At 33.7% G+C, this 72,089-nt stretch overlaps 1 protein-coding gene and 1 pseudogene across 1 annotated transcript; both read left to right on the top strand.

Moving 5' to 3' along the window:
- Positions 1-51,523: 51,523 nt before the first annotated feature.
- LOC107900077 (uncharacterized) lies at positions 51,524-52,987 on the top strand. The gene has a single exon (XM_016825790.2). It carries the CDS (start codon positions 51,524-51,526, stop codon positions 52,985-52,987), a length of 1,464 nt encoding a protein of 487 aa, XP_016681279.2.
- Positions 52,988-65,618: 12,631 nt separating this feature from the next.
- Positions 65,619-67,503, top strand: LOC107901669 (lactosylceramide 4-alpha-galactosyltransferase-like; annotated as a pseudogene).
- The last annotated feature ends 4,586 nt before the right edge of the window (positions 67,504-72,089 follow it).

Genomic DNA, 72,089 nt, shown 5'->3' with positions numbered 1-72,089 from the left:
GGTTTCCCACTGCCACCGGTTAGGTTCTTGGCGAGCCCACTGGCTCAACCTCCCTCAAGATCGGAAAAACCTCCGACTGCGGCCTCAAAGGTAACAAAATTCGTCCTTTTTATTTTACTCAATAATATTTGCTTATTTATTTCCAAGTAAAATAAAAAAAAATAAGAAAAGCACCTTGTTTTTCTTTTTTGAATCTGTTCAAACTTTTGTGTATATTTAGAATCAGTTTCCGAGAGGAAAAATTACAAAGATACATTCAGGCTTTTATAGCTGAAATTACAAAATCTGTTTTGTTTCTTTGTTCTTGTCTGCTACTGCTTCTTTGTCTCTTCTTTGTTGTTTTCTTTTATTTTGCGTGTCTTTTTCTCTTTATAGATGGTGGCAAAGGCTGACGGTGGCGGTGGTAGAGGCGTGCACAGACGCATGCTTGCTGACGTGGAAGAGCTTGGTCGGCTGATCATGTGGGTAGGGTTTCTAGTATACTAAAAGTAGGTTTAGGTTTTGGGCCATTTGGGCCATTTGGGCTTTACATTTTTTTTTTGTAATTTGGACATTTGGATTGTTTTATATGGACTTTTAATTGGTTTTAAGCCCAGGCAAATTGGGCCTACTACATATGTATTTGTGATATGTTTGAATTCAACTTAGTTGAATTGAATTATAATTTTCATTGAAATGATTTATTTGCTTATAGTTTACTAAGCTCCCAAAGCTTACTTTTTGCATTCTTCCACTGTTTTATAGATTATCGAAGTTAGCTTGGACTCGAGGATCGCCAGAAAATGTCATGACACTATTGATCATTTTGTTGGTACTTTTGAAGCTTTGTATATATGGTATATGGCATGTATAGGCTAGTGAACTATTAGTATATTTTTGAATTGAAATTCTAGCCATATGATTTGGCTTGGAAATGGTGTATATGATGGAATTGTGTTTAGCATGCTTAGTATGATAGGTGATGTTTTGATGATTAAATGATGGCAAAGCATGAATATGTTTTATGAATGATTGGTTGGTTATTTAGGCACGGTTCTAATTGGTAAAAAAAATGAAATGACTGTTCTGAACCGTGTTTTGATGGGTAATGCCTCGTAACCCTAATCCAGTGACGGATTTAGGTTAGGGGGTGTTACAAGGTAGGTCATTACACCTTATCAGCAAAAATGAGTGGTCAGAATGCTTGGATATTATTACACAATCACCTACAGAAAAGGGGGATAGAATACAGTAGCTAATGCACTATCCAAAAGGGACCATTCACCTGAAGGCCAACTGCTACAATGTATTGGAAGCATTTCTTGGTCTGAGGAATGGGGACATATTATTAATTCTTACTTTACTTACCTTATATTGCAACAGATCTATCTTAACTTGCAGCACAAGCCTCAACTTCACCCAAAGTACTCATGGGATAGAAAAATCTTAAGAAGAAAGGGGAAAGCAGTAGTGGGGTAGAATCTCGAATTAAGGAAGAAGCTTTTTTATTTATTCCATGGTGAAGCTATAGGGGGACACTCAAGAGTACATGCAGTAAGGCATAGAATTTCAGGGCTTTTGTATTGGAAAGGCCTTTCATAAGATGTGAAACAATGGGTGAAAGAATGTATTGTTTTTCAAAGAAGCAAATATGACACCTCAGCATCTCTAAGGTTGTTACAATCTCTTCCCATCCCTGATCGTGCATGGGCAGCTATGAGCTTAGAATTTATTGAAGGCTTACCTGTGTCAAAAGGGAAGGACACCATTCTTGTTGTGGTTGACAGACTCACTAAATATGGACATTTTTTGGCACTGTCACACCCTTTTGCTGCTCTTACTGTGGCTCAATAATACCTTGACCAAATCTACAAACTTCATAGAGTACCTGAATGCATTATTTCTGATAGAGATAAGATCTTTATTAGTTCATTTTGGTAGGCATTATTCAAACAGTTAGGGGTTAAACTTCATTTGTCCACTACTTATAACCCCCAAATTGATGGCCAAAATGAGGTCTTAAATAGATGCTTAGAAGGGTATTTGAAGTGCAAGTCAGGGGAAAGGCCTTCTAGCTGGGTGTTATAGTTGCCCCTAGCAGAATGGTGGTATAATACTACTTATCATATTGCCATATAGATCACTCCATATGAGGCCTTGTATGGTCAAGAACCTTTTTACCATATACCCTATTTGGCAGGATCCTCTCCAGTTGCAACTGTAGACCGTGGTTTACATCAAAGGGAAGCAGCTAGAACATGATGTGATTCCATTTGAAGAGGGCACAAGAGAGAATGAAATAGATGGTTGAAAAGAGGTGCTTTGGAAGGGAATTTCAAGTAGGTGACTTGGTCTATTAGAAACTTCAACCCTACAGACAACACTCCATCAGGAAATGAGGTAACCAGAAGTTATCTCCTCACTATTTTGGACCCTATCCAGTTGAAGCCAATAGTGGCAAGGTCATATACAAACGGACTTTACCAGCTGATGTTTGTATTCACTCTACTTTTCATGTGTCTTAACTCAAGAAACACATTAGCTCAGTTCCTAGTTCTACTACATTACCTCCTGCAGATTATGAAGACAACCTCGTCAAGCTACTAGTTCGCATACTCGATAGAAGAATGTGAAAACATGGAATTAAACAGCTACTGAGGTGTTAGTGGAATGGATTAACACTTTTCTTGAAGATTCAACTTGGGAATGTTTGAGCGAGTTTCAGCAGAAATTTCGACTGTTTGATCCTTGAGGACAAGGATCATGTTCAGGAGGGGATTACTTGATATGGAATAATTAGTAACAACGACTAGCTATTTTTGTAATTTTGTTAATTTTAGTATTGTATCAAAACACCGCGTTTTGGGACTTTAGCATTTTAATGAAAATGGTGAGTGTAAGGGGGGAATTAGATTAGTACTTAAAATGTTGAGTTTAAGGTAAGTATTCGTACAAGTTAAGCGGTGCGTTTTGAGGTTATTTCTGTAATTTCCAGGTTGTTAATTTTTTTTCGTTACTCACCCTATTTATCGACCAATCAGAAATGGGTGAGGTAGTTATGAAAATACACATGGTTTTCTTCTTCATTTCTTCTCTCTGAAATCTCGTCATCTCTTCTCTTTGCTTCTTTTTTCTTTCTTCATTTTTCTACTTTGAATGTTCTTTCCATATCACAATAACATACAAAGAGAGGCAACTATCATAACTGTATTTTGTTTGGATAAGCTTGAATTGACTTTGAATTTTATGATTTATTGTTAATATTTTTATTATTTATTTATTATGGATTTTATTTTCTATTTATTATTTAAATAATAAAGGGGAAAAATGAAAGAACAATTAGCAGTAATAAATATCGATTTTGTAACAGATCATCATCATCATCATCATGTGGGCCATTCTACAAAACTTGTTGCAAAAAGGAGAACATGAAGCAAAAATTCTTTATTTCACAATTGACTATTCTAAAAATAACATAAAAGTTTACACAATTGAATTATAGTTATTCATCCTCAATGGTCTACCTCCACTACTTTAGTATATCTCAACTAAGGAGTTTCTCAATTCACTATTATAAATTGTTACACTTTAAGAAGAAAAAAAAGTATAATATTTACAATCTTTATCTTTTTATAAAGACTTAGATGAAACATTTCCTCGTATTAAGGCTAAACTAGAACCTTCTTAATTTTTCAAAGCTCAACTAGAAACCTCTCTAATTTTTTTTATTTAACTAGAAACCATCCCAATTTACAATTGGTAATGATAAAGTATACAAATAAACCTCTAAGAAGGTAGGTGTTCATAAAATTTTCTCATTAAAAACTCACGAAGATAAGACAATGGAGCATTAAAGGCTATGCACAAGTAAATGAAAAGAGATAACAAATTACAGAGCATTCTCTTTATTTTGATGCATGGATATATCTTTTGTATCTTGTAGCGTTTTTGAAGTATATTTATATCAATGAACTGAGTGAACCATTTGAGGTTGTTAGAGATGAATTATGGCCAATGCAATCTGATATTTTATGTAAACAAAGCGCCCTGCAACACAAGTGTTGATACCTATAAAGTGGGTGCCGTCACCTTAACTAAAATTAACTGTTAGAGTTAGTTAAAATGGCGTCGGTAGGTAAGAATCAATACTTCAAGATCAAGTATTGATGCCTTGCGTTCTTGTTTTGTTCTTTGGCTACTATCTTTCTATGTTTTGATACTTAAAAATCTAGATATCCATACTTAGACCCTCAATTGCTTTGAAACCATTAAAATAACTTATGGTTAACTCAAAAACATTTGATATGGTAGGAAATAGTATAAAACATATTATTCAGTATTTTGTAAATCTCGAAAATGTTTAATGTTTCCACTAAAATGAATTAACAAATAAATATATAAAATTTATCTTCAATGTTATATGAAAGGATGAAATAAAAACTAACAGCCTTTCTAATTCTAGGCAAACAACTCGAAAAATGCCATCACAGTCTCCACCACCACTGCTTTTTTAACAACATCAACCCACTATCCATCTTCACAGTCTCCTCCCCATCATTCTCGGTTACCAAAACCCACGGTCAAACCCATGATGTCATACCCGAATCTGCAAAGCCTTAAAAATGTAGTGACAATCTCATAAAACAACCAAAAGAGAAACCAAGGCGATGGGACTGTCACTTTAGGAGATCCGACCAAGAAAAGTTCAAGCCTAATTCCAAGTTTTCATAGTTTCTTGAGTTCTTTAAAGAAGATTCATATCAAAGGGAAGAATAATCAAGAGAGCTATTTTTTGGTGGGTTTGAATCGAGGCTCTAAAACCAACGACAGTTGAAACGATGATGATCTCAGTTCATAAAAGGTAGAACACCTAGTTTTTTTGTTCTTTTATGAACGAGAGGAATGAGGTTTTCAAAAAAAAAAAAACTTCTGATTGAAAGTTTAAGGATAAATTGCTCAAATAGTCATAAAAGGTTTGGGACATTTTTGTTTCCGTCATTCTCGTTATCAAATGTAATTTGTATTATTAAAATACCTTTGGTCACCAAATAGAATGCTAGAATAATATCAAATTTAACTCTTAATATTTTCATATTTTCTTAATTTAGTCATGATTTTAAAAAAGTTAACAAATTTAACTTTATAAAAATTTGTCAATTACTAGTCATTTTTTTGAAAAAACTATAATTTTGTAATAGAATATATAAACAATATTTTTATTTTTTAAAATTTAATATATTTTGAAATTTTTTATACTTTTTACATATTTCAAATTCTTTTATAGTTTTTCTGAATTTTTATAATCATGATCAAATTGACCGAATGTATAAATTTATTAAGTTTAAATTTGTTAATTTTTTAAAATAATAACCGAATTAACAAAATATATAAATATTAATGGCTAAATTTGTTATTATATTAACTTTCGATTGGTGACCAAAAATATTTTAAGGATAGAGCAATTAACCGTTGTAGTTTATCTAACTAAAATAACTAATCAGAATAATTAAGTAACCAAAACAAAGATAGCTTACTATATTATAGCTAATCTTTTTTAACATGCTATAACTAAAGTTTAGTAACATTTAAAAGAACATTGAAGGAGGGGAATCTACAAGCACGTTAAAATTAGGGATGAGTGTTTGATCGAATCAAATAATAAAATTTCAAGTTAATCGAGTTTTCGAATTATATTTTATCATCTTAACTCGATTTGAAATTTTCTCGATTGAATCGAGTTGAATATATTTATTCAAGTTAAATTAAAAAATGAGACGGTTGAGTCAGCCGAGTTGAAACAACGTGTTGCTGGAAACATTGCATATCTCTATCAATCAAACAAACAAATAAAACATTGCATGTCTTATTGTTCTGTTCTGTTCGGTTCCTAGGAAGAAAGTCAAAAGAGAACTTTCCATCGAAGTGCTGTTCTGTTTTTCCAGTTCCATTCAATTCAAACGCCAACTACGTAAATCATTTCCCTCTTTCAATATAACAATAGAATCGAAGTGCTATGTTTTCTTTTAAAATTTCTTTTTATTAATTTTGTTTTAAATAGTAAATTCAAAAAAACCCTCATAACCCAAAATGTACAGCAACAGTAATATTTTTTCGATTAATATGGTCCCACATTCATATATGCAACAGCAATAGTTATCTTTTTATATTCGAAAAAAATTAATTCATAATCCAAAATATGCAGCAACAGTAATATTTTTTTTCGATTAATTTGATCCGACAGTCATATATGCAGCATGCTGCAACAATTATCTTTATATATATATTGCTCAGTGTTTCGGGACAAACTTGGGAGATGCAGAAAAGTCGAGGATATGACTGAACAGAACGAAGCGGGCGCCGGCCAGAAGGAACACCAATTTTGGAGCGACTGGAGACCCGAGATGGTGAGGGATTTGCCTAACTTAGGAAAGCTCGATGAACTGATGAAGAAGAAGAATGGAGGTAGGGATTTTGATTGGTGAGGTTGAATGAACTAATGAACAAAAAGAAGAATGGAGGGTTTAATTTAGGAATTTTTGAAGAAGAAGAATGGATTTGAGGGTTTGAATGGATGGAGGGTTTGATTTGAGGAAATTGAGAAAATGGCGAGGCTGGTCGGTTGGGGGTAGACGAGCTTTGGGGACAAAATGGGGTAAAAGGGTTTGGGCTGGTATAACATAAATTTAAAATTTAAAATTTAAAATAATATAGATTAATAATATAAATTTAAAATTTAAAATAATACAGATTAGTATTCGATTTATTCGAATTATTTGAATTTGAGAATTTAACTCGATTCGAACTCAAAATTTAATAAAAAATTTGAGTTGATTCTATTAACTCAATTCAAAAAATTCTAAATTAAAATTTTTTTTTTCGATTTTTTCGAGTCGAATCAAATTTTACTCATCCCTAATTAATATTCTTGTCCAGTTTGCGTACTGAGCTATTTCATCCAAGCCATGGTAAAATTGTGTCTTTGATCTTTGTTGTTTTAACTTCACTTTCTTTTAAGTCCCTATTTAATTATCTTCTTAATTTAATATTTATTGTTATTCATGTTCATGTTATGCCCCTCTTTTAGCATGTGTATTATTACTTCTGACATGATTCTTATCTTAATATGTATATCAATGTATATATTATTAATATAAATGCTACATCTATATGTCTTCATATTTCTTATAACACATGCATGTTTGCCAAAGGTTTTCAATTGTTTCAAAGTAAGGCAACATTTTTTATTAGAAAATTTAATGAGATGTTCCCCGAAATTATTGAAATGTGATCTCATTAATTATTCTTAACATATCATTTTCTAATACATAATAAATATTTTTTTCTTACAATAAAAATAAATTTTCAAATGTGAAAATTTTTGGAGTTTTTGAATTTTAATTTATTCAATTATAAATGTTAGTTCTCTTTCCGACGGTAATCCTAGTAATTCTTCTAGAAATACATTTTCAAATTCTCTCACAATCGAAATTTGTTCAAATTTCGATCTTGTCATCCTTGTGTCTAATACATAAGCTAAATATGTTTCACATCCTTTTCTGACCAGCTTTTGAGTTGTCAAAGCTATTATAATATTGGTAACACAACCCGCCCAATCAATTTCAACATGGACTAATTCGTTGTTTTGACATTTTGCCACAATCTACTTATGTTTACAGTTAACAATGGCATCATGTACATTCAACCAAACCATTCCGAGGATGACATCAAACACAGCAAACGAAAATAACACTAAGTCCACAAGAAACTCATAACCTCGCCATTTCAGTGACACTTCCTACATATCTTGTTAACTACGACACATTGTCTTAAAGGGTTCGATACTCTAATATCAAACTCAGTCAATTCTACTATCATATTTTTCTCAGTTACTAATACAGTGCATATATACGAATGTGTTGATCCAAGATCGATTAAAGCATAAACAGTAACATAAAAAAGAGAAAAAAAGTACTAGCAATCACATTAGGATAAGCGACTTCTTCTCTGGCCTGGATCGCATATGCTTTGGCCGGTGCTCAACCCTCAGACTTCACAGTCACCTCGCGTGCAGTGCTGCAGCTAATTCCTGCATTATCTTCGGATCCTTGATTTCTACCTCTCTGCAAGGTGGTTGATGATTTAGTGATATGCTCGGAGCTAATTTTAATTTTATGCGGACAATCCTTCAGAAAATGCTCTGCCAATCCACATAAAAAAAACTCCACTCTTCGATCGGCATTCACCAAAATGGTTTTTACCCGTGATCAATCTCAAAATTATACATGACCTTTGATTTATTGTGCAATTGTATACATGAACTTTAATTCGGTGCAATTATACACATGAAACTCTAATTGAGGTTCAAATGTATACTTGAAACTTTAAATTTTACTTAATCATACACATTTAAAGAAATAAATACATCAATTTATTGTTACATTGGATAAATATAATTATTTAAGTATGAAATATATAAACAAAAAATGATTTCATATCAATAATTGCATTAATAATTTACAAGAATTGGATCAAATCAAATTTTCATGTATAAAATTGCATAAAATCAATGTTCATGTATACAATTGCACTTTAAACCATAGTTCATGTATAGTTTTGAGATTTATCCCTTTTTACCGCAATGTTCACATATTGGTTTATTCAAATTGTGGACACTACCCGCACTGGCGATTGATGTGGCCTGGGGTCTCAGATTTTCATATTGTGATTGACCTCTCCTCAAATAACTAGAAGGAGGTGTGAACCTATTTGAAACATCTTTGCACCTTTTAGGTGCAAGAGTGGAAAAAGATCTAGACGTAATCCGCTTGCCTAAATCCCGATATTTCATTTCAATTTTCTTCCTTCCATTACATATATCATCCTTTTTCTGTGCTCTATTCGCCAAAGTAACAAACTCCTTAATTTTAAGAGCTTCAACCAACATTTGAATATCTTCATTCAAACCCCATTCAAAACGAGTGCACATTTCAGTTTCTGTGGGAATTATCTCTCGAGCATATTTACTTAGTCTAACAAACTCTCACTCATACTCTGCCACTAATATATTTCTTTATTTTAACTAAAGAAACTTTCTTTTCTTCTTCTCCAAATATCGCGAGCTGATATATTTCTTCCTATATTCCGTTTGTAAGAATTCCCAATCTACTCTTTTTTTTTGGAATCATTGCGACCAACATAGTCCACCATAGATACTCTTCCACTTTCAGTAAGGACACAACACACTTCAAACAGTCCTCTGCCAAATACATCAATTCATCAAGAACCCACTAGTTATTTTCTAGTCAATATTTTGCTTTAGTTTGATCATCATCTCTTTTCTCTCGAAATTCCTCAACCCCACACTTTTGGATTTTATCTATTGGGGGTCTACGCACATTTACTGAGTTTAAATATTAAGGATGTGGGGGTATCGAGAGAGGCATAGTAGGGGGTTGATGTTGCGAAGTCACAGGGTGAGTTCGTAGGAACTTAGAATACCCTTCATTCATCATTTGGAAGAAGGTACCATGTGCCTCACTTCCAAACCCTTGAGTCACGGCCACACTCTGAGTAGTTCCTTGCTTAGGAGTTAGAACATTACTTTCTACTTCAATAGGTGTAGCATGATTAAACTTAGCAGACATCTTTAATCTATATAAAAAAAATCAAATTGGATTAGAAGTTATCACACTATCATTTATTACAAGTGGCATGCATTTTTAGACTTGTATGCGCTACGTTTCAGTCCTAAAATTGACTAAATCGTAGCTCTAATACCAGTAAATGTAACACCCCTTGCCCAGTTCGATTGTCGGACCTAAGCTACAGGATATTGCTACAGGATATTACTACATGAAGTTCACTTAGCTTACACAACTTAAAAAATATATATGGCGGACTTTCCACGGACTAATATGTAGAAGACTGATCCTATAGCTATCCAATTACGTGTTTAACTGTAGATGGCTAAACAACGAACTATCCCGTAGATACCATTGTTGCAGAAAATAAAGTGGATTTTAACACCTCTTAGCCCGTCAAAAAAAACATGGCATATAACATTCAGCAAGGCAAGCCACCCACCGAACTGGTGTGTTACTGACGGATTCAAACTTCTCGACTTAACTTAAATTTTTAGAAAAAAAATTATGAAGATTTCCCTTTTTGTTAAAAAAAAATATTATTTTTCTTTCATTTTGTAACACATTTTTATAGAAAATAATATGAATTATAAAAGAAAAATCTATTATCCATCCATTACCCAGCTATAGCATATACATATAAATGATGATCTCATAAACAATAAGTCACTGAATTTTGGCACATACTTTCAAAGTAAGAACAATTCTCTTTTTAAAACAAAAATAGTTCAAAAGACATAGGTAATTACATAAGTTGATTACAAAACAGATCTATACACCACCCATAAAAGTATTCATGCATGATATAAAAATAAACAAGTGGCTCACTCGTAATCTTAGTTCTGGTGTAGTCCCATTCAACTGATTCCTCTTCTACTATCAATACGCCTGAAGAGGGAAAAGTAATGGAGTAAATTCAATTGAACTCAGTGAGTTCCAAAAATACACACAAATAATTTACAGGAATACCGTTAATCAACCAGCACCATTACCCATAAGAAAATCAGACTTTTTCGTGAAACTCTATCGCACAAACACAATACGCTAAATTGTCATTCACAGTACCCAAGCAGACACATTCCACCAACTTAAACACAGTACATAGGTGATCACTATCCACCAACTTAAACATATCTCTAAGGGTGTTCAATCAGTTAACCGACCTAAACTACCATTAATCGAATTAGCCGACCCTTTTAAACCCTTAACAGTTAATCGAAGAGAATTTAAATAAAAATTAATCGACCCGAACTTTTTCGATTAATTCAGTCGGTTAACTGAATTAAACAAATTTTATATATTTTTATTTTTGGTTAAAACAAGTATAAAACATATAAAAAATTAACTAAATTAATCAACCGATTAATTTATACTTCCAAAAAATTAACCGAACCAATCGACCCGTCACCGAATACTTATATATTATAATATTATTTATTAAATTTGATTAATTCGGTTAACCAACCGATTTCGAACCGAATTAACCGTTAACTGAACTTCCAAAAAATTATTAATTGACTCCCGACCGAATTAATTCGGTTAACTGACCGATTAACCGAACTCGGTCGGTTAACCAAATTAATTCAGTTTTACCCGAAATTTGCACACCCCTACATATCTCACACAATCATGCATGTTTACAAATAACATATCCTTGTGCCAGCCTCAGACCCATATTTCAAAAATCAGAATCACATATCAGTCATATTCATATCCATATTCCACTCATAACTCCTCATATCATCCTTGTTAAGTTGAACATATGTTCTACTGCAAGGTCGAGCTATGATCTGTCAGTCCGGTTTGCAATATAACTGCCTTACCAGAGATATCACAAATAGATCTCCCTTCTATATTTTCACATATCACAGATTATCTAGTACTGGACTTGTGCAACAATGAGAGTATTTCTACATCGACATTGGTCATACTCATGCATACAACACTGGTTTGTTACACACACGTCCAGACACAACACACCAAACTCATTTATAGAAGAGACACTTACGGTACACTACCCACATATGATGGGGGTTTCAAAACTCAAAGAAAGTAATAAAGAACTCACCAGCAACTCCAAAATGAAATCTACTATATTGGTCCTTTACCTCGACCGCTCAGACCTTCACTAGCTTCTTGGGCTAAAGAAGAAACAATTATAACAACTAGTCTATTTATCTACTAAAATTTAACATGCATGCATGAATCGGTTGCATGCAACCCATAATCAGGAAGTCTTCTTCCTTATGAACTAGTTCTAAAAATCTATGCATGTACCACTGCAAAAACGTAAATCCCCTCGATAACAACCTAAAGGTTTTCCAAAAATTGCTAGTAAGTTGGTACTTAACAATGGTGCCTTGACTAGATACTGGAAACATTCCCTGTCTTCTCTAATGAGGATAGCTTAAAATTTTCTTAGAGACTTAGAGAAGAACCCAATGAAAATAAAAGGTGGAATATGCCAGCTATCGACATCTTTACATAGCACAGACAGCAGGAACAAGGCTTACTTGGAAGATTAGAAAATCCCACTATCACACTCAAAACTCGAGAATAAAATTGCCTACCAATTTGAACTCTAATAATCTATAGTACATGATTTCAATTTCAACTAGGTCTCAACTAAACTCTAACGATAATCACCAGACCATCATTTTCACACTAAAATGCAGAAAATAGGTCTATCGATCCACGAACTAACAAGTTCGCACAAAGTATCTGGGGTTGGCGGATTGTCTCATAGAAGAGTCTACCAAACCTGGAGTTTGCGAAACCCTAGAGTCCGCCAAATGGAAAATTCCAACGAGGCATTCCACACTTAGGCGTATTGTCATATCTATACAATACACCATCCATCATTTAATGGATAATTCAAAAATCTATCCCTTTTTCTACCCGTGGCTTAATCGACTATATGTCAAACAATATATCGATACGGTCTATGCTGGGCTGGCTGTTACATGAACACCTAATGTTGAAATTTTCTGCACCTAACTAGCAGATTGTTCCGCGGATTCCCCACACTTCGATAGGTCCCAGAAAACTTATAATGAAGAACATAACAGAACCTGAGTTCATTTTATTTACATACATCAAAAAGTCCAAAGTAATCACTTCCAAATTTCACATATTTGTTTACTAAATAACCAACTGTCTATATACAAGCCACTTTGACCGAACTAAACCAAACTAAGATTCTACGGCAACTTTGGTGGATAGTGTGAACTTATTGCTGATCCAATTGACATGCTCTGAAGGTTCAAAATCTACAAATAAAAGTAACTTAGACATAAGTATTAAGAATACTTAGTAAGCTCATACAAAGTCAATAATTAATCTATCTCACATAGTAATTATGAGTGTTAATCTAATATACAAGCATAGTTTACCTATCAACCAACACAATTTGTCAACAAGGTAAGTACGTATACTTTGTCACATTCAGTATATCGAGTATGCAACATGATATGTTAACTCTTTTCATATCTGATTCATTCTTATACCTTCCACTGGTGTGGACTCTTATTTTAATAGTTAAGTCTACCATTACTCTTCATTCCTTAATTCACCAATTTCACACTTTGCATGTTTTATATTACCTGATAAATATCATAAAAAAAACTTAAAACACAGATATGCTTATCAACAGAGGCTCATCCGAGCTAATCATATACAGAGGTGTCAAGTTACCCATCCAGGCTAAACTTTTATCGACACAATGAAGACCTGGTCAGGGCTATATATACATGTAAGGTTATCAGTCCAGGCTAAACCTTTAAAACAACATCAGATTACCTGTCCAGTCTAAATCTGTGTCACATGTATCTTTGATTTCACAACAAATGTTGGACCTTGGAATCATCAGGAAATAACATGTAACCGTGTGTGTGAGTTTTTTACTAAGTTCATTGTGACACTTTCATTTTTTAAACTCATTACTTTATCTTCATTCAATATCTTCCTTCTATACCCACTAAGCCAAATCTGACTTACCAAATTTTCAATTATACAATTAAAGAACAAAAGAAAAGAAGGTTAAACAATATTTATATTGTATGAACATACCTGGTGGAATGATAACTTGCCACCATAAAGTCTACTCAACAACTTTTCCTTTCTCGCAATCTTCTCTTGGCGGATTCAAATCTTGATCATGCAAAAGCACAAAGTTTGATCGACTTTCCTAGCTCAACAAAGAAGAAAACGGTGATGGGGAGGATGAAAGAAAGAAAATGAATGGCATCTTACCATCAACTATGATATGGTATATATATATCTAATCTAATTATTAATTAAAATTAACATTATTGTAAATAATACCACCGTTTAATTGGCCATTATCTATATTAAATAAGAAAATGGCTAAATTACCATTTTAATCCCTAATCAATTAACGTATCATCATTAGTAAATAGAAATCCATAATAATAAACTTCTACCTCTTTTACGATTCAAACCCTATACAATAATCAATTTTTTAATCAATGAAATTACCAAACCAGGTTTTTATATAACAATATAATAGACTAATAATTATTAAATATTAAAACTTACAGACTCAACCATCGATTGACGGAATTTCGAAAACATCGTTTCTAGTAAATAAGTTGTCTCCTTACTTTCATCTCAATGATCTTTTGTTTGTCATCTTTTCTGTTGATTGTCTGATCTTAACACACCTAACCAAAAAATTTAGTCGCACGACTCATGTTTTTTAATTAGAAAAACTAGTGTATTAAAATTTAAAATTTTTCATGATTTCTGAAATTCATCAAGCTATGTTAAAAAATAGGTTTTGTGTCTAATCATTTTGATGTCGCGAATTCATATAGTTGTCAACCTCAAAATCTCGATCTAAACGATTTCTGTAGTTTTAGCATTATCAATACTATAGCTAGGATTGAGGAGGCCAATCATGGTAGTAACGACTATGACTAAAGTTGAGAAAGGTAAAAGAAGATAAAAAAAGATCATTAAAAAGAAGAGAGAGAAAATAATAATTTTTTAATTTAAATTTAGAAGAAAATTTGTTTCGACTAATTGCTTAGTTAAAAAAATTTTGGAATATCTAATTCAAGGTCCTTTAATTATCTGAAATAAATATTTTTTTTGACAAAATATGGCAATGTAACACCTTAAAATTAAATAAAGTGTCTTGATATTTTAAAATTAGGCACCAGCTGTCATATTAATAAACGGAATCAAACTATAAATATTAAAATAAACATTTTCAAAATAGAAACACTAAAGTGATTTTTTTTATATAAAATACAAAAATTATGATTTGATAAATCAAATAGAATAAAATCAAGAAATTATACTTCTACAGAAATAACTTTTGAATGTGATATTATTTTTAAAAATGAAATGTGATAGATTTTTAATTTCATTTATGAATAAAAAAATAATTAAAATCGAAGTTTTAAAATCACATTGTAAATTATCGTATTCTTTAAGTAATTGTCTACTAAATTAATATTTAACATTAAAACCAGTGATCTTTGGTTTAAAATTTTAGATTTAATTTCCCAAATTGGAATATTTTGGAAGATTTAAGAGAATCTGGAAACTTTTACGGAAATCTTTTTAATTCTTTTATGCCACTTGTAAAATTATCTTTTTAAATAAATTTTATAGAGTAGAAGAACATTTTAAAAATGTTAAATATTTAATTAAAATTTTGGCACTGTCAGTGTCAGCTTTGGATAAGCCTAGAAATGTTAAATAATCTATTTATATAACAAAACATAATTGTATACCTTGTTTAGTCTATGGCTTTAAAGTATCTTGCTACCTGCAATTAATATCCAACACGTGATTAAGAATTTTATTTATTGTGTAATAAGAAATAAATATAAACAAGTTATGCATTGCGAATTACATCTCCTGTCGGAATTTTTTTTTTCTTTTAAAATAGAAAATATATATTGGTGACTATTTCTTTCAAATAAAACAAAGGAAATTAAGGCGTATCACGAATCTAAAACTTTTGTATCACAATTCGTGTGATCTTAAGTGATTTTTTTGTATTAAATTTGTTTAAGTCAGTCTAACCCTCGAAAAGAGAGAATTCTCTATAAAAATTATCTTAAGGTACTGAAAATAAAACGGAAGCAAATAAAAAAGAAATAGCAACGAAAGAATAGAAAATGTCAGGAAAGCAAAAGTATGTCAAGTGTTTGAGTAAAGGCTCTCAATAGTATTCAATTACTATGAAGGACTACAACTGAGTTATAATACCATATACTTGACTCGATCATCGAATCTGAACTAGAAGGTGTCACATTTGTTGTTGGAACAACTACAAACAATTCATAATCCAATTCACATAATTAAACATTCAATTGCAAGCAAATTAAATAAATATAATGTTGTATATCCACTTTCGGGTTCTATACGAGTTTACGAAACCTCTAATACTAACCTGAGATAGAATTACGACTAAATTGTAATGTTTACAAAATTTTCGAGTTGATGTCGCGATGAAAGGGGGTTCATCGTCTCGACACATGATACTAAATAGGTCTCTTTTCAACGACCCATACTCGACGTCGCATTGTGGCATGGTGACTTGATATCGTCGCGACGACATACACTTGACGTCGTGACTTGACAAACTGTTTCTGCAAAATAGTAATGAACATCAACCTACAATTTCAATAAACTATTTCATACATTCATCTCATAAATTCAAGCAACATTTGCAATCCTCAAACTTCAATTCATGAGCTACAAATTCTTTATTCAACAATGTACCAATACCATATCATCTATAAGTTAAATAGCTAGTTTAATTCATTCAAAATCTTAAACATACATACCTATTTACCAAAGTCATTCACAATTGTAGCATCTAACACAATTCAACCCATAAATTGAATTCATATACACAGGCCCGTTCTTGACATTTTTGGGGCCTTAGACGAAATAATAAACTGGGCTTTTTTAAAAAAAAATATAAAATATAATACAAAAAAAGCTGAAAAATTTTTTGGGCCCTAAAAGATAAAGTGTTTATGTTGAAAAATTGAAAGCCCTAGGCATTAAAAGCTAAAAAAAAATTTGGGCCCCTTCTAGCCCTAGGCCCTGGGCAGTTGCACTCTCAAACAACCCCCAGGGTCGAGCCTGCATATACATATTGCATTCAATTGGCCAATTCATACATCAAAGTTCTATTTCAAAGGTGTATATAGTGATAGTATTATACCAAAATTGACTCAACCTAGGTACATGTCATACTTAAAACAAAACGAGATTTATACAAACTTTGTCGAGTCAGAGGATTGCTTCTAAGATGCTGGATCAACTACTCGAACTACTGAGAATCTACTTTACCATGGAGAAAACAAACCGTACGTTGAGCAAATACCCTCAATGGTATTTCTATTATTCAAGCCAAAGTAAGCAATGAAAGCCAATGCATACATTCCATACAATTTCAATTTATAACATAATCTCATTCCATTTCATATTAGAACATTTTCATTATTGTATAAAAAAGTATATAATCAACTTGCAACAAAATCATATACATATTCATACCAAATTTTCATGAATACATAACTTGCATATAGCTATGTTACATAACAATTCACTAAATGTGTACCTAATTTACCTTATCACAATCATATCACATGGTATCGATATATTTCATATTGCCTTCTATAGGCACATGTATATTCAATTTCATAACAACAATTAACCATTTCTAAGCCTATTATCTCATTCTTGATTCCATAAAATTGTATGCGAGTACCCTAGAGATTTTTGTCCAAATTTCTTTGTTTTTTAAGGACATGAATCAAAGGTAAGAATACAAATAACAACATTAGTAAATTGGGTTTAATTTTTCTCATTGTATTATGCGATAGGGTTTTCAAGGGGTATATGGTTAGTTTGGAATGATTAGATTAATGTCACGGTAATTCTAAACCACTATCAATTTTTACGCGTTTGCATGGAGAATGTTAGTGATAATAGTTGGTTCTACATGCCATTATATGCGAGTCCTCAGAATTCAAATAGGAAGATCTTATGGAAATACCTACATTTACTTGCAAATGACATAATTTATCTTTGAATTGTTGTAGGGGATTTCAACTCAAATATGAGTGGGTTCGAAATGAAGTGTGGTTTGGAAAAATTCTTTATAAATAGTAAACTATTTTGGGGAGATTTTGTTGGAACGCAACTTACGTGACATAGGGTCTGTAAAGTTGATGTTAACTTGGAACAGAGACACTTAATTTGAACGACTTGACCTAACTAAACATAATCAACATTGGGACTCATGGATTCCAAAAATGATTGTGCACCTTATTTATAACTTGAAGTTGTACCATAGATCGCTCCTTATTTGCACGGGGAAAGACAAACAAATCCCACAAATGCCATTTTGATTTCTTTCAATGTGGCTTTCTGTTAAACTAGCTTTATTTGATGAAATTTTTTGATATAACAAATAAAAATATTTTTGAATAAAGTTTGTTTTTGAACAAAGAAATTATAAAGTTCAAAGCATAAAAATCATTTCAAGACTTCCAAACATCTTAGAAAATGTTTTGAACACTTAGAAAAATTTTGGACAAAGTCTAAAAATAGTTTAAACTTTTTTAACTCAATTGAAATATTTTTAAATCGATTGAAAAACTGCTCCCTACACAAAGTATCGATACCTTTCATAAATTATCGATACCCATACAATTTTTATCAATACCTTTTTCAAGATCGATACTAAACTTGCTTACTAACTTGAAACAAAAATTACACAAAAGCAAAAAAGTGTTGATACTTTTCAAAAAGTATCGATACCTATTGTATTTTTATCGATACCATCTTTGATATCATTGCAAACTAACTTTAACTGTCACTGAATCAAGCATTAAATGCTACTAGTATCGATACTCGTAGAAAAAGTATTGATACCTTTTGTTGCAGGTGAATTTAATGATTTGGTATTTTCATCCCCAATGGCTCTATTCAATTCCTCAACGAGCACAATGGTTGGAAATCAATTAAAGGGTATAAATACAATCCTTTAAAGTTCCTATAATAATAAGTGAGATTACATTAGATCAAGTGCTTCAAGATATATCAAAAATTCATTACCAATCACTTTGTGATTTAATTCTTTATCTTATTCTTATAAACACTTGTGAGCATTCCTTGTATTTCTATCAGCTCAAGTGTTGTCCTTATATATGTTCTTAATTGGAAAACATACTAATCTTGTAAGGATTATTTCTTCTTCTTTTCTTTTTTTTTTTTGCTTATTTGTTATTCTCTTTGAGAAGATTGAGTCTTAAGGTTTGGGTAGAAGCATTAAGGGAGTTGCAATCTTAAGATTTCGGGTAGAAATCTTAAGGGAATTGTAAGGTTAAACCTTGTCCTCAATGGTTGTTAAATTAGTAAATTTGGAAAAATCCTTACTTGTGGAAAGCTAAAGTAGTGGAGTAGGAAATTAGGGTCGAACCACTATATATCGTCGTGTTCATTGTCTCCATTTATTTTCATTGCTTCCACCAAAATTTTAAAAGACCAATTCGCCCTCATCTTGGCTATTTTCGGTGATAAATTGAACTAACAGTTGGTATCTGACCTCCTTCGGACGTACTAACGTCCAAAGTGTGAATACTGCAACTAAGATGTGAAATTGAGGCGGTGTCTGCAATTATACAGGTCAAGTTGTAATATAGTTACAATGAAGTAGGTGAATTTTTTGAGGGTCGTACCCAAGGGAGGCGAGTACTAAATTAAAGTTAACCTAAACGCAAATAGTATTAATTAGTAAAGCAAATAAATTATACTACGACAAATCATAAAGAAAAAAATTTAGGTTTCTATAAATAAGAATCAAAATTGCATAAATAAAATAGATTTCAGAAAACTAATTTCTAAACTTAAAAGATGTAAACATGGGTGATTATCTAACTTTGGTGATCATAACTAATTCCTATTTCAGGTTTTTATTCAATCAACTAGTTGTACCTTAGCAGGATCTCTCAATCTTCTACTAAACTAACGAGTCGACAAGAACTACTTATCTCTCAACCTTACAGTTCAGACCGTTTGGGGTTAAGGTGTTCATGAATAGGTCATACCAAATTTGGGTTAATTCCCACCTAAATGACTTTCTAGGGTTATCAAGTCTAAGGTTTAATTTCTTCCTCTCCCAAACAGCTAATCTACTAAGAAAACCCTACATCAAATTAGTTAATCACACCTCTATTCGCTAATCCTCCATAAGAGGATTAGTTCCTCATGGAATCTATAAACATGATAAACTTTATAATAAATATCTGCATAAAGAATAAATCAAGAATAGAATTTAGAGAATCCTGTTTGTATTCGATTGATGAAGTGCAATAATCCTCAAATTTTTTATCGCGTTTATAAAACAAGTTCTCCGAAGAACACAAATAGAAAAGAACTGAAAATAAACCTAAAGACTGAAAGAAAGGAAAATTAAAATTAAAATTACAGAAAAAAAAACTTAGAATATGAAAAGTTGTCCCTAAACAAGTGTCTAAAGAGCCTATTTATAGAATTAGGGTTGGTCATCGTTCTCAACCCTAGGTTAGCTAATGTTTTTGTGTTAATTTCCATTGTACGAACCAAAATGCCCTTCACTCGTAATTGTTCCCGTACAGGGCTGGTGTCATGACACCCTAGTGCCTGTGTCACGACACTAAAGGCAGTATGCCTGGTTCAGGTTTGGCTTCAGGGGTATGTCTCGACATCCTATGGCTATGTCGCGACATCAAAGACAGACTTGAAATTCTTGTATTCTACTCCTTATATTGCGACATTGAGCTTCCTGTGTTGCAACACAATGACCAGCCTTGAGTTCCTATGCCTTTGAATGGATCTTACACACTCACTACATAAGTTAGCTCACCCTTAGGCCTCATTCAGCCCTTAAGGTCATAAAAAGACTCAAAATACACTTTTTATTAAATTCAAAGAAAATATGGAAAACTTAACAAAAAAATAATAAAAATACTTGTATTCAAGCTCCTTAAATACGAAAACTAGTTTAATCTACTACATCGTATCATGGCTGATCAAACTCCCCCACACTTAAGTCATTACTTGTTCTCAAGCAAGACAAAATAAAAACATAAAAGATAAAAGAAGCCCCTTGAGCAAGTATAGTACAAAGATTGGTTTTGGGGTACATAACTAGCCATTTTCATACTATAGTACAAAGATTGGTTTTGGGGTACATAACTAGCCATTTTCATACTTACACATAATCTTGGCATGATATATAAATGATTCACCACTTTAAATTACAAACACCTAAGTTAAGTATTTTACAGAATATATAGTCGTTAAGAACAAGAAGCATCGAAATAGATTCAAGCATGAAAATAGTTTGGCACATATTATTGCTCCCTATTCTCCCCCTTAATAACTCGTAGCCTCTCACCGCCTTATTTCTCCTTCTCTTACCTTCCTTATTGCTCCACATAAGAAGTCACAGCATAATACAACAACTACGACTAGCTCACGACTTTTTGTGCACTAATGATTGAGTTTTTCTAATTTCGTGACTCTGTTACAATTTTCTTTTTCACATATCTCACTCACAAAGCTTTTGATTTTTACATACTTTTTCTACTCGTTTTGACTTTCTTTTTGAAGTTTTCTTTTGTCTCGTACATGTTAACTAACCTTAATTACTATATCACACTACTTCTTCCTATTTTATTATATTTTTACAAAATCCACCATGATGTATCCATTTAACCCTCAATACGTATGGCCAGACGTCTATATTTGTACAATTCAGGACCAAAAACAAAAGGTAAGTACAAATTAAAGTTTTGGCTCGGGTTTTATATGAAGGTTCATCAAGAAGTGTTTTCTGGCTCAAAATAGGTACTAAGGATTGATAAATAGGGTTAGCTTTTTGGCTCTGGGTGTATGCCAAACAATGTCTTAGGTAATTCTTAGGTATCTCAATATTCACAAATTTAATTACTCAAACAATCACACTTTCAACTATTCATCATACATACTAGCATGCTCGTTTCCCTGTATTTTCTATATCATCAAGTATATTCAATTACTCCATACCTATTTACAATGTAATATATAGAACTTAGTAGTTTAATAGTTGAGAATTTAAAATCAATTACTATCATGCCAATTTTACAATAACACAATTAACCTATGTACATGCTCCTAACTAATCACTTGTATTTCAACAATCATAAGCACACATTTGATAATAAAAAATAAAAGAAAAGCATAAAAATTAAGAACAAATTTCCTATGATACCCCCCACACTTTAGATAGCACATTGTCCCTAATGTGCAACCCTAAATAGATGATAAATGAAGTTACCCAATTGATATTGACATTGCAATGGTCTAATGGAGGGTGCTTCCTCCTTGATGAAAGCTTGTAAATATCGTGCTCCTTTTATATGATTTTTTTTCATAGAAAATTTAAAAACACACAAAATATATAATTTTAAAATTCCTATAATTTTTTCTAAATTAATTACAAGTCCTAAAATATATCAACTCTACTTTAAATAAATTATCCTAACTTGCATATTTATAAGCCTAAGATATGTTTGTATAACTTCATATATATATGTATATGTTTGTTCTTTTTTTTAGAGAAATAGGGTTAATAAGAGCTGTCTGATTCATCTCCCTCCCGTAGTCCTCATTTTCTCCTCTCGTCTATTTACCTTCTTTGGAGGTTTCATTTGCTTATCTAATGGATCCATAGGTACTCTCTCCCCTTTGCATAATGTAGTTATTAAATGTGGGGAAAAAGCTCCTTTTGATTGATCTCATAAACATTCAATCATGTTTTGATAAATCCAAGTACCAATGCATATCTTCTCTTTTTTTTTGCAAGATCACATATACCAGAATAACCTGTATTGGATTGATATTGGAGATTCCTGCTACGAGCCAAATTTTTGAACATTCAAACTTCATCCAAATTTTTTCCCTTAGAGTCATTAATGTTTTATTGAATATTGCTAGTATCTTTGTACCTGGTTGATACGTCAATTATTCTTTTCCTTCAGTTAAAAATATCAAAACTTCTTCCATGTCAATGTTTTTGAATTTTTTAAGATCTGTTCTAAACATGTAATCACTGTAATAGTATGGAGCATCATAAAATTGACAAATACTTCTTTCAATTACCAAAATGTTGACCTTTCTGACTTTGACATGTGTTTGCATCTCATAATATGGTCATGTTGCTTCTCATTCTTTTAATGCAAGATAAAATTCCTGCACAACATAGATTACTGTCGGTTCTTCGAGTGGTAGGGAAAAGGCAGTCACTCCCGCTCTGTTGCAATTTCCTACACCCCTTTACAATTCCTCATTAAAGGGTCAAATCCCTGTTCTTGGACAAACATGTTAGGGTGCAATTATTGTTGGTATTTGTCTATGTCGTCTACATGGAATTCAGCAGATGTATTCATGATTTCAAACAAAAATTTGTAATAAAACTGAACTTTTATTTTATGTAATGTCTTTTTCTGCTATTGTGAATTGCTTGAGTTGTTACAAGCTTAGTTTGAAGTTTTGTAATTTCAAAAAATTTGGAACAGGAGGAATGGATTTTAGTATCTTACTAAGTCCTAAGGGATGATGATAATGAGAGTTGAAAGTTAAGGGTGAGTTTATGGGTACTATTTATAAAGGGGTTCTACTTAATTAGTCCTAGTTCTACTAAAACTCTATTACAAACATGTCTTAGATTAATAGACTCGGAATAGAAAGTTACGTAGGGGTGTTGCGACATCGAAAGTAATGTACCTATATCAAATTTGTTTTCATGTTACGGCATGGTGAACAGTTTCTGACCTATTTTGTTTTCACAACTAAACTTTTACTTATCAATTCAATCATTTCCCATTTGGTTCCACCCTTGTCATCTATATCTTGATCTTTTGTTATCATTTTCTCTTCTTCAAGTTGAGTCCATATGACATTGCATTGCAATACCTATTTCTCGACTACTTCCTTCGTCATCCACCCAAAGTAATGTTTTTAGCCTTTGACCATTGACGAGAAAGGTTTGTCCTCTGTTTCCAATAAGTTCTATTGCACCATGAGGTGTTCCTTGGTTTATGGCATATGGGCCTATCCATCTCGATTTTAGTTTTCTAGGAAAGATTTTTAATCTTGAATTGAATAGGAGTACCTTGTGCCTTGGTAAGAACTCTCTTTTTTTTATTTGAGTGTCATGCTGGAGTTTGCTTCTTTCTTTGTATAGGTTTGTATTTTCATAAGCCATAAATCTGAAACTTTCCAATTCTTGAAGTTGGAACAATCTTTCTTTCTTTTCCAACTTAGAATCTACATTTAATTCCTTTATGGCCCAATACGCTTTATTTTCTAGCTTAATTGTAATATGAGGTAAGAGTTTTGTTTATGTATCTATGAACTTACTAAGCTACTATAGCTTACTTTATTTCATTTCCTTTTTTTGTAGTTGATGTTTTGCGGAACTAAGTAATTGAATCAACTTCAAGGCTCACACTATCGTGCTTCAGTTTTGGTAAATCTTGAAATCATTATCTTTTGGTTCGATGGCATGTATAAAGGTTATTTTGGGATTATGGTTTAAGTGTATAAGTTGAAGTGGAAAAGTGTTGCAATGGTTTTTGTGAATGGTTGAATTTAAGAATTGATTTGGTATGCATGCTTGCCATTGATGAATGGTATTTGCTATGTTTAATTGATGTGAACATAGTGTAGCACCCTTAACCCGAATTTATCGCTGAAATAGGGTTACAGAGTATTACCAAAATTTACATATCAAATGACAGAAATTTTATATCATCTAACACTCATATCAGAAACAAATCCAAATCCATCATATTGTCCCTCATGTAAGCCCTCAAGACCCAAAATACATGTTAGAAATAAGTCGAGACTAAACCGGGTACTCAAAGAATTTTTCAAAAAATATCAAAATTATCCTAAGGTGCAGGGGACACATGTCCGTGAGGCTAGGCCATGTGTCTCACACGGTCAAGGGACACGCCCCATGTCTCAGGCCGTGTGGACATTCGAAATAGGGATACACGGTCGTGTCCCAGCCTGTGTCCAAACTTATGAGCTCTCTGACTTGGGTCACATGGCCAAGCCACACACTCATGTGCTAGGCCATGTAAATAATCTGAGCATTCTGTTTTACAATTTATAAGATGCAGGGGACACACGGCCAAACCACATGCCCGTGTGCTAGACCATGTAAACAATTTTGAGTATACTGACTTATGCAATTTTTTTAAAATATAGGGGACATGGCCGTGTGTCACACACGGTTGAGACACTCGCCCCTGTCTCTACCCGTGTGGACCAAAATAGGCCATTTCTGAGTCACACTTCTCACCCATTTTGGCCTCAACCTAAACACATCAATTTGCACATTCACAAGCCATAACAAAGCAACCAAAACAAGCCAAAATCATGTCTTAAACATGACATATTATCACATATATCCAAGTATCCAATCTTACCAAATTAACTTAATACACATATATGCATATTTTACCAAATATACTATCTTAAACCAATCACCAATATGCCTATATGTTTTCCATCTATCAACCATTTCAAGCACACATCAAACATGTTAAGGCCATCTATATACATATCAAAATAACCAATCACAAGCCATACCAATGGCTAGTTTCAACCAAATATATACATGCCATCATTGGCCAAATTTTTCCTATACATGCCATTATAACCAACATTGATTTACTATATATACCGAAATGGGCCAATGGATAGTGTAATGTAGCTTCAACCAGCTTCCAACCTTAATGAACTTTCGAGTTACTATAAAATAGGGGAAATATAACAGTGTAATCATTTAAGCTTAGTAAGTTTGTATAACACAGAATTTAACTTACCACTTAATCACAATTAAGGTAAGCATTTAAGGCATAATCAAACCAAATTGGCCAAAAGCCCTAACAGATATCCTCATCAACCATGTTAGTCATGTATTTCATATGAATATCAAATTTCCATATATATATACTTTCCACATCATGTGTTCATATAAAATGTAGAAATCATATCCATGTATTTCAAGTATATACTCGTAATAATTTTTCTCGAATTCATATTATCTCATGTCAGAACTTTACCCGTTGAATCATTCAAAATATCGATGGATACAAGGGTAGTACGCACAAAGTGTACAAATCTATAATCTGTCAATTCATATACATGTATGCCTATACGAACATGTAATTGAGATGTTCTTCCAAACCATGTAATGGGAAGCTCATGTTAGCCATATAACAAGAAGCTCTTGTGTGTCAATTATCGAGAAGCTCATACGAGCCATAAACAAGAAGCTCAAAAGAGCCAAATATCGAGAAGCTCCGAAGAGCCATTAATCGGGAAGCTTATGAGAGCCAATTATCAGGAAGCTCGTGAGAGCCAAATAATGGGAAGCTCATGACAGCCAATTATCAAGAAGCTCGTGAGAGCCAAATAATGGGAAGCTCAAGAGAGCCATATATCAGGATGCTCATAAGAGCTGTGGTGAGTCTACAACACATGCAGGACCACAACCAATCGGGAACCCTTAATGACAATGTCGTTTGTATCCATCGAATTTCTTAGATTCAAACGAGATTTGATACTTGTCGGATATATTTGGATATGTGATCAATATTTATACATTTCACAAACATAACATTCAATTTAACATATAAACATATAATTTAGTTACAAGAACTTACCTCGACAAGTGTTCGTATACACAAAAGCTACTAATCCGATACTCTCTTTTTCTTGATCTAACTTTTATTGTGCCTATCCGGATCTAATTAAGAAAAATAAGCTAGCTTGAACTTAGGTTTCCATGGCTAGGGTTTCCATGTTTTATTTTAGGAAAGATGATGAAAAATGATGATATTTTATTATTTATTATTTATTTCTTTTACCATCATTATTTTATCATCTTTTCAATTTAACCTTTTACTTAATTAAATTTTCCAATGATGAATAATCATCCTTATCTACTAACTCCTCTATATGGTCTATTTTCCATATAAGGACCTCCAATTTTGAATTCCATAGCTATTTGGTACTTTTAGCTACTAGAATTCAACTTTTGCATTTTATGCAATTTGGTCCTTTTCATCAAATTAAATATTTAATCGTTAAAATTTTCTTAACAAAATTTTCATACGATATTCCTATCATACTGTAGACCATGAAATAATATTAAAATTAAATTTTCTTTCGAGCTCGAATTTTTGGTCCCGAAACCACTCCAATTTCACTGAAAACGGGCTGTTACACATAGTCCTGAATCATAAAAGTTTATAAAAAGGTAATGTTGGTTTTAGAATTCTAGCATGCTTCTACTTGATTTTAAAGTGAAATTGGTAAGTTAAATATGGCAAAAATGTACCATTTATTTTTGAGTTTTCAATGCTTGAATGAATCATTGGAAAGAAACACGTTAGATTCATATTGTTGGTTGTTTTGGTAATTATTTATAACTTCTATGTGATGATGCATAAATGGCATAATTCTTAGGCACTTTAGGTTGTTTGTAGCATGATTTATATTGATTACTTAATGTGTTTTAAATAAGAATTTGAAGTATTGATGTGTGTGTTTAAAATGCTTAATTGTTTAGGTTGACTGGATTGCATAAAGGTAATTTTTGATGTCACACGGTTGGCTGACACGGTCATGTATCACTGGAAATTTAGATACAGGATTATGGACACAATCACAATTTGTTTCACGGCCTGGCGACACGGCTGTGTGACCCTTGTTTTGTATTTTCCCACACTTTTCTAAAATGTTTCAAATTAGTATATGTTTTGTTTTAAATTGTTTTAAAGCTTTTGTAAGCTCGATTTAACCCTGATAATGTATGAATAACATGTTTTTGAAATTATGATTAATGATTAATGATCGTTTAGAGAAATTTTAAATTTATATAGCATGATTTTGTTCTGTTATGCGCAGTAGCATCCCGTAACCCTAATCCAGTGATAGAGACGGGTGGGGGGTATTACATTATGTGGGACTTCTGACCACCCCTTTTCGTCTTTGCAGACCACGAGCAAAATCAACACTAAAAGCAACAATCAAATAATCAAATACTAAGTGTGGTGTCAACAAGTGTGACAGGTTAATTGTAATATATTTGTACTTTTGAGATCAAAATAAACTAAGATTGGGTGAATTGGTGTATTAAAATATTTTTGGGAATGGGAAAGAATAAAACAATTCAAGTATTTATAGTGGTTCGACCTCAATTGCCTACATCCACTACCTTAGCTTCCCTCAACTAAGGATTTCCCAAATCCACTAGATGTGAACCTTTAAGGATAAGGTTTAACCTTACATATCCCTATCTTTTTAAAGGTAAGATAGAATCACTTCCCCAACTTTAAGTAACACCTCACAAATGAGATAAAAATAATGATGAATAAGATGGTACCTCTGAAAAGTAGATAATCAACAATTAAGCATTCTCACACAAAGTTACAACACTTGAAAGAATGATAGAAAACTTAACCTATAAGTACGTACAAGAAATATTTAGTAAAAGATTGAGAAAGAATGGAAAATTGAGTTCTTGGAAGTTAGGTACTTGTTTCTTTTCTTTCTTTTCTTCAATGGAGAGCCTTGACCTTGTATTTATGTCCTCTAACAACCTTGTGGACATTTGTAGCCGTTAGAAACAAAATAGAGTCATTGCAACGATAAAAAAAAAGCATTAAATGTAGTATGTAGCTTCGTTATATCGGTAGAAGGAAACTTGTACCGATAGAAGTCTTTCCAAAATATGACCGTTGGTCTCATTCTATCAGTATAAGTTCTCTTGTATCGGTAGAACTCTGAGAGTTTCATTTGGTATCGGTAGAACCCATCAGAGTATCGGCAGAAGTGTAGAGGAAGCTGTACTTTGGCTACTGACTTGACTCTTTTCGGTAGAAGTCCTCAAGGTATCGATAGCACTTTGGTTGTATGGGTAGAACGGACTAGGGTATAGGTAGAAGTCCCAGGCCAAAACTACCTTGCACACTAGAGTGCGTTCTATAGATAGAAGTCTGGCTTATATCGGTAGAACCCTAAGTTGTATCAATAGAACTCTCAATTCTATCGGTAGAATTTTGTAGCCTTTTCAAGGTCTTTCCATCTTGAGTTCTATCGATACTTGTCCACCTAAGTATCAATAGAAGTCCTTCAAACTTTAAAAACTCATTAAAAAATAAGTTAATTCAAGGTTTTTTAACAGTTTATTTTGTCCAAAACTTTGAAAATAATTTTAAGGACTTATAAACATTTTTTCTAGATTTAAGTAGGCAATTCTTAATGTACTTTTTGTTACATAAAAATACTTGAAAAGCTAGAGCAAACAATCTCCCCTTTTTGATATAACAAAAACATTTTGAAAAAAATTTACTAACTCCCCCTATCTTAAACATTATTATCAAAATAAGCTCTCTTTTTGAGAAAACCTATTTTAGACGTCATTTCATTTAAATTTCCAACTTAAAGAATTTGGCTTTTAAGATTTAGTTGAAAATTATATTATGCAAATTTTACATTTTTCTCCCCCCTTTTTTTGTAATATAAAAAAATGCATACTTGAAAAACTAGGGGAATAAGTGTACAATACATAAGCATATGGTGACATAATAATAAAATAATATAAATAAAATAAAAAAGAAGCAAATAAAAGAAAACAAAATAAAAATAAACAATTGCAGTACATTGGAAATAGAAGCATCCAAAGGAAAGAAAAATAAAAATATCCCAAAGCAACCAAATATGCAACCAATATAAATATCCCAAATATCCAAAGAAAGACAACCAAACAACCCAAAATAGTGAAATAATCCAACCAAAAAGCATAAAAAAAGCAACCAAGAAGTGTGGTCCTAATCGTTCGATGGCAGGGGAAACTGAGAGGCCAACTCATTGATGCACTCGTCTAATTGATTGTAGCAATCGTCGAAATGGGCAATCAATGCATTAAATCATACATCAACTTGCAATGACATCCCATTGATCGCCTTGATTAAATACATAGTGTGCGGGGACGATGGAGCAAGGAGAGTTGGATAAGCCTCATGCGGAGACCTTAGAGCATCTGATGATTGTGGAGCAACTGGAGGAATCGTCAATGCTTGAGTTGCCAAGGATTGCTGATCTAACTTACGGACCCAATTTCCCTTGCCATCAAGCTTGCAATTGCAACTATGCGCGATCAAGATATCGATAAAGGAGTTTATGGCACGAACGGGATCTACAATTACGTTTATTCTTTGGGTACGAAAAATATAAGAGAGGAAAGTACCATAACGTAAGGTTTTGTTGCTAGACATCAGTAACCTAACAACCTCGAGAAGGTTCAGAAAAATAATAGAGGCTAAGTTGAGAGGATGGTTGGTTCTAAAGTAATGCCCCATCCAATTATCATTGTGGCGAAAGCTGGGATGTTTACTGATTGAGGCAACGATCCATGTGAACATAAGGTGGAGGATACTGTAACAGCCCAATTTTGACCCTAATCGGACATAGTGGTTTCAAGACCATGAATCCAAGTCAAAAAAAATATTTTTATAATGTTTTTAATGTCTATTTCATGTTAAGTTATATGTGTGAAAATTCCGTTTGAAAATTTGAAGGCTCAATTTGATAAAAAGGGCTTACTCGCGAAAAATAAAAATTTAGAGGTTAAATTTTAAAAGTACTCAAATGAGGTTGTCTTTTAAAGTAGAAGGAGTTGAATAGTAATTAGTCCATAAACGAGTTAGTGGGTGGCATATTACATTACTAACCTTAGTATATATGTTTTATAAATTAATAATAATAAGGTTAATTTGGTCAATCAACAAATTAAGGTTTATAATTAAACTAAAGTCAAAATTTGTGTCATTCATCTTCTCCAAAGCCGAAACTAAGCTAGGAAAAACTCAGCCATGGCCTTTAGGGTTTCGACAATTGCTTGGTTTAATTGAGGTATATTTTGGTCCCGATTTTTGATGATTTTTATATTTTTGTAATCGTTGTTTCGTGTACTATTTAGCCCATGTTTTAATTTTAGAATTTGATGGTGATTTTGAGTTTTACCATTGATGAATACTTGAGTTTTTTTGTTAGATGTTGATGAAATATGAAAGATAGGTGAAAGATTAATATGTTTTGTATTTAATTTTTGGTGAAATCGAATATTTAGGGCTAAATTGTGAAATTTAAATTTATGGGGGACTAAAATGTAAAATAAATGAAATGTGTGGACTTGTATGAGAACCATGAATATTCGGCTCTTTTGTTGTATAGGAAAATTTTGTGTTTTATGCAATAGAAACTAAATTGAAAAAAATGTAAATATTAGGGGCAAAATGGTAATTTGCCCATTTATGTATTTTTGGACTAAATTGAATGTGTTAATAATTAAATTAGCTCATTTTGAATATATTTAGATCGAGAACCAAAGAAATCAGAGTTAGATCGGGGAAAAGCCAAAGTAGTCGAATGATCATCTGACTTCGATTTTTCTTCGTCCGAGGTAAGTTGACTAGCTATTTAATGTTAGTAAATCAATATATATATGTGTGTGTATGAATATCTATTGTATTTTTATATTAAGTTATAGTAAAAAAAATACTTTGATTGATTAAGTTTGATATATGGATGGTTTATATGTGTACACCTTTGATTGATTAAGTTTGATATATGGATGGCGTATATGTGTACACTTATATTCGGCTATATGAATATAAGTCTAATTAAGCTTTGGGATTAAATGTAGTTAAGAATGGTGCATAGGTGGATATAATTATATATATGTACATCTATATGTTTGAAACTTCATTTGGAAATATTTGATGATATGGGGGCTATAATTGCAAAAACAATTTCCGAATATGTATATGTATAATTAAGTGTAATCTTTGAGTTTGATTAAGGGTATATATATTGTATATGCTTAAATAATTTTGAATGAATGTCTCTACGTGAATTGAAGTATATATGTATATTTTTGAATAAGTCCTGAACATATTTCAAAGTTTAAATGTTAAGTATATTTATATATAAATTGAAATATCGAATAGGTAATAATATACATATATAGAATAGGTAATAATATACATATATAGTTATTTCGTATAAGTGTAAGTATATGTAAAGTTTTGTATTAAATTTAGTTAAGTAGTAGGATATATATATATGTGTGAGTGTTTATGAAATTATTAAATGTTTGAGCTAAATTAAAGATAATATTTACAAAATCTTCATTGATTGATTATGGTGTACTACGAATATGTGGTTGTTGTAAAGAATTATTTGAGAAAGTACTTTGTATATGCAAAATGAAACTTTCAGGTTTAAAATCTAGCAGGCTTAAGGCCAGTGAAGTTATTCGGACTTTATGTCTAGCAGGCTTTGTGCCGGTGAAATAATTCGGACTTTATGTCTAGTAGGCTTTGTGCCGGTGAAATAATTCAGACGATAAGTCTAGCAGGCTAATTGCTGGTGAATTTGTCTAACTATGTGAATTGAACAGATTTTAGTAATTGAGGAAGTTTATATTTCTATTCGGTATAGATTACTGATAAATTTTGTGTTTATATCTTTGGAATTACTAAATGAAATTGAAAGGTATATACAAATTGATATATGTGTGATTGTTTAAGAAATTGAAGAAATATATCTATGTGTATATTGAATCTTAAACAGGTATACATATCATCTGCAAGGAATTTTTTATCATGGAAGTATTTGATTATTTATGATTAATATACAGACAAATGTGATAGATTATGAAAGGTGGATAATCATTTATATTTACAATGAATAAATGTACCTGGTAAGTACACATATATCTTTATTAATTGTTTATGAGAAAAGTATGAGCTTATTAAACCTTTATATTTTTGTGAAGTATATTTATGTATGTAAATATGTATGCATTTCGCATATATATATGTTTATAAGTGTATTTATTAGATCTTTTTGAATTTAGTGATTTATAATTTGACAAATAAAGATGTGTTCTGCTATATAAATATACATTTGTATATTCGATTTTTAGATGTTAAAGAATATATATATACGTAATTATTTGGTTATATTTTGATGTATACGTATATTTGATTCAGTGTATCACTTAATAGCATATGTGAAGATTTCAATGTTTATTTATAGAGTAAGAAAATTATTCGATATTTATGTAATATATTTTTGAAATTTTGATGTGCTATAGACTTACTAAGCTATAGTAGCTTATTTTATTTTTTTATGTCTTTTGTTTTATAGTTATCAAAGATCAAGCTTCAAGTTCGGGAATCGTCAGCAAGATCATCACCCTATCTGTAGCCTTGGTATTTAAAATGTTTGTTTTTAAATTTTAATTATGGCATGTAAAAACTAGATTAATAAATTGTAAGTTGTATTTTGTAATAGTGGGAGTCCATATATTTTAAATATGATAATGGTTTAAGTTTTATCAAGTTTTAATTTATGACTGTTTTGAGTGGAATTATGCATGGTAATGCCTCCTAACCCTAATTTGGTGACAAATATGGGTTAGAGGTGCTACAGATACGATCATGAATGTCCATGTCGTTGCCTACATAATAATTGGGCCTAGTTAAGGAAGTATCGTATGAGTAGGTATGATGATCGTCGCCCTCATTGGTGATAGAAAGATAAATAGAGAGGGTTTCGACTGAGATAGTAATCTCTTGGCCCATGACGGAAGAAATGATAGATTGAACTAGGTGGGTGTTCGAGTCATGTTTAAGTTTAGCGTTGGAGTAAAACGCCCGAACAAGGTTGTCATAGCAAGGACCCCTAAGTTGGAGACATTCGAGCCAACCCCAACCATGGAGTTGGTCGAGGTGTTTGAATTGAAGAGTATTCACTAAAAAGTTTAGATCAATGGGACAGGAGATTTGAACCACAAGGGTTGCAAAATAGGTGTTAAATTTTTTGAGGGCATCGTTGTCTTCAAAACATTCAATTATCGAAGGGTAATCTAAGGGAGTATAAGAGGACTCACCTTTAGCGCGTTTAGGTGCGGAACCATTACGGGATGTATGGGGAGGCATTTTATCTAAAAGATGGGTAGACTAAGGGTTAAAGGATCGGTTTAAAAAGTGTACTTTAGAAGAAAATAGTAATACTAACAATTAATATTCCCAATAACAGAAGATGCAAATTTAAAAAATTGATACATGTGATGAATTATGAGTTTTTAATGAAACCCTAAAAAATAGCATACAATTGCTATACAAATATACCTAAAAGGACTAAGCCCTAACTATGTTCTTCTAAAACTAGTAGAACTAAAAACTAAAAAATTGAAAAAGGAGATTTTAAGATTTAACTTAAAAATGTGAGAAATGAGGAAAATGTGGAGACTTTTGGTAAAAATCTTGTTGAAAATAAAGTCGGAGGCACATGGGAGACAAGATTAAGTAAAAAAATGAGGAAAAATGGTGGAATGTGGGGTTGGAGAAGTGGGGACCGAAAATGGGGGGTGGGATTTATAAAGAAGATGACAGTTTAAAAAAAAGGGTTCTCTGTAAAAAAAACACTGCTAGGGTATATATATGTTTGTATCTACCGATACTTGTCCACTTCTATTGGTAGAAGTCGACAAGTTTCGGTAGAAGTAAATTTTTATCAGTATCTTATGAACACAAACCCAAAAAATACCACTTTGGCACAATTCTACCTATACATCCTTATGTACTACCAAAATAACTAATTAGAAAATAAAAAAAATTACATGGAAAAAGGTACAAAAACAAACAGAGAGCATATGTAAAATCATATAATATCATGCTTAAACAAATATCTACAATAAAATCAAGAAAACATGCCTGAATGCAATAAAAAGGTGAAAAATACATTTACTAACATTATCAAATTTTGATCTATGATTTAAAATACTATCTAACTTAATTATATCACATAGTAACAACATTTCAACATGCAAAAAAAAAAGAGAAACAAGGAATTTACAAGTTTACAAGTATAGTCGAGTAATTTACACAAAGCATGCATAAAACAAAACAATTGTCCAAGAATGACAAAAGGATTATACCAGAAGCTTATGAAGGCATGTTCATTAGTCCTAAATCTCCCCTAATTATCCAAAATCTCTTTTTATATAAAGGCGTTGTAAAAACATCGGCTAGTTGATGCAAAGTATCCACAAACTCTAGTACTATGTCACCTCTTTGCACATGATATCTAATGAAATGATGTCTTATTTCTATGTACTTTGTTCTAGAGTGTTGGATGGTATTTTTGGTTAAGCAAATAGCACTAGTGTTATCACACCTTATAGGGTTGTGATCCATATCAATTCCATAGTCCACTAATTATTGCTTCATCCTAAGAATTTGAGCACAACAATTGCTTACGGCAACATATTCTGCTTCGGTTGTGGACAAAGATACACTATTTTGTTTCTTAGAGAACCAAGAAACAAGAATGTTTCCTAAGAATTGACATGTTTCAGAAGTTCTTTTTCTATCTAACTTGTATCCTACAAAATCCATATCGGAGTAAGTATGCAAACTAATGATGACTCTTTGGGATACCAAAGTCCTAGGTTTGAAGTGTCCTTAAGGTACCTAAAGATTCCTTTAATGGCTTGTAAATATGAATCCTTAAGAGATGATTGAAAATGAGACCATAAACAAACACTAAACATTATATCTGATCTAGTTGTGGTAAAATAAAGCAATGATCCTATCATAGACCTATAAAGTTTAGTGTGAACACATTTACCTCCTTCATCTTTATCAAGCTTTGTTGAAGTGCTCCTTGGTGTTGATTGAGGCTTTAAGCCCTTTCTCTTCAACTTCTTGAGTATTTCCTTGATGTATTTGGCTTGATTGATGAAGATACCATTTTGATTTTGATTGATTTGGAGCCCCAAAAACAAGTTGAGTTCACCCATCGTGCTCATCTCAAATTCACCGTGCATAATCTTAGAAAACTCTTCTAAAGCCATTTTCAATTCAAAATTTGGAAAGCCTTTCATACCAAGCTCTAGGAGCTTGCTTCAAACCATATAAAGCTTTTGACAATTTGAAAACATGATTTGGAAAATTTGGATTTTCAAAACTGGAAGGTTGTTCAACATAAACTTCATTTTTGAAATCATTTAAAAATGCACTTTTGACATCTATTTGAAAAAGTTTGAAATTGATTGAACATGCAAAAGCTAATAACATCCTAATGGCTTCTAACCTAGCTACTGGTGCATAAGTTTCATCATAGTCTATACCATCCTCTTCTTGCATAGCCATTATCCAAAACTCATCATTTAAAGCATCATCAATGTTTTTAGGTTCTATGCTGAAATGAAAGCAACATATTTGCAAGTATTTCTAATTGAAGATCTAGTAATCTCCCCTTTAGATGGATCACCAATGACGTGTCAATCCTTAACATATCAAAGCTCTCTTGGGTGGCTAGATTCTTTTTCAACGTGAGTTGGTTCTTGGAGTTCATCAATTTTGAGTTCTTGAACCAACTCACTTACGCCTTGATCTTCATGTGATACTTGATTTTGCTTAACTTGATATATTTCTACATCATTAAAATCAATAGGTTCCTTTCTAGAAGGATAGTTAGATTCATCACAAATAACATGTATACATTTTTCTACAACAAGTGTTCTCTTGTTAAAAATTTTATAAGCTTTAGAATTTGTGGAATAACCAAGAAAAATACCTTCATCACTTTTGGAATCAAATTTTCCTAAATTTTCTTGTCCATTATTCAAAACAAAACATTTGAAACCAAAAGAATGAAAGTGGCTTATGTTAGGCTTTCTTCTTTTAAAAAGTTCATAAGGAGTTTTCTTCAAAATAGGCCTAACCATAGCTCTATTTATAATATAGAAAGAAGTGTTTATGGCTTCAGCCCAAAAATATCTTGGCAAATTATTTTCACATAACATGATTCTAGTCATTTCCTCTAAGGTCCTATTTTTCCTCTAATAACTTCATTGTGTTAAGAGGTTCTAGGTGCCGAAAATTTGTGATTAATACCATGTTCATTACAAAAATTATCAAAGCCAAGGTTTTCATATTCTTTTCCATGATCACTTCTTACACTTGAAATTGAATATCCCAATTAGTTTTGAATCATTTTATAAAAAGTAATAAATTTTTCTAAAGCTTCATCTTTTGAAAACAAAAAGAAAACCCATGTATATTTAGAACAATCACCAATAATAACAAATTCATATTGTTTACCTCCTAAACTCATAGCTCTAGTTGGTCCAAAAAGGTCAATATGAATAATTTGGACTACTTTAGATGTAGAAACTATATTTTTAGATTTGAAAGATACACTCCTATGTTTACCTTTAGCACATGCATCACATGCTTTATCAAAGTCAATAGGAAAGTTAGGCATGCCAACAATAAGTTCATTTTTAATAAGCTTTGAAATAACACTCATGCTTGGATGTCCTAATCTTCTATGCTATAGCCAACATACATTTTTTTATGAGCCATAAAACAAATATTAGAGGAAGATAAGTCATCAAGATGCACCATAAAAATATTATCTACCATATGTCCTACAAAAAGAATCCTATTATTTACAATATCTACAAATTTGCACCCATTAGACTCAAATATTACTTTGAATCCCTTGTCACAAAGTTGACTGATGCTAAGGAGGTTATGCTTAAGACTATTGACATAAAGCACATTTTTAATGAGAGTGGAAGAATTTATACCTATAGAACCAATACCTTCAATAAGCCCTTAGGAGTTATCACCAAATGTGACTTCTCCTCCATTCTTTGGCATTAGTTCCATGAAATGGCTTTTGTCATTGGTCATGTGTCTAGAGCATCCACTATCAAGGTACCATGAGTTCTTCTTAGAGTTTCTTGCCTTGAAACAATACTCATCCTCCTACAAACACAAAGTTAAACTTTGAATTTTGGTACCCAAACTTTCTTGAGTCCATTAGCATTAGTTTTAACAATTTTGTTCCCTTAGGAATCCACATCTTTAAAGCATTCTCATTTTGAGATGTGTTTAATTATTTTGGAATCCATACACTTTTAGTGAGTTTGCTCCTAGATGTGAGCTTCCTTAAAAAACATACTTGTCTATCATGCTACTTTTTCTGACAATGTGTGCATGAGAGTAAGGCATCATAAATATAGCTTGGTTTCTCAAAGAAATTCTTAAATTTGCTTTCTCTTTGTAAATTTACAAAACCTAAGCCACTATTGTCAAAGAAGGCTCTTTGAGATTCAAGCATATCATTTAGTTTTTGTTTCCCCGTATAAAATATAGAAAAAGAATTATGCAAGTTCTTATTCTTTAAAATCAAGTCATCAATTTCAGCTTGCATATTATTAAATTTCTTTTCTATTTCCTCCTTAGCTATGATTAGAGACTTATTTTCCTCTTTTAATTTTGAAATCATTTTCTTATATTTAGAGTCCATAGTCTTAAAATCTATAGCTAATTTATCAAAGGCATCTTGAAATTCTTCAAATGTATATTCATTTAATTCACTAGAATTTAGGGTTACCTTTTGTTCTTCAATAACCATAAGACATAGGTTGGCACCTTTATTTTCCTCATCACTATCGGATGAATTATTAACGCTCCAAGTTGCCACCATGGCTTTCTTCTTTTGATTTAATGCCCATTTCTTCTTCAATTATGGGCAATGAAATTTAATGTGACCCAGCTTTTTGCACTCATAGCAAATGATTGGGGTCCTTTTCCTTTTTGATTGGTTCACCCTTGATGATGTCTCTTCTTGGGAATCTTTTGGCTTTGTTTAACTTCATGAATTTTTTGAATTTCTTTGCAAACATAGCCATCTCCTCCTCATCATCATAAAGTCTTCATCCTTCTCACAATTTTTTGATTTGAAAGCAACTCCCACTTTCTTTGAAACTTCTTTGATTTCTTATGTATTGTGGTTGATCTTTATTTTATATGTCAAAAAGAAACCGATGAGCTCATCAAGAGAGAGTGAGTTTAGATCCTTTGATTCTTCTAGCCGTCACTTTAGCTTCCCAAGACGATGGGAGACTATTCAACATTTTCTTCACCATCTCCTTGTTAGGATAGATCTTTCCAAGGCCTTTAAGACCATTGATAATGTGGGTGAAGCGATCAAACGTCTCCTTGATTCCTTCTTCTGATTTTGATTTAAACAACTCATAATCAAGGGTGAGAAGTCTTATCTTGGACTCCTTAAATCTACTTGTCCCTTCATGGGTGACTTCAAGCTTGTCTCATATTTATTTTGCATTGTCACACAAGGAGACTCTATTGCACTCATTTGGACCAAAAGCACAAAAAAAGTGTGCATAGCTTTTGCATTTAATTACATCTTCTTGATATCATTCTCATCCCATTCACTTTCTTCCTTTGGGACAATAACACCATCAACCCTCTTTATTGGAATGAATGGTCCATTTGTAATTATGCTCCAATCCTTATAGTCGTTAGCTTGGATGAATAACTTCATTCTTTTTCTCCAAAATAATAGTCGGTGCCATTGAATAAAGGAGGCCTCATTGTGGAATGCCCTTCTCTAAATATGGTGGAATTTTGGTCCAATGCCATTAAGTAAATTTCTTGACTTGTGGCTTCCATCCTGGATATCTTAAAGATCTTCTTTCTTAGTGGTAAAATCGTCTCTAGAGTTTCAGCTTTGATACCAATTGTTGATATCAAAATACACCAAGAGGGGGGTGAATTGGTGTATTAAAACATTTTTGGGAACGAGTAAAAATAAAACGACTCGAGTATTTATAGTGGTTCGACCTCAATTGCCTACATCCACTACCTTAGCTTCCTTCAACTAAGGATTTCCCAAATCCACTAGATTTGAACCTTTAAGGATAAGGTTTAACCTTACAAATCCCTATCTTTTCAAAGGTAAGATAGAATCACTTCCCCTTAAGGTTTTCTACCCAAAACCTTAAGTAACACGTCACAAATGTGAGAAAAATAATGATAAATAAGATGGAACCTCTAAAAGGTAGATAATCAACAATTAAGCACTCTCACACAAAGTTACAACACTTGAAAGAATGATAGAGAACTTAACCCATGTAACAGCCCGTACCCGAGACCGTTGCCGGAGTCGGACACGAGGGGTTCACAGACTAAATTCGCTTACTATCGCAGTCCATTTTAAAATTTTCCAGGCAGTTGGCTAACTGCGACACTGTCACCTTAAAAATCATATCTTGAGTTTCACAACTCGAAAATCAGTTTCGTAATTTTTCCCTGAAACTAGACTCATATGCCCATCTACATATTTTTTTCTAGAATTTTTGGTCGGGCCAATTAGTACAGTTTATTAGTCAAAGTCTCCCATGTTACAGGGATCGACTACACTGACCTTTGCGCATTACGACTTGGATATCTCCCTGCACAGAGCTTAAATACTGATGCCGTTTGTTTCTATAGAAACTAGACTCAGAGAGGAATCTATACATATATGGCATGACTCCTAATTATCTCTGGTTAGTTTATAATGAATTTCCAAAGTCGGAACAGGGAATCCAGAAACCGTTCTGGCCCTGTCTCACGAGAACCTGAATATCTCTTAACATACTGTCCATATGATTGTTTCGTTACTTTACTATGAAAATAGATTCATCAAGGTTCGTTTAAATAATTTATTCATTATTTAATTCCAATCCTACTATTTTTAGTGATTTTCCAAATCTACATCACTGCTGCTGCCAGCATCTGCCTTTAAGGTAGACTTTACCTATTTCATAGTTTCCATGATTCAACTAGCCCTTTTAGCATGAATAGCACAAATTATGATAGTGATTAACCATTCCATACCAAATGATTATAACATTATGCTCAAACATATATAAGCCATTTTCGCATGGCTATATACATTAACCAAAATATTCTCCCACCACTAGTCTATTTTATACATGCCATAAGATAATCCAAAACATAGTAGTACCAAACAGTGGATAGTGATAGTGTGACTAGTTGCTGACGATCCCCGAGCCTGTAGCTTCGCAATGAGATCTATAAAATAGAGGAAACAGAGTAAACGGAGTAAGCATTACAATGCTTAGTAAGTTTTAAGCAGTGTCAACAGATAACAATCAAATTATAACATAGTTGTTCGTATTTTTATTTCACTCTTCCTTCGGGCATACCATCCCTTTACCGAATATGCACATCTCATCATATACAATAGGCAGATAAACTTTCACATAAAAGTGAGCTCATGTGACATAGATATATCGTATGATTTCACATAACCTCTCACTCTGATCCGATGTCACATAATCATAGGAATAGTCTCATAGATTGCTCTCGTATGCGTCACATAACTACCTTATGATTTAGTGCAAATCAAGCTCACATATAAACTTGGAGTACATACCTGTTTAACCTTTCGCATTGAATATATTTATAAGCAATTCTTATTACGAAGTCTTACCCGGACATAATCTCCACACGAAGTTATCGGGTCTTACCCGGACAAAATCCCCACACGTAGTCATCGGGTCTTTAGAGCTCGGATATAGTACGAGCACGAAGCTTACGGACATTAATCAGTGATAATATTCTCGCATAAAGCCTGCGGGGTTTTAACCCGGATATAGTACTGACACAAATGCCCTTCGGGACTTATCACATTCATCACATCGGCCATTAGGCCCTATCACATATATATACACTTTCACATTCATCACATCGGCCATTAGGCCCTATCACATATATATACACTTTCACATTCATCACATCGGCCATTAGGCCCTATCACATATATACACTTTCACATTCATCACATCGGCCATTAGGCCTTATCACATATATACACTTTCACATTCATCACATCGGCCATTAGGCCTTATCACATATATACACTTTCACATTCATCACATCGGCCATTAGCCATTATCACATATATACACTTTCACATTCATCACATCGGCCATTAGGCCTTATCACATATATACACTTTCACATTCATCACATCGGCCATTAGGCCATACTATCATTTCATATTCGAATACTCATAAACTTACAATATCACGATTTAGAATTCAAGTATGGGTTTAATCAATAGCTTGTGAGCAACTAAAACAAGTTTATCAAGGTTCACAACATAATCTCAAATTCAGCACAAGCTGTTATTCCTGAGCAATAGTCACTAAATTATTTATGACTGGAGCTACAAAACTCCAAATCACTTTCCGTTAATTTTTCCTGAATATAGACTCGTATATCTTCCATCCATAAAATTTCCAGAATTTTAGGTTTGTCCAATCAATACCAGATTTTTCTTAAAGTTTCCCCTGTTTCACTATTTGACTAATCTGACCACTCTTCACTACGAATCAAATTTCTCATTTTACAGAATTCAAAATGTGTTGTATTTGATTTCATTTGAAACTAGACTCATTAAGGAGTCTAAGCATATAAATTTTATCTTATAACCATTTTTGTACAATTTATAATGATTTTCTAAAAACAGAACAGGGGATTTTGGAGTCATTCTGACACCGTCTCACACAACTTTAAATATCTCATTATCGGAAATTCCTTTGCTTACACGGTTTCTTTTATAAGAAACTAGACTCATTAAGCTTTAATTTCATGTCTCATTCAGCCTCTAATTCAAGCCCATAAATTTATGGTGATTTTCTAAAGTCACGTTACTGCTGCTGTCCGAAGCAGACTATTTCAAATTACCCTTAAATTTCCAAGCTCAAACACTTAAGAACTTACCATTTGAGCTTAGAACATATCATGGCCACATCATATCTTACTAAATCAACTCATCATGTCCTATTATAATTGAATTTACTCAACATTTAAACACTTAAAACTTACCTCGGAAGTTGCCGAATGATTACGACGGCTCTTCGATCACTTTTTTCCTTTCCCTTATCCAACTTTGATCCTCTAGGCTCTTGAGCTAAATCAAACAAATTTACTTCTCAATCAAACACATATATATGGCAACCATATACATTTCAAAAACCAATTCGTTCGTATCATTTGTCCATATATTAGCTTTTAGCATATTTGGTCATTAGAGTGACCTATTTAACTTTCAAGCATTCATTTCTAATTTTAATTAAACAATGCCGAATGCCATTAGCTACTAATGCCACACACACACATGTGCATAAAATTCATCCATACATAACCTCTAGCTCATTCGGTCATTCATCTCTCAAACCTATCTAAGTTTCATGTCGAACTTCCCTGGCCGAATACACATATAAGCACATAATGCACATTTAGAATTTTTTTTTTATTTACTTCATGATACATTCGGCCTTGGCAACAATTTCATTAGAAATCCCTATTATCCACTTCATCAATCAATTATATCATCTACTTAATATTTCATAACTTATCATGCTAGCTGAATATTATTTATTCAAGTTCATCATCTTCATATTCGGCATTAGCATCAAATATAATAGCCCATTTCTTCCCACTTTGAATCTATGCATCCATTTAATCATAGTTTGTTCAAGCACTCATACAACAAGATTCATCCAATTTAACAAGAAACAAAAACTTTATTCCTCCATAGCTACAATGGCCGAAAGATCTAGACATCTCAATATCGAAATTTCTAACATGGGTTGCCTAAAGAATTTGGTAGGGAGTTCAAATTTATCTAGCATTTCAAGTAACTTAACACATCCATATAGCTAACATGCTAATAGTCTCAAGGCTTCAACTAAAACTTTTGAAGCCTCTTAGTCGAATACTAACTCTCTAATAATCCCAAATCCATCCATGAGATAGTTAGAATTTAGACTAATCATCCAAGGGATGTATGAACTTTCAAAGCAACACTAAACATGCCTTAATCTAGTGAGCCTTCATAGCCGATTTTTCTCCAAGCTCATTCCCTTCCTTTCTTTCTTCTATTCGGCCAAAGATGTTCAAGGATGAACACTTTTTTTTTCTTTGTTTCCTTTCTTCCATTCATGGCAAAGGGGGGCATGGATGAGACCATTTTTTTTTTTCATCACTCCACCTTTTTGCATTACTTTAATCCTAACCCCTTTTTTTTATTCTTTCTAACATAACTCACTAACACAACATGTTTGCAACATGTTTCCACCCATAGCATGGCCGGCCACTATGCTTTAATTTTGGGTAATTTGACATGCAAACCCATCATTTCACAACATGCATTATTAGGCCACTTTACATTTGCCTAGCACATTTCCAAATTTTCTCACATAAGTCCTATTTGATAAAATTCACTTACTATTAACAAAATTCAAACATGAAATTTTCACACATGCATATGTACATATAATGAGCATCAACTATGACGGTTAATTATCTTTATGACTCGGTTTAGTGGTCCCGAAACCACTTTCCGACTAGGGTCACTTTAGGGGTGTCACAACCCATAAGTATATACAAGAAATATTTAGTAAAAGATTGAGAAAGATTGGAAAATTGAGTTCTTGGAAGTTAGGTACTTGTTTCTTGTCTTTCTTTTCTTCAATGGGAAGCCTTTCCCTTATATTTAATTCCTCTAACAACCTTGTGGACATTTGTAGTCGTTAGAAACAAAATGGAGTCGTTGTAGCCATAAAAAAACAAGCATTAAATTTAGTCTGTAGCTTCGTTGTATCGGTAGAAGGAAACTTGTATCGGTAGAAGTCTTTTCAAAATATGACTGTTGGACTCGTTCTATCAATATAAATTCTCTTGTATCGGTAGAACTCTAAGGGTTTCATTTGGTATCGGTAGAACCCATCAGAGTATTGGTAGAAGTGTAGAGGATGTTGAACTTTGGCTACTAACTTGACTTTTTTTGGTAGAAGTCCTTAAGGTATCGGTAGCACTTTGGTTGTATCGATAGAACGAACTAGGGTATCGGTAGAAGTCCCATGCCAAAACTACCTTGCATACTGGATTGCGTTCTACCAATAGAAGTCCAGGTTGTATTAGTAGAACCTAGAGTTGAATCGGTAGAACTCCCAGTTCTACCAGTAGAATTCTGTAGCCTTTTCAAGGTCTTTCCATCTTTATTTCTACTGATACTTGTCGACCTAAGTATCGATAGAAGTCCTTCAGGCTTCAAAAACTCATTAAAAATATGTTAATTCAAGGCTTCTTAACAATTTATTTTGTTTAACACTTTGAAAATGATTTTAAGAACTTATAAATAATTTTTGCAGATTTAAGTAGTAAATTTTTAATACTTTTTGTTATATCAAAATACTTGAAAAACTAGAGTGAACATATACAACGGGATACATGAGTACTCTAAGGATCAAACCCAAAGGAGTCAGCAATTAAGTAAGTTATAGCTACAAACATGCAATTAAAGAGTTTAGATAATTTCTCACTATACACTATAGTACGACAACCCATAAATGAAGTTAATTAAAACTAATTAATTACCTAAAATAGAAAAGGACTAAATTATAAAGAAAACAATTTATACAACCATCAAATACAAGTAAATACAATAACAAAGAGTGGTTGGTTGACTTCAATGTGGTTGGTTGACTTGTGAATTAGGGACCTAAATTACTATCACTCCTAAGTTGGCTTCATTTTACCTCTCGGCCTCAACTTTACCAAATTAGACAAATTAGTCTGGTTTATCTCTCAACCTCATCGACTAACACGGGACTTATCAAATTGGTGCCCAATAAAATCTTATCTCGGTCTCACTTATCTCAATTTTCCCTTAGAGGCATCAATCCTAAGATTTTATTTCTATTCGATTTAGCCTAGTTTTGCAATTTAGGTCCCGAACCCTAAAATCAATTACCCAACATTTCCATCAACCAACCCCTATATATTTAACCACTCATTACCATTTTTAAACTAACCAACAACAAAAAAACAATCACGAAAGCCATTGAAACAAACTCAATAAAAAGATATGAAAGGTTGGATTTTTAATTAAAAAGAGTTGAAAGACAAGCAACTAATAGTAAAGTAAATGAACAAGAACAATAAAGATGTAATTTTTAGTGGATGAAAAAAAAAACTAAAGTAGCATTAAACTATGGATTAAAATGTGATTACAAGAAAGTTCAAGGTACTAAATATGTAAATAACCTAGGCTAACTACCTAAGAAAATGTTTAAAATACAAATAAATTGCAAAAAGAATAAGTTCTACATCTATGGAGAGACTAAACCTTAAAAAAGATGAAGAGAAAAACTAAGAGAAACTATCTTAAACTTGTGTCTAAAATGGCTCTCTCTCTCTAACCAATATTTTGGTCTTTTTTAGCAGATATCAGACCTAATTTTCTGACTAAATTACCCCTGAGTGTGTGTTTTTTATTGGGGACATGTTGGATAAGGATTACCCTTTTGGTCATTTTTTTTCTCCCTTCGACAGTGATATCACGATACCCAGAGCCTGGTATCGCGATATCCTCAGTAGCCTTGAAATGGGAGGGTCTTTGGGAGCTGGGTATCACAATACTCGTAACTAGTATTAATATACCATTTGGAAAGGCCTTGATCTTCTACAATTTAGCATTGTCGAGAGGGTATCACGACTTCAAGGCTTTGATATCGAGATACCCTTTCTCCTAGACAATGTTTTTGCTTACGTTCGGGCCTCCGATGACTCCTTACAACACTTAACCAACAATTGTCTTTGATGGTGCAATTAGTCATTCTGGGTCTCAAAAGTGATAAAAAGAGAATTAATTCACTTATTAAAGCTAATAATGGAAATGACATAAAAACATAATATAAACACCTAAATTGATAAAAAATAAACTCGTTAAGTGTAATGGGGAGCCTAATTTGACATACCAAATTACGGCAGATCAACTTCATTGAGGATTCATTAAATGAATTTGTGCATTGTATCTCTACTTTGACAATGCAACTATTGTAGAAAAGGGCTTTGGCTACAAAGTTTAAACCATCTCAAGGAGTTAGACAAGGGGATTCACTCTTACCTTATCTTTTTGTGCTGGGCATAGAAAGGCTAGGCCATATGGTTAACAATACAGTTACAAAGGATTTATGGAAGCCTATTTAGTTATAAAAAAATGGTCCATCAATTTTGCATCTTTTCATTGTCGATGATCTAATCTTATTATATAGGGTAGATATGGAATAGGTTAATATGTTAAATACAATTTTATCTAAGTTCAACTACTACTCTAGACACAGAGTGAACCCACAGTTAACGTTGGTTTACTTTTTAGGTAATATAGAAGATTATTTTTGCGAACATGATCAATAGAAAGCTTAAACAAAGAGTCGATGATCTCAAAAAATATTTCAGTGTTCTTTTATTTTATAAACATGTTACGAACGTGAATTTTCAATTTGTGATTGATAAAGTGCGGAGCCGATTAATAGGTGTGAGGTCAAATCATTATCAACAACGAGTAAAGTTACACTTGCAAAGTCAATACTGTTGTCTATTCTAAGTTATTTCCTGAAAACGACACTAATACTATTAAAGGTCTATAATGAAACTGAAAAATTAATTAGGGGTTTCATATGAGATCATCAGATGATAGTTGAAAACTAACCTTTAATGTTGGATGTCGACTGAGGGACTTGGCCTTCGAATTTGCACAACCAAAATGTATACATTTTTTACTGATGGTTAGCTTTACAATCATAGGTAATGGAAATCATTTGTGGGTTCATATCTTATGTAATATGTATAATTTTAGTGTAGGATGCCTAGAATGTAAAGGTCACTTTTGAGAATATGGCCAGAGGTTCAACAAGGAATTTACTAGAAAATTGGAAATGAATTTTGAAAGGTCACTTTTGAGGGTCTTTTTGATGCATTTTGAAAGTTCAAGTACGCAATTGAGTAAAAAAAATAAGGGCTTAATTGCTTTTTTTGAAGAAGTTTGAAGGACTTTTTGATGCATTCTGAAAGTTCAAGTGCTCAATTAAGTGCAAAAAAAGGAGCTGCTTAATTGCTTTTTTTTTAAAGTTTGAAGGATTTTTAGACCCTTAAGCCTTATTTTTATAATATTTTTTATAATTTATTAAAATTTATAAGAAATTTTATACGTTTTTATAAAATTTATAAGTTTTTTATACTTTTTAATATTTGTTTTAAATTTTTAAATAATTTTATGAATTTTTAGAAAACTAAAGAATTTAAATTAAAGACCGTCACATGTCATCATTTTATTGATTGTAATAGTCAATGTCAAAGATAAAAACTAGAAAGTCCTTAATTGATTTTTTTTAATAAATTTCACTCAATTAGTGTGACTAAATGATAAAAGGACCTCCTCACTCTTTCTCAATTTTGAAATTGAGCAAATTGGTCCCTCTAAAAAAAGCAGAGCAATTAAAACTTATCAATTTTAAAAGTGAGCAACTAAGAACAATTAAGTTTGAAGTTCATGTTTTTCATCAACTGTACATGATTTTGATTGGTATAATAACAAATATAGCCCTGAAGGTTTACACATTTTATTAATTTAATCCTAATTGAATAAATTTATCCTGCATCATTTGTGTAAATGTGTAAACATTAAGGTTGAATTTGTTAAATTTTTTAGAATTAAGACCAAAATAAACACTGAAAGCTAAATTTGTTATTATATCAATTGAAATTATATACAATTGATGAAAGATATTAACTTCATAATTCATTGTCCTTAATTACTCATTTTTAAAATTAATAATGTAATAGGCCCAATTTGCCCGGGCCCGATAAATAAACAAAACCAATATAAAATCAAATAAAAAATAGTCCCAAAATAGTCCATTTACAATGACCCAATACCAACCCAATGGCCCGAAATACAAACTAAACCCAATATAACAAGCCCAAATCAGCCCAGCCCAGACCCGATTACAATAGGATGGGAAGCCCTAGCATCAGCCCCAACCAGCGCCGCAGCAGACGTCCCCTCGCACGTAGCACCGCTCGCATGAGCCTCGTACGCGCACCTTCGCCTCCGTACATGCCACATCCGCAACCTCTGCACACAGTACCTGCAAGAAATGGGCAAAGGAGCAGCGAAAAAGCAGACCACAAAACGAAAAGAGGCAGAAATCGGCAGAGAAAAGGAAAAAATAAGGAAATAAAAGAAAAATAGAAAAAAATTGTATTGATTTTTTATTTTATTTTCGGGTTATAAAAACCCCAAGTTGTATCATTTTCAAAAGAAAAAAGGAGGGGAATAGAAAAAAAAACACAACAAAAAAGAGGTAGATATTTCTCTCTTTTTTCGATTTTGTTGCATTCTTCCTTTCGATTCTCTTAGTGATAAACTAAATAGGAAATTAAGTTTCGAGTTTACCTGCCTCGGTGACCCAGCCGTTGTTCTTGGTGGTGTCGCGGCCACTGGAAGAACCACAAATGGTTCTAACCCGAGAACGGCGCAAAAGGGGAGAGGGGAAAACTATTTTTCTATCTTTTTTGAAGAAGATCTTATTAGCTTTTAAGGTTTTTTTTACCTTTTATTTTTGTTTCTCAGGGGACGTCTAAATGGCGCCGTTTGGAGTCTGATCTGTGGCTCCAAAATGACGCCGTACTGACCTATATTGGCCTTCAACCCGATGACCCGACCCAGTGGGCGAAGGATCCGCGCGTCTTAAAGCCAAACGGGCTATTTGTGCTTTGGGTCCCTCTTCTTTTCTGGCGTGTTTCAATCCGGTTCTTCTATCTATTTTTAAATCTAATCTTTTATTTCATTTTCTTTTCGATTTAGTCTGCTGTGAAGTGCTGCGTTTTGGGGAAGCGGAATATTTCTCAATCGACCCCCATATAATTCGCACACTGCAGTAGGGCCCTCCATTTTATCTAAATCTCATTTATTTCCTGATATTTTGATTTTTTTGTGATTTAATCCTTCTTGTTATTATGTTTTTGGAAGCTTATCGTCATTTTTTGTTACATTTTCTTTATATATTTGTTTTCACATATAAATCATCTAACGTCTTTATAGAAAATTAATTTTAACTAATAAAGCTTTATGTTTTTATATACATGCGCATATAACATGATTTCCATTCTTTTAGAATAAGCATACACATATAATGATGTATTATCATTGGCGAATGACACTTTTTCTTCCGTTATTTTATTTTATATTTTTCATGTAAAAAAAAAAACCTTATTCCTATAAAAACTTGTCGTTTTAATTTATTTATTTAACTTTTATGTATCATCACTATGTACATACTATTATTTTACTAAGTTTTACTTATATAAGATTAGAATGTATGTACTGATTTCAAGTTGTTTGCTTATATTTCACTACGTATTTTATTTGATTTCTTTTATATATGTCCTTACCAAATTGTTTTAAATACTTGTATTATTGGTTGTTGTCATTTTTTGACTCGTTTATAGAATATGAATCGATGGGCTGCTTAATTTTGAATGTGGATGTTTGTATGATTATTAAAGTTGATGTTTGTATTCACCTATTGTTGGTTTAATTGTTGCTAATTTAAGTTTAAATTTTTATTTATCTTCTACGATATGTGTATCATTGTTTAATCACGTTCTTTCGTAAGAGTTGTTTTATATTAAAGATTTATAATTGCCTTATTTCATGTTTCCTTTAAAAAAGGGGGATGTGGCGTTCATAAGTCCTCGAAAGAATCGTGCCTTAACTTACTAGGCTTCGATTCTTCTCGATGAACTTAGGTAATCAAGCGTCCATTTTTTTAAAAAAAAAAGAGAAAATCATTCAATTATTAAAATAAAATTCTTAAGATTTCAAAATGTTACATCCTAACTTACTGGATATGACGTTTTGTTATCTCGATTCTAAAATAAAGGCAATGTTTGATGTTTAAGAATTTCAGAAAATTGATCCCTAACTTATTGGGTTCGGATTTCCTGATCAACTTAAATGAATCAAATATCCTTCTTCAGATACCTGATTTTCTAAAAAGGGGGTACAAATTTAATTCCAAAAATCGAATTGCTGCACCCTAACTCACTGAGCGTAGCAATTTATTTTCTCCAAAATGATTCCATCTTGTTATTCATTTTTTTGTTTATGCAAATTTAAACTTCAAAGATCATATTTTTAAAATCTTTCCAAATTCTTTACACTAAGACATTAAACAATCAATTAGGTACCAATTTTGGGCGTTGCAAGGGTGCTAATCCTTCCTCGTGCGTAACCGACTCCCGAACCTGTTTTCTTAAAATTCGTAGACCCCAAAAATTATTTTCAAGGTGATCCGATCACACCACAATAAAAGATCGATGGCGACTCCCCATTTCATTTTTAAAGTCGATCCCCACATTTCATCATAAAAATGGTTTCGACAGCTTGGCGACTCCGCTGGGGACCCCAAGAGAGTCAGGCCGTAAAATTGATTGTTTTTGTCTTATTGTCGAAATTCAAAAATTTGATTTTTGGATCTTCTCTTTGCATATGTTTGTATGATTATTGTGTTTTATAACTTGTCATCATATTGCATAAGGACTTTTTACTCTTGCCCTTTTTAAGTGGGAGTGAGAAGCTACTCCTTCGTGAGGTTTTCACCTCTATGCAGGATAGTGGATCACTTTCGGAGTACATCCGTACCTATGTCTTTGTGAGATTTTCATCTCCGTCCAGTCATAGGTAAATGTATTCCCCTGAACTGAACTTGGTCTGTATGAGCCTGTAATGGGTGAAGACTGAGGAATCTGCTGGTTCGGGTACTTTGACTTTAGAGCCAAACCGCATATAGATAGCCTAGGAATCCAGGTTAGGTAATTCCCCAAACTCTAGGGATTGCTCTTGTAAATGCTTGTTTCTTTTAAATTTGTTGCCAATTGTGTTGATATGTTATATTGACTTATGGTGTTTTATTGCTATGTTTGCATGTCATTACATATTCAAAAGAGTGTCGATTCAAGTTCGATTGTTAAATTAGGAAGTTTGTCATGGAAAACGACTTTCTTGATAAGGTGGAAGACAATGCCATGGTCCGTATATGGTCAGAGAATGTGCAACTGGAAAAGGGAGACAGTCTAGCTAAAGATTATGTGTCAGAGCTGTGGGACTATACTCGTATTAGCGTGACACAAAATAGCCTGCAGAAGCTGAGAGAAATATGGGATAAGTGGAATGATAAGACTAGGCAGTTGTTTTATTCTAGTTATGGAGATTTGCCATATTTACTTGATGTCAAGGTAGATGAGCGATTGTTTCGGGCCCTTGCTCAATGTTGGAACCCGACATATAGTTGTTTCACTTTTGGCAAAGTAGATTTGGTACCTACGGTGGAGGAATATACGGCCTTACTACACTGTCCAAGGCTTCAAGTGGATAAAGCATATTCTAGAGCCGCGTATGTCCCGGCATTTTGGAAGAAATTGATGAATATTACTGGCATGAGTGAGCAGTGGATTACGGCCATGATCAAACAGAAAGGGGAGTGTAAATGTATTCCATGGAAAATTTTGCGAGACTTGATTATAGCGCATTCGGATGGGAAAAAGAAGGTCGACGTGTTTGCTTTGAGTATCTACGGGTTAGTGATCTTTCCTAGAGCGTTGGGGCATGTTGACGAGGCGATTTCGGATCTCTTTGATCGGTTGAGTAAAGGGGTCACGCCTGTTCTGGCGATTTTAGCTGAAACGTTTAGATCTATGAATGCGTGTAGGCGAGCTGGAGAGGGTAGATTCATAGGTTGTGCACAATTGTTGTTAGCCTGGTTCCATAGTCATTTCTGGAAGGTCGAAAAAATTTCGTATCGGGTTTTCTGTAGGCATTACTCCCCGTTAAAAGAGATAGTGGCTACGCCAAGAAGGGATGACATATCAGAAGAAAACTGGACAGCAATCCTACAAAATCTTCAAGATGATGATGTGGAATGGAGAGCTCCCTGGTTGATTCCTGATGAAATCCTTTACCGTTGTGGAAGCTTTGACTGGGTCCCGTTGCTAGGGATTTGGGGGGCCATCGGGTATGCACCTTTGTTGGTCCTAAGGCAATACAATTCGAGACAGTTTGTGCCGGCAACGCAGGGTTTAGCTCAATGTGAGTTCTCGTACCGCGGAGACAATTACAAGAGAAGGGTGAAAGAAATTTCTCAGGCTTGGAATCAGGTTCATAGGATGAAAACACTAACTGTGGGTCCAATGACAACTCCAGAGTACGGAGAATGGCGAAGCAAGAGAATTAATGATAACATCCCAGAGTTAAACTTGGAGGATGCCCGATCAATGGAGGAATATTTACAAATTGTCCCATCAGAATTGGAGATTATAAAACAAGACTTCGAAAAGAGGAATTCAGAACTTGAAAGGAAAATAGAGCGTTTGGAAGAAGAGAAGATGCATTTGAGGCTGGACGTGGGAAGTCCAAAAGTTAGAGGCCGAAAAATTGAAGAAAGGGAAGAATAAAGTGAAAGAAGACTTGGATAGCTTAAAGACAGACTACAAAAAGTTAAGGGTATCAATGAGAACCGCGAGGCTAGGAAAGACTTCAGAACAATGGCGACGGGAAATCCAAGAGGAAAGAAACAAGGTTGAAGGATGGGAAAAGAAATACCAAGAGACTCAGGTACAAAACCAGGCCCTGGAGAGGAATTTGTTAGAAAGCTGGAGCATGACAGATGAATTAAAGGCACGAATAGTCGAACTTGAAAGGTCTCTTCACCGTTACCGAAATCGTAATACCGCGATAGAATTAAGAGCAAGCTTGAATAAGATTGAGGAAACAAAGAAAAGAGTGGAAGAGTTAGAGGCGATCCTACAGGATTGTGAGGCGCGGATTACATTTTCGAAGCAAATGAAGAACGTCAGAAAGAACAGCTCCATTACTATCAAAGCCAAGTTAGAGACAGAGATCACGTCATGGGAGAAGCTGTGACCCAGATTTGGGAGGTAGCCGATTACTTACAGACCCTGGCAATACAGGCTGATACTTTGAGCGTAAAGTACGAGCTAGAATCAGACCGGGGAAGAGAGCTTGCTTCGCTGCTTAAAAGGATTAAAATTCTGAGCATTAGGGCAAAATTATATATGTAATTTATCTTATGTAAAGAATGTTGTTATCCAAATGAAGCTTTCTAAATGAAATTGAATTAGAATCGACGTCTTTTTTGCATTCATGCATTGTATCACATTGTATCATATGCATTAAAATCCATTACAAGACCCTAATTGGTTAAAATTATTACAGTTAACCTGGAAACCGATAAAAGCTCACCCATTAAACATCAATACGGTACTCGACGGAAAACTAAGGAAATGGACCAAAGACTGGAAAAACTGGAACAAATGCAGCGGGATATGCAAGAACGATTACAAACACAAATGCAAGAGCGACTAGATAAAATTTAAGAGGACATGATGGAAAAGTTGATCAAAGCTCAAAAAGATTCCATGGCTGAATTGACCCATCTATTGACGAAAGGAGTAGATAAAGGAAAGGGCCCTATGGCTGATCATGGAGAGGGTAGCGAGGATCCGTTGTATCCTCCTGGTTTCACTCCACCAAATGCACGAACCCAAACTGAAATGTGCCCAAGAGGACCGTCTGTCACAATTATGCCACAACAACTACAAACTGGTGCCACAATTTTTCAAGGACGATCGAGTTTTAACCAGGGAGAAAACCCAATCAATCCCACTATTCCAGATTTTGATGAAGCAGTTGAAGAAGGTAAAGCAAGCACAGAATTGACAAAACAATGGGAGGATAGGTATAGGTGGTTGGAAGAAAAGTTCAAAGCCTTGGAAAGCGCTGATGGTAATCAGGGAATTGACGCTAAAGATCTAAGCTTGGTCCTAGATTTGGTACTACCTCCTAAATTTAAGATGTCTGAATTTGAGAAATATAACGGAACTAGTTGCCCCGAGGCCCACATCACTATGTTCTGTAGAAGGATGACTGGCTACGTCAATAACGATCAGTTATTAATCCACTATTTTCAAGACAATTTAGTAGAGGCAGCGTCTAAATGGTACAATCAATTGAGTCGTACCAGGATCAATTCTTGGAGGGACCTAGCACAGGTGTTCATGAAGCAGTACAACCATGTGAGGATATGACCCCCGATAGAATTACGCTACAAAACATGGAGAAGAAACCAGGTGAGAGTTTCAGACAGTACGCTCAAAGATGGAGGGAAGTTGCCATCCAAGTCCAACCACCGCTCTTAGAAAGAGAAACCACAATGCTCTTTATCAATACCTTAAAAGCCCCATTCATCACGCACATGCTAGGAAGTGCAACCAAAAGTTTCTCAGATATAGTAATGAATGGTGAAATGATTGAGAATGCCATCAGAAATGGGAAAATAGAAGCAGGAGAGAGCAACAAAAGGCCAGCCTCGAGAAGGAAAGAAAGTGAAGTAAATAATGTAGATGCATACAACAAGTCAATCACGGTGAATCAGCCGAGGAAGGTGAATGTTGGTCAACAGGGTTCAACGAGACAAGAATCTGGTAGGAGACAAGGTACGGAGAAGCCCCAGTTCACACCAATTCCGATGTCATACAGAGAGCTATGTCAGAATTTGTTTAACGCACACGTAGTTTCGCCCCATTACTTGACCCCTTTGTAGCCCCCATATCCCAAGTGGTACGATGCGAGCGCCCAATGTGACTACCATGCCGGAATTACAGGGCACTCAATAGAAAATTGCACTGCTTTTAAGAAGCTGGTCGAAAAGTTTATTAGTATGGGTGTTGTCAAGTTTGATGACTCATCGAACACAGAAAATCCGCTTCCCAATCATACTGATAAGGGAGTGAACATGATGAGCGAAAGTGGAGGAGAAGAGGTCAAGAATGACATCGCTGAAGTAAAAACTCCGTTGAAGTGGGTTTGGAGACAAATGGTGATGAGAGGGTTGGTTATTTCAAATTCTGAAGGAAGATGTGAAGCTAAAAACTTTTGTGAATTCCACCATGAGGTAGGACATGAAATTCAAGAGTGTGAGGGATTCAGGGATTTGGTCCAGAGCATGATGGACAACAAGGAGATGAGGTTTTATGAAAAAGCAGAGGGTAAAGGAAATATTTGCGCATCAGACTTGGAAGAAAAGACTACGGGAACGAATCATCCTGTGGTCATCATTTCACACCCTCGGAACAATGGGTTTAGTGTCCATACAACACCAAAAATCGTAATCCAGAAACCATCAAATTTTTCATACAAGAATGACAAAATGGTACCGTAGAATTATGGATGTAACATGACAATCTTGGGAAAAGAAGCAGAAAGAAATCAAGAAGTAGGTTCTTATACACGCAATGGGAAACGATATGATGCTCAGGCAGAACCGTCAAGAGAAGAGAATTGGAAGAAAGAGCAGAAGAAAGGAAAGGTCGTGGAAGTTAAGTCATTGGTTAATGAGCCGGTGAAAGAAGAGGAGACGAAGGAATTTTTGAAGTTTTTAAAACACAGCGAATATAGCGTTGTGGAACAGTTACGCAAACAGCCAGCCCGCATTTCTATATTAGCCTTGCTCCTAAGTTCAGAAGCGCACCGAAACGCACTATTAAAAGTACTAAATGAAACATATGTGGTGGAGGATATTTCAGTAAACAAGCTGGACCGGCTGGCCAACAATATAAATGCTGACAATTTTATATTCTTCAGCGATGACGAAATACCATCGGGAGGAAGAGGTTCCACTAAAGCTCTGCACATCACTGCCCGATGCAAGGGGTGCATACTCTCGGGGATCCTGATTGATAACGGATATGCACTGAACGTATTACCTTTATCTACTCTTAGTCGGCTACCGGTAAACAGTTCCCACATGAAAATGAGCCAGAGCATAGTAAGGGCATTTGATGGAACGGAAAAGAAGGTTATGGGGAGAATTGAGGTACCGTTAAAGATTGGCCCAATTACTTATGATGTGGACTTCTTGGTGATGGATATTAAGCCTTCCTACAATTGTTTATTGGGAAGGCCATGGATACACTCAGCTGGGGCAGTACCTTCATCGCTACACCAGAAGGTGAAGATAGTGTCAGAGGATCGGGTGATCACCATAAATGCCAAGGAAGAAATCATAGCGATGGTAACTGGCGATGCACCTTACGTGGAGATTGATGATGAGGCAGTGGAATGCTCCTTTCGGTCTTTAGAATTCGTGACCGCAATGTTCATTGCTGAAGGAAGCAGAGTTCCAGTACCGAAAATATCCAAGACCACTGAAATGGTGTTGCAATTGATGATTGGAAGAGGGGCTGCACCCGGAAAAGGATTGGGTAAGTATCTTCAAGGAAAGATTGAAGCACCGATGCTAAGGGAAAAGTTTGACAGTTATGGCTTAGGATACAAGCCAGACGTAAAGCAGAAGAAGAAAGAGGTGGAAAAAAGACAAGAGAGAAGAAGGGTACGTTTAAGCGGAAAAGAGGTCAAGTGGGAGCCTATGTCATTTCCCCACATATTCACATCTTTTGTATCGGGTGGATTTATTCATCCTGAACGTGGGGTGCCCCGAAGTAAAGATATTGGAGAAATGTTGAAAGTTGTACATATCAATGCTACTGAAACATCTGAGAAAAGGGCCTTGCTAGAGATCTGCCCTTGCGAACCTGGAAGCGAGCTAAACAACTGGATTGTGGAAGAAATCCCTGTAATCTTTAGGGCTTATTCAGAGTAATGCTCAAAACATTCTAGTTGTTTTAGCCTGGAAATGACAGGAAATCTTTTGTGAAAATGGCTTGAGCCTAAACATCGTTATTCTAATGAAATACATCTTTACATTCATATTCGAGCAAATATTCTTTTTTTTAAGCACTTTCTAATTGATTGTCCTGCAAATAATTCTTTCGTTTATAACCTTATTGAACAAATAATCATTCATAAATTCATATATTCTTGGTATATTCTTTGATATGCCCTCATAGGTCCTCAGATATCAACGACATGAATGATGTTGTTTCAAACACGGAGCTTTTTTTTGAGCAAGACATGTGTTTAGAGGGATCTTTCGACTTTGAAGATAATAAAGACCGTGGTATATCTCCAGACTTGTTGAGAATGGTAGAACAAGAGGATGAGCAGATCCTACCTTATAGGGAATCATTAGAAATCGTGAGCCTAGAAGAGGGAAAGGAGGTGAAAATTGGAACTGAAATCGCCGCAAAGACAAAGCAAGACCTCATTGAATTGCTGCGAGAATTCAAAGTTGTTTTCGCATGGTCATACTAAGATATGCCCGGGCTAAGCACTAGCATTGTGGTACATCGTCTGCCCATAAAAGAAGATTGTAAACCAGTTCAGCAGAAGCTCAGGAGGATGAGACCTGATGTTGTGCTAAAAATAAAAGAATAGGTCAAAAGGCAGTTCGATGTTGGGTTCTTACAGGAGATCAAATATTCGGATTGGGTAGCCAACATCGTCCTCGTTCCCAAGAAAGATGGAAAGGTACGGATGTGCGTGATTATAGGGATTTAAATAAGGCTAGTCCGAAGGACAATTTTTCGTTGCCTCACATTGATACCTTGGTAGACAACACGGCGGGATACTCACTATTCTCTTTCATGGATGGCTTTTCTGGATATAATCAAATAAAAATGCACCTTGAAGATATGGGAAAGACAACATTCATTACATTATGGGGAACATTTTGCTACAAAGTGATGCCTTTCGGATTGAAGAATGCGGGAGCAACATATCAAAGGGCTATGGTGACCTTGTTCCATGACATGATGCATAAGAGGTCGAAGTCTATGTTGATGATATGATTGCCAAATCTAGAACTGAAGAAGAACATGTCCAAGTCTTGAAGAGATTATTCTTGAGATTAAGGAAATTTCAGCTCAGGCTTAACCCTGCAAAATGCACTTTTGGAGCCAGATCAGGGAAGTTATTAGGCTTCATAGTTAGTAAGAAGGGGATTGAGGTAGACTTTGACAAAGTAAAAGCAATACGAGACCTACCTCCTCCGCGCACTCAGAAGAAAGTTCGAAGTTTCGTAGGAAGATTGAATTACATTGCTCGATTCTTTGCACAATTGACGGAGAAATGTGATCCAGTATTCCGTCTTTTAAAGAAGCATAATTCGGGTGATTGGGATGAGGAATGTCAGTAGGCTTTTGATAAGATAAAGCAATATTTGGCTAGTACTCCCGTATTATCGCCACCAAGTCCGGATAGGCCATTGATATTGTATCTAACGGTATTTGAGAATTTCATGGGATGTGTATTGGGTCAACACGATGAAACAGGAAAGAAGGAAAGGGCGATATATTATCTCAGCAAGAAATTCACTGGCTATAAAATGAAATATTCGTCAATCGAGAAATTGTGTTGTGCTTTAATCTGGGCAACACGAAGACTGAGGCAATATATGTTGTATCATACGACATGGCTGATCTCGAAGTTGGACCCTTTAAAATATATGATGGAATCAACTACTTTAAATGGGAGAATGGCTAAATGGCAGATCCTGCTCTCTGAGTTTGACATAGTATATGTAAGTCAAAAGGCCATAAAAGGGAGTGCAATAGCTGATTTCCTGGCTAGTAGAGCTTTGGAAGATTATGAGCCCTTAAACTTCGATTTTTCAAATGAGGACTTGATGTGTGTAGCAAACACTGAAGCAAACTCTCAATTGGACCACATCTGGAAGTTAAATTTTGATGGAGCTTCAAATGCTATAGGTAATGGAATTGGGGCAGTCTTAGTATCCCCAAGTGGAGACCATTATCCCGTCGCTGGAAAATTAGACTTTGATTGCACAAATAACATGGCGGAATATGAAGCATGTATTATGGGCATTCGTGCGGCCATTGAACGAAAAATCAAAGTGCTTAAAGTATATGGAGATTCCGCGTTGGTGATATACCAACTCAAAGGAGAATGGGAAACCAGAGACCCTAAGTTGATCAATTATAAAGAACTAGTTCTTGAATTGATTAACGAGTTTGATGATATCACTTTCAATTATCTCCTACGAGAGAAAAACCAAATGGCTGATGCCTTGGCTACTCTAGCCTCGATGATTCAGGTAAACAGGCTTGAAGTAATGAAGCCTATTCAGATGAGTATCTATGAAACCCCAGCTCATTGCTACAATATTGAGGAGGAAGGAAAGGACGATCACCCTTGGTATCAGAGTATCCTGCAGTATGTGAAGAATCGAGAGTACCCTAGTCAAGCAACAGAGAACGACAAGAGAACTCTGAGAAGAATAGCCGTCGAATATGTCTTAGACGGGGAGGTGCTATATAAAAGAAGGAAAGATCAGGTACTGTTGAGATGTGTGGATGCCATGGAAGCTAAGGAAATTTTGGAGGAAGTCCATGAAGGTATCTGTGGGACGCACGCCAATGGCTTCACCATGGCCAGACAGATCATGAGATTTGGGTACTATTGGTCCACTATGGAAAAGGATTGCATTATTTACGCCAAGAGATGTCATAAATGTCAGATTTATGGGGACAAGATGCATGCACCCCCTTCACCACTTCATGTTATGACCTCTCCATAGCCGTTTTCCATGTGGGGTATGGATGTCATTGGGCCGATATCGCCGAAGGCTTCTAACGGGCATCGCTTCATCTTCGTAGTCATTGATTACTTCACCAAGTGGGTAGAAGCTGCTTCATATGCGAATGTCACAAAGTCAGCAGTCAGCAAATTCTTAAAAAAAGAGATCATTTGTCGGTATGGAATGCCTGAGAGAATCATATCTGACAATGCGTTAAATTTAAACAATAGCACAATAGCTGAGGTTTGCAGCCAATTTAAGATCAAACATCATAACTCCTCGCCGTATCGTCCAAAAATGAATGGTGCAGTAGAAGCAACCAATAAGAACATTAAAAGAATCATGGGGAAAATGACTGAGACTTACAAAGATTGGCATGAGAAGTTATCCTTTGCTCTCCTTGCCTATCGAACATCTGTCAAAACTTCTACCGGGGCAACACCTTTTTCTCTAGTTTACAAAATGGAGGCAGTACTACCCATTGAAGTTGAGATCCCCTCTCTACGGGTATTATCCGAACTCCAGTTGGACGAAGCCGAGTGGGTCCAATCTCGTTATGATCAGTTGAACCTAATAGAGGAGAAGAGGTTGAGAGCCATTCACCATGGCAAATGTACCAAAAACGAATGATGCGAGCTTATGTTAAAAAAGTTCGCCCCAGAGAATTTCGCGAATGAGACTTGGTGCTAAAAAAGATCCTTCCTATGCAAAAGGACTTTAGAGGAAAATGAATGCCAAATTGGGAGGGTCCTTACGTTGTAAAGAAGGTTTTTTCTGGTGGAGCTTTAATCCTAAGTGAGATCGATGGTAAAAGTTTGCCAAACCCTGTAAACGCAGACTCCGTCAAAAGATACTTCGCTTGAAGGAAGGGGACCAAAGTGAAAACCCGCAAAGGGTGCTTTGCTCCCTAAAAAAAATTCGGAGAGGCCAAGGTGAAAACCCGCAAAGGGCGCCTTGAGATCAAGGGGGATTCGAGTCGAAAACCTGAAAAGGGCAGCTCAAATATTAGTCAGAGAAGGGCATAAGAAGATCGGAACCGTTCAAATTCTGATCAGGCCACACGATGATTTTGCTATACCTGAACCAGCAAGAAAGGGCATACGACACCTGGGAGCATCGACAGAGTACTGCAGATCTCCTAAACACATGCTAAATTCAGAATAGTTTTCAGAAGTTTGTACAGAGAAATTCAAGCTGCGATAACTGAGGCACCTAATTCTTACTGTATTGAATGTGTTAATACCTTTTTCAATTAACTTCTTTGTTATTCTTCTTTCGCTATGGTTGATATTTCATCTCTTTTGAGCTACGCTCAGACCCAACATTTATCCACAGTCATAATCTTTCAGCAAACATGTTGCATTAGAATAATGATTAATGGGCTGCTAAACTTTCACAAAGTAAGTTTTGCACATTACTCTGAGAAAAGTCTCTAAATAATACGGTAATCTGAAACAGGACTATTGTTTAGAATGAACTAGGTTTAAAGGTCGGAAATCTAAGAAAAGGACTGATTTTAGGTAATTCCTTCGGATTTTGTTGACGGAAGTGTCAGTCAGATAAAATGTCAACAATAATCATGAGTTAGAAAAGAGAGATCTCCTTGAAGGAAATTTCTTCGTGCATAAGCATTTAATATGGAAACTTGAGAGTGGTATACCAAAAGGTTTACACCTTCGGTATCCTCCAATTGTGGTAGAATATGAAGAAAGGACCAGAGTTCCCCATTTTTTTTAGTTGCATATTGAACACAACTCAATGAAGTGAACTCTGAGGTTTACAATAGAGGAAATTTGACTAAGGGATTCTCCATAAAGGCCAGTCGAGCAAGAAGGTGTTGTACCAACGTTAGCCTTAATAAACTCCGAGTAATGACCACCTAAGCGGGATCATTTTCAAAAATAAAATTTTGCATTCATGCAAACACCATTCACACATGTCTAGTTAGGAGCATTTGCTTCATTTTGATCATGCCGTACTAGTCATTAGGCATAATTAGGTTCATCATACAAGTCATGTTCCCCAGAGAATAGATCAGTGAAGATGGCAGATCCTATCTCCCTAAGCAATAGTGGAACGGATCGAAGACGGCGAATCTCATCTTCCCCAGGAGTAGGGAAACGGATTTAGACCATTAATCCTATCTCCTTAAGCAATAGTGGAGCGGATCGAAGACGTTAAATCTCATCTTCCCCAGGAGTAGGGAAACGGATTTAAGCCATTAATCCTATCTCTCTAAGCAATAGTGGAGCGGATCGAAGACGGCGAATCTCATCTTCCCCAGGAGTAGGGAAACAGATTTAGACCATTAATCCTATCTCCTTAAGTAATAGTGGAGCGGATCCAAGACGGCGAATCTCATCTTCCCCTAGAGTAGGGAAATGGATTTAGACCATTAATCCTATCTCCTTAAGCAATAGTGGAGCGGATCGAAGACGGCGAATCTCATCTTCCCCAGAAGTAGGGAAACGGATTTAAGCCACGGGTTCTATCTCCCTAAGCAATAGTGGAGCAGATCCAAGATGGCGAATCTCATCTTCCCCGGGAATAGGGAAATAAATTTAAGCCACAAATATTACCTCATCGACGTTGTGGTACCAACTCTTACCTCTGAAGATACAGTAGAATGGAATGAGGCAGCTCGAAGAAGAAGAGCACCAAGGTCCAAGCACGACTGGGAAAAATTGGTCCTCCTTAGTCTTTGCTCTATTCTCGTTACACGACAAAGAGCAAAGAGGGGCAGCTGTAATAGGCCCAATTTGCTCGGGCCCGATAAATAAACAAAACCAATATAAAATCAAATAAAAAATAGTCCCAAAACAGTCCATTTACAATGACCCAATACCAACCCAATGGCCCGAAATACAAACTAAACCCAATATAACAAGCCCAAATCAGCCCAGCCCAGACCCGATTACAATAGGATGGGAAGCCCTAGCATCAGCCCCAACCAACGCCGCAGCAGACGTCCCCTCGCACGTAGCACCGCTCGCACGAGCCTCGTACGCGCACCTTCGCCTCCATACATGCCACATCCGCAACCTCTGCACACAGTACCTGCAAGAAACGGGCAAATGAGCAGCAAAAAGGTTGACCACAAAACGAAAAGAGGCAGAAATCGGCAGAGAAAAGCAAAAAATAAGAAAATAAAAGAAAAATAGAAAAAAATTGTATTGATTTTTTATTTTATTTTCGGGTTATAAAAACCCCAAGTTGTATCATTTTCAAAAGAAAAAAGGAGGGGAATAGAAAAAAAAACACAACAAAAAAGAGGTAGATATTTCTCTCTTCTTTCGATTTTGTTGCATTCTTCCTTTCGATTCTCTTAGTGATAAACTAAATAGGAAATTAAGTTTCGAGTTTACCTGCCTCGGTGACCCAGCCGTCGTTCTTGGTGGTGTCGCGGCCACCGGAAGAACCACGAATGGTTCTAACCCGAGAACGACGCAAAAGGGGAGACGGGAAAACTATTTTTCTATCTTTTTTGAAGAAGATCTGATTAGCTTTTAGGGTTTTTTTACCTTTTTTTTTGTTTATCAGGGGACGTCTAAACGGCGCCATTTGGAGTCTGATCTGTGGCTCCAAAATGACGTCGTACTGACCTATATTGGCCTTCAACCCGATGACCCGACCCAGTGGGCGAAGGATCCGCGCGTCTTAAAGCCAAACGGGCTATTTGCGCTTTGGGTCCCTCTGCTTTTCTGGCGTGTTTCAATCCGGTTGTTCTATCTATTTTTAAATCTAATCTTTTATTTCATTTTCTTTTCGATTTAGTCCGCTGTGAAGTGCTGCGTTTTGGGGAAGCGGAATATTTCTCAATCGACCCCCATATAATTCGCACACTGCAGTAGGGCCCTCCATTTTATCTAAATCTCATTTATTTCCTGATATTTTGATTTTTTTGTGATTTAATCCTTCTTGTTATTATGTTTTTGGAAGCTTATCGTCATTTTTTGTTACATTTTCTTTATATATTTGTTTTCACATATAAATCATCTAACGTCTTTATAGAAAATTAATTTTAAATAATAAAGCTTTATGTTTTATATACATGCGCATATAACATGATTTCCATTCTTTTAGAATAAGCATACACATATAATGATGTATTATCATTGGCGAATGACACTTTTTCTTCCTTTATTTTATTTTATATTTTTCATGTAAAAAAAAACCTTATTCCTATAAAAACTTGTCGTTTTAATTTATTTATTTAACTTTTATGTATCATCACTATGTACATACTATTATTTTACTAAGTTTTACTTATATAAGATTAGAATGTATGTACTGATTTCAAGTTGTTTGCTTATATTTCACTACTTATTTTATTTGATTTCTTTTATATATGTCCTTACCAAATTGTTTTAAATACTTGTATTATTGGTTGTTGTCATTTTTTGACTCGTTTATAGAATATGAATCGATGGGCTGCTTAATTTTGATGTGGATGTTTGTATGATTATTAAAGTTGATGTTTGTATTCACCTATTGTTGGTTTAATTGTTGCTAATTTAAGTTTAAATTTTTATTTATCTTCTATATTATTGTTTAATCACGTTCTTTCGTAAGAGTTGTTTTATATTAAAGATTTATAATTGCCTTATTTCATGTTTCCTTTAAAAAAGGGGATGTGGCATTCATAAGTCCTCGAAAGAATCGTGCCTTAACTTATTAGGCTTCGATTCTTCTCGATGAACTTAGGTAATCAAGCGTCCATTTTAAAAAAAAAAAAAAGAGAAAATCATTCAATTATTAAAATAAAATTCTTAAGATTTCAAAATGTTACATCCTAACTTACTGGATATGACGTTTTGTTATCTCGATTCTAAAATAAAGGCAATGTTTGATGTTTAAGAATTTCAGAAAATTGATCCCTAACTTATTGGGTTCGGATTTCCTGATCAACTTAAATGAATCAAATATTCTTCTTCAGATACCTGATTTTCTAAAGAGGGGTACACATTTAATTCCAAAAATCGAATTGCTGCACCCTAACTCACTGAGCGTAGCAATTTATTTTCTCCAAAATGATTCCATCTTGTTATTCATTTTTTTGTTTATGCAAATTTAAACTTCAAAGATCATATTTTTAAAATCTTTCCAAATTCTTTACACTAAGACATTAAACAATCAATTCGGTACCAATTTTGGGCGTTGCGAGGGTGCTAATCCTTTCTCGTGCGTAACCGACTCCCGAACCTGTTTTCTTAAAATTTGTAGACCCCAAAAATTATTTTCAAGGTGATCCGATCACACCACAATAAAAGATCGGTGGCGACTCCCCATTTCATTTTTAAAGTCGATCCCCATTTTTCAAACCATAAAAATGGTTTCGACAAATAAAAATTAAATTATTTCAATTTTAAAAAAAAATTAATTTTGTCAATTTTGAAATTGAAAGAGTGAAAATATATATATTTACTTAATTAAATCAAGAGAGTTCTTTTTTCCTTAAGGCTTCTTTTATATATATATATATATATATTTGTAAGCATATGTTATAGATTTAAAATTTTATTTATGTGATGTAATCCTGTCCGAAACTATTTCATATTACCGTACTTTCTTTCATTTACAATAATATAAAAGGCAGCCTCGGGGATCTCCCAATTTTGCTTGCATTTTTGGTTCCCAATGTCAAACCTCAACTCTTAAAATTAATTTTGTTTTTCTTTTTGCCGTCACCACCATTAAAATCCTTCTTCTTCGTCTTGTTCTTCCTCTTCTCCTCCTTATTCGCTTCTTCTTTGTCTTTGCCCAACGCCCTTTCATTTGTTCTCTCTTCCTTCAAACTCTGTTTTTACTTTTAATGTACAAATTATGAAATTAGTATTACCACTATCTGCAAACACTAATTCAGTTTAGTTTCTTACAACACCAAGGCCAATGTTTCAAATGATCAAACATCACCCATATTTCCACCATATTAAAAGCTCGGTCTTTGGCTTTATGTTTTTGTTACCCACTTCACTTTTTGCTCTTTCCCTTCTTCTTTTAGCTTGCAATGGCTTCTCTGTTTTTTATATGTATCTCCCTGGTTATATCAAATCTTCACCGGAACCCATCAAATTGTTGCCTGAGAACCTTTCCGGCGACAAAACGGTGACAAAGTTGGTGTCTTCAGTGATGTATGCTGTGAAAGAAGAGAATCCACCTGGTGTTTTAAAGACCCATTTATCTCTTGTTAAAAAACCAAACTTTTCAATGGTTCCCATTGGCAAGGCTTCAGTTTTTAAGCCAAAGCAGGCTCGTTTAAGCCGTCAGATATTGAGAACACTGGGCTCAGGGACAAAGCCAAAAGGGTTTTTTTCCTCTAAAGTTAAGACCTTTTTCCGGAATTCAAAGTGTAAGTCTCGGTTCTTCATGACTTGGATTTCACCTATCGAGTCTTTAAGTGATAGAGAATTGCTTGCTATTGAGAGTGTGTTTAAATCACACCCCAAAGCCTGTTTAGTCATCGTCTCAAATTCATTGGATTCTAAAAAGGGAAGTGTTGTTTTGAAGCCATTTTCAGATATGGGGTTCAAGTTGATTGCTGTTCACCCTGATTTCGATTATATTTTCAAGAATACTTATGCTGAAACATGGTTTAATCGATTAAAGAACGGAAATATTAATCCTGGTGAAGTTTCTTTGGGTCAAAACCTTTCGAATTTGCTTAGACTTGCTTTGTTGTACAAGTATGGTGGTGTTTATTTAGATACTGATGTTCTAGTTTTAAAGAGTATCAATCGTTTAAGAAATGTAATCAGTGCTCAATCTATCAACCCCGAAACCAAGAACTGGAGCCGATTGAACAATGCCGTGCTGATTTTGATCAAAACCATCCATTGCTGTTCAAATTCATTCAAGAATTTGCACTCACTTTCGATGGAAACCGATGGGGTCACAATGGACCTTACTTGGTTTCGAGAGTGGTTGAGAGGGTCACTGGCCGCCCGGGGCTTAACTTCACGGTGTTGCCACCGTCGGCGTTTTATCCGGTCGATTGGACCCGGATTCGAAGCCTGTTTCAGGGGCCTCAAAACGAGACTCACTCGAATTGGTTGAAGCTTAAGCTCGGGCAGATTCAAAGGCAAAGCTATGCAATTCATCTTTGGAATAGACAAAGCAAGCAAGTTAAAGTTCAAGAAGGAAGCATCATTCATCATGTTATATCAGATTGCTGCATCTTCTGCAACTCTTTAAAATCAAAGTTTTAAAAGTATATAGAATAAGGATCATATGCCACATTTTCTGTCTTCCAAGTGTTTATCAATTTATAGTTATATGCAGATGATATATATACTTTTTTTAGGTTAAATTTCTTTTCATTTCACCATATAATAATAAAAAAGAAAAAGAAAATTTGAAGTAAAAAATATTATGAAAATTCTTGTACTAAAAGTCGGATTGTATTTTGTCTCATTTACTTAAAAAAATGAGTAAATTAGATCCCACATGTTAGATTAATGAGCAAATTATTCTTTTTGTTAAAAATTTAATTCATGAAGCTTGCATGAGGTGCATACACTACATGTAATTATTTGGTTATTTCGTCAATTACGTTTAGTTTTTAACATAGAAATAGATAATTTTTTTAACCAAAAAAAAGATTAATGTATTTTTTGATTTAACGTACAATTTTTTTTTATTTAAGTAAAATAGATAAAATGTAATCTAATTCCTAATATAAGGTTCTCTAGAATACTTTTAACAAAATTTCTCCATAAACTTTTGTTTTTTACTAATTAAATTCAATATGCGAACATGAAAAGATCATTCTTTTCAACATCGACAATAATTGAGACATATGTTGTATTGCATTATATAGGTTAAGTCCTGTTTATTCCACCATTATACCGATGGAGAAAATTCAAAGAAAAAAAAAAAGGAGAGTATCTTCATAAACTTTGTTCCTACCTATTAATTTCAATCTTTGAATATGGTGTTAAAATCGTTTTGTTCATGTAATAGTACTTTCATGGATGATACGAGGGAATCAAACAATAATTGAGATTTGGGTAGTTTGATTGGTTGAAGAATATATATATAATGGTGGAGGTCAGTTCTTGAATAATAAAGCTTCGAAAGTGATTTCTCAGCTTCCAAATAATGTACAACACTCTATCATTCACCTTATTCCTACAGATATGTCAATTGTAACTATCATCCTTATCTATTTTCGGAAAATCATGGAGGATTAAATTAATAGAATTTTTTTATCAATTGGTCAAATTTAAATCTTAATTTTAAAATGAATTATTTCTGTTAATGATATGTATTTTTTAAAAAGATAAGAGTATTATTGAAGCTTTTATATTAAAATTTGGATTGCATTTACTCTCTTTATTAAAAAAAGAGGTAAATTAATATTTATACATTATATCAAAGAGTAAATTGATTATTTTATTAAAAAATTCATTCATTTCTATTGTGTATCTCGTGCCACATGTACATCATATTGACATATAGGAATCGGTCTTTAACAATATAAATGGACGAATATTTTAACAAAAATGATCAATTTGCTCATTGATCTAATGTACAAGGACTAATTTGCTCATTTTTTAAGTAGATGGATCAAAATGCAATCTAACTCTTAATATAAGAACCTTTATAATACTTTTGCCTCTTTTAAAGATGATAGAATTTAAACTATAATCTCAAAATTGTTGATATGTTAAATTTTCCATTAAGCTAATAATTCATTGGGGCTAATGATATCTTTAGCATTAACTAAAAATTAAGACTTAAAATACTATTCTTTACTAAAAAAACTAATAAAATTAATATAAAAAAGATCTTTTACCAATTGAAGCGATTTTATATCAACTCTTTGATGGGCAAATTAATCTAATTTTGGACTAGTAACAACAACGATTAAAAAGGAAAACTAGATCAAAAAATAAACTCATTATATAAATGGATAAAAATATGAATTTAATGATATTTCAAACATCAACTAAAATAAAAATAACAAAAAAAACCCCTTATTTAATCGATTTCAGCACGAAGTAACTGGAAACATATAATATTCAGCAACTATTTAATTTAAATTATATGTTTATGATGTATATAATATAGTATTGGGTGAAGTCAATGTGTTGAGCAAAATGGTTGCTAGCTTCAAATGGGTTTGCGTCCATGAACGTGAAGTACTGACATTAATTTATTTTGTTTGAGGGTCATGGAATCTTCATTTAAACTGTGTTGTGAGCCCAAGTTCCATAGGTTTTAGGGAAGTTTGGGACATGCAAATCAAGTGATTTATCTACTTGTTAGAACGGCCTTTGAGTTGGTTTAAAGGGAAAAACTTGTTGCATGTATTTGTCTCGTAAGCATGATACTAATTGGTTTCTCTTTCTCAGCCATAAAATATGGATTCAGTTCTCAACAATTGTATATAAATCCAGACAATCGCTTTTTACAAATCATAAGATTCCAATGCTCCGAATTTAGATGAACCATTTAGCTTATGTCTTGATAACCAGTTTATAAATTCGGCTTGCATGGAGATTAGAATTCAGCTTGTAAAAATATAATCTTTATTTTAAAGGGGAGTTGGTTCTTGAATCTTCAATGAAATGTGTTGTTTTATTCAAAGGTTTCATCTCTCATAGGGAGTGTTTTGGTTGATGTAGATATGACTTATAAGCTCACGAGAAAGATGTTGGTATAGTTAGAAATATTAATTATGTGATTAATATTTCTAACAATACTAATATATCTTCCATGAGCTTCCAGGTTGTATCTATATCAATCAAAATGCTCTTTCTGGGAGACAAAACCTCCCAAATAAGACAATACTTTCTGTTGAGTGTCCCAAACCCAACTTTTCTCAACAATATCCTTTATAAATTAATTATGATTCTATGTTATTATAATCTTATCCAATCGATAAATCTAGTTATGAACATATTTTTACCTTTTAAGAAAATATCCTTAAATATCACATGGAAACACAGAGAAAGTATCTTTATATATCCCCTCCACCTTGAGCATTGATGGCTTTTCCATGTGCTTTTTCTTTGTTTATTTCTTGGCTGCTAACATAAACTTTTCTCATTTAACAAAATATATTTCAGCTTCTTGTCTTATATCATCACTAATTAATGGTCTATTCACTGATTATACATATATTAATATATTAAGATTAATGTTAATCCAAATTTAATCATGATTATGAGATTACGAAGAAAAGAGACATTTTGATTGCAAAAGGTGACACATGCATGAAAGTTGATCATAATTAATGTAATTTCATCAGTTCGTATATAGATAAAGGATAGAGATGATTAATTGTGTTTAGCTCGTGTAGATAGATAGAAGTTTCAGTTATTCCGACCTAAATTTATATTTATTAATAACATACATTATATATTTATATTTAACAATAAAATTATAAATAATATTATAGTGAAATATACAATTTTTTTAAATTTTTAAAGAATTATTTTGAATAATAAAGTTATATTTTCGAGCTACATAAATTATTAATTAATTCACAACTTACACATAATAAAAAAAAAGAATTAGTGAGAGTTAATTGCAATAAAAGAAAAACAAAGTATAGGATAATTAACTATACTAATAATTTTTCATAAAAAATCTATATTAAAATGATAATTATTTCGGGTGAGGAAGCTACAGAAAGAGAAGGAAGAAAGATCAGAAATCGGTGCCGATATATTCGATTTTAGATCTATCTATGTAGGGTACCAAAAGTGCTTTTTCAGACATGCATCAAGACAGGCAAACGGAGTTGCCCACATGTTGGCTACAGAAGGCCTGAGAAGGGAAGAAATCACTTATCTGTTTAATGGAGTTCCTCATTCTGTAGCGGATTCGGTGGATACAAATTGGCGATGGATGAATCCGCCTAACTAGAGTGTTAAACTAGCTTTATTTGATCAATTGTTTTGATATAACAAATAAAAATGTTTTTGAATAACTTTAGTTTTTTAACAAAGAAATTATTAAGTTCAAAGCATAAAAATCATTTCAAGACTTCCAAACATCTTAGAAAATATTTTGAACACTTAGAAATTTTGGGAAAAAGTTCAAAAACCGTTTTAAACTCTTGAACTTGATTGAAACAAATTTAAATCGATTGAAAACTGCTCACTACAAGAAGTATCGATATTTTCCAAAAAGTATCGATACCCATATGATTTTTTATCGATACCAAAGTTGCTCACTATTTTAAACAAAAATTAAACAAATGCAAAAAGTACCGATACTTTTCAAAATATATCGATACCTATTGAATTTTATTGATACCATCTTTTTATATCGATACCACTTTTGCATTTTGACTTGATGATTTTTCAAACATTTACAAAAAGTATTGATACCAACTCAAAAATATCGATACTTTTTATCGGGTATCGGTAAATGGTCATTGGTATAATTGAAAACCAAATTTTACAGTTATTGAATCAGGTATTAAATGCTACTAGTATCAATACTCGTAGAAAAATTATCGATACTTTTTGTTGCAGGTGAATTTAATGATATGATATTTTCATCCCCAACGACTTTATTTATTTTCTCAACAACCACAACGGTTGGAATTGAATTAGAGGGCGGCCTTTTTGGTATATAGTATACTTATTTTGGTTATAATGGCATGTATAGGTTAACTTGGCTAATGTTGGCATGTAAATATTTTTTTTATGATTAGCCATTGGAATGGCTTGTGTTGGTACAATTTGATATGCATATATATATGAATGTGGCCGCAACAAAATTAATATATGTGTGGGTAAATGAATGGAAATGAAATGTAAATTGAATATACATATGATAATTTAATCAATAAGGCAAGTTTATATACTTGGTTGTGTGTGATATAATGTTGTGTTTAAGACTTGATATTGGCTAGACTTGAATGTCTTGTATTGGTTTGTGAATGTGTTAAAGTGATAATGTAGGTGGAAAATAAATTTGGTGAGAAATAAGGTTTGAAAATGGCTTATTTCATCCATACGGGCAGAGACACGGGCATGTGTCTCAGCCGTATGTGACACACGGCCTCGTGCATTGGCATGTGGTTT

This window comes from Gossypium hirsutum, chromosome D06, assembly GCF_007990345.1.
Source record: "Gossypium hirsutum isolate 1008001.06 chromosome D06, Gossypium_hirsutum_v2.1, whole genome shotgun sequence".
In the NCBI taxonomy this organism is placed as follows: Eukaryota; Viridiplantae; Streptophyta; class Magnoliopsida; order Malvales; family Malvaceae; genus Gossypium; species Gossypium hirsutum.
Note: the sequence above shows the minus strand (reverse complement) of the source record. Positions and strands in the feature narration are given on the sequence as shown.

Bases quoted from the DNA above. Each gene is read 5' to 3' on its own strand.
- LOC107900077 (XM_016825790.2), top strand. From the start codon at position 51,524: ATGGAAAACGACTTTCTTGATAAGGTGGAAGACAATGCCATGGTCCGT.